At 45.6% G+C, this 72089-nt stretch overlaps 2 protein-coding genes across 16 annotated transcripts; both read left to right on the top strand.

Annotated features, from left to right (window-relative positions):
- Positions 1-15251: 15251 nt before the first annotated feature.
- Positions 15252-52751, top strand: LOC106604062 (inhibitor of apoptosis protein). Of its 15 annotated transcripts, none has more exons than XM_045717500.1 (16): positions 15254-16502; positions 20402-20516; positions 23532-23697; positions 28667-28818; positions 28910-29084; positions 30718-31027; positions 32258-32357; positions 36247-36325; positions 38586-38634; positions 38967-39191; positions 47320-47418; positions 48369-48521; positions 49882-49923; positions 50295-50685; positions 50730-50861; positions 51001-52751. In XM_045717500.1, the coding sequence occupies exons 1-14, from the start codon at positions 16409-16411 to the stop codon at positions 50486-50488; spliced, it is 1953 nt and encodes a 650-aa protein (XP_045573456.1). In that variant the 5' UTR covers positions 15254-16408; the 3' UTR covers positions 50489-50685; positions 50730-50861; positions 51001-52751. The 15 variants fall into 15 exon arrangements, with proteins under 15 accessions (XP_045573460.1, XP_045573456.1, XP_045573447.1 ...); XM_045717491.1 differs by having other exon boundaries at positions 50730-50900; positions 50953-52751; XM_045717498.1 differs by adding an exon at positions 50953-51000 and having other exon boundaries at positions 50295-50900; positions 51040-52751.
- A 1204-nt stretch (positions 52752-53955) lies between these two features.
- Positions 53956-65154, top strand: rl23a (60S ribosomal protein L23a). The gene is given in 5 exon segments (NM_001141301.2): positions 53956-53990; positions 56696-56876; positions 57935-58111; positions 64044-64113; positions 64863-65154. Coding segments are annotated over 5 exon segments (468 nt in total). The 5' UTR covers positions 53956-53965; the 3' UTR covers positions 64878-65154.
- The last annotated feature ends 6935 nt before the right edge of the window (positions 65155-72089 follow it).

The raw sequence follows: 72089 nt of genomic DNA, 5'->3' as shown, positions 1-72089 counted from the left end.
TCAATCTACACGGCTTCATAATTAATGGTTCACTGCATCTCAATGACTCAATCTACACTCAATCTACACGGCTTCATAATGAATGGTTCACTGCATCTCAATGACTCAATCTACACTCAATCTACACGGCTTCATAATGAATGGTTCACTGCATCTCAATGACTCAATCTACAAGGCTTCATAATTAATGGTTCACTGCATCTCAATGACTCAATATACAAGGCTTCATAAATAATTGTTCACTGCATCTCAATGACTCAATCTACACGGCTTCATAATTAATGGTTCACTGCATCTCAATGACTTAATCTACACTCAATCTACACGGCTTCATAATGAATGGTTCACTGCATCTCAATGACTCAATATACAAGGCTTCATAATTAATGGTTCACTGCATCTCAATGACTCAATATACAAGGCTTCATAATTAATGGTTCACTGCATCTCAATGACTCAATATACAAGGCTTCATAATTAATGGTTCACTGCATCTCAATGACTCAATATACAAGGCTTCATAATTAATGGTTCACTGCATCTCAATGACTCAATATACAAGGCTTCATAATTAATGGTTCACTGCATCTCAATGACTCAATATACAAGGCTTCATAATTAATGGTTCACTGCATCTCAATGACTCAATATACACAGGCTTCATAATTAATGGTTCACTGCATCTCAATGACTCAATCTACACTCAATCTACACGGCTTCATAATTAATGGTTCACTGCATCTCAATGACTCAATATACAAGGCTTCATAATTAATGGTTCACTGCATCTCAATGACTCAATATACAAGGCTTCATAATGAATGGTTCACTGCATCTCAATGACTCAATATACACTCAATCTACACGGCTTCATAATTAATGGTTCACTGCATCTCAATGACTCAATCTACAAGGCTTCATAATTAATGGTTCACTGCATCTCAATGACTCAATATACACTCAATCTACACGGCTTCATAATTAATGGTTCACTGCATCTCAATGACTCAATCTACAAGGCTTCATAATTAATGGTTCACTGCATCTCAATGACTCAATATACAAGGCTTCATAATTAATGGTTCACTGCATCTCAATGACTCAATATACAAGGCTTCATAATGAATGGTTCACTGCATCTCAATGACTCAATATACAAGGCTTCATAATGAATGGTTCACTGCATCTCAATGACTCAATATACAAGGCTTCATAATTAATGGTTCACTGCATCTCAATGACTCAATATACAAGGCTTCATAATTAATGGTTCACTGCATCTCAATGACTCAATATACAAGGCTTCATAATTAATGGTTCACTGCATCTCAATGACTCAATATACAAGGCTTCATAATTAATGGTTCACTGCATCTCAATGACTCAATATACAAGGCTTCATAATTAATGGTTCACTGCATCTCAATGACTCAATATACAAGGCTTCATAATTAATGGTTCACTGCATCTCAATGACTCAATCTACACTCAATCTACACGGCTTCATAATTAATGGTTCACTGCATCTCAATGACTCAATATACAAGGCTTCATAATTAATGGTTCACTGCATCTCAATGACTCAATATACAAGGCTTCATAATGAATGGTTCACTGCATCTCAATGACTCAATATACACTCAATCTACACGGCTTCATAATTAATGGTTCACTGCATCTCAATGACTCAATCTACAAGGCTTCATAATTAATGGTTCACTGCATCTCAATGACTCAATATACACTCAATCTACACGGCTTCATAATTAATGGTTCACTGCATCTCAATGACTCAATCTACAAGGCTTCATAATTAATGGTTCACTGCATCTCAATGACTCAATATACAAGGCTTCATAATTAATGGTTCACTGCATCTCAATGACTCAATATACAAGGCTTCATAATGAATGGTTCACTGCATCTCAATGACTCAATATACAAGGCTTCATAATTAATGGTTCACTGCATCTCAATGACTCAATATACAAGGCTTCATAATTAATGGTTCACTGCATCTCAATGACTCAATATACAAGGCTTCATAATTAAGGGTTCACTGCATCTCAATGACTCAATATACAAGGCTTCATAACTAATGGTTCACTGCATCTCAATGACTCAATCTACAAGGCTTCATAATTAATGGTTCACTGCATCTCAATGACTCAATCTACAAGGCTTCATAATTAATGGTTCACTGCATCTCAATGACTCAATCTACAAGGCTTCATAATTAATGGTTCACTGCATCTCAATGACTCAATCTACACAGCTTCATAATTAATGGTTCACTGCATCTCAATGACTCAATATACAAGGCTTCATAATTAATGGTTCACTGCATCTCAATGACTCAATATACAAGGCTTCATAATTAATGGTTCACTGCATCTCAATGACTCAATATACAAGGCTTCATAACTAATGGTTCACTGCATCTCAATGACTCAATCTACAAGGCTTCATAATTAATGGTTCACTGCATCTCAATGACTCAATCTACAAGGCTTCATAATTAATGGTTCACTGCATCTCAATGACTCAATCTACAAGGCTTCATAATTAATGGTTCACTGCATCTCAATGACTCAATCTACAAGGCTTCATAATTAATGGTTCACTGCATCTCAATGACTCAATCTACAAGGCTTCATAATTAATGGTTCACTGCATCTCAATGACTCAATCTACAAGGCTTCATAATTAATGGTTCACTGCAGCTCAATGACTCAATCTACAAGGCTTCATAATTAATGGTTCACTGCATCTCAATGACTCAATATACAAGGCTTCATAATTAATGGTTCACTGCAGCTTAATGACTCAATATACAAGGCTTCATAATTCTAAAGAAGTGCAGCCTATTACATGTACAGTGGCTTGTGAAAGTATTCACCCCCTCTGCATGTTTCCTATTTTGTTGCTTTACAACCTGGAATTAAAATAGATTTTTGGGGGGTTTGTATCATTTGATTTTCACAACATGCCTACCACTTTGAAGATGGAAAATATTTTTTATTGTGAAACAAACAAGAAATAAGAAAAAAAAATGAACTTGAGCGTGCATAACTATTCACCCCCCCAAAGTCAATACTTTGTAGAGCCACCTTTTGCAGAAATTACAGCTGCAAGTCTCTTGGGGTATGTCTCTATAAGCTTGACACATCTAGCCACTGGGATTTTTGCCCATTCTTCAAGGCAAAACTGCTCCAGCTCCTTCAAGTTGGATGGGTTCCGCTGGTGTACAGCGATCTTTGTCATACCACAGATTCTCAATTGGATGGAGGTCTGGGCTTTGACTATGCCATTCCAAGACATATAAATGTTTCCCCTTAAACCACTCGTGTATTCCTTTAGCAGTATGCTTAGGGTCATTGTCCTGCTGGAAGGTGAACCTCCGTCCCTGTCTCAAATCTCTGGAAGACTGAAACAGGTTTCCCTCAATAATTTCCCTGTATTTAGCCCCATCCTTCAATTCTGACCAGTTTCCCAGTCCCTGCCGATGAAAGATATCCCCACACCATGATGCCGCCACCACCATGCTTCACTGTGGGGATGATGTTCTCGGGGTGATGAGAGGTGTTGGGTTTGTGCCAGACATAGCGTTTTCCTTGATGGCCAAAAAGCTCAATTTTAGTCTCATCTGACCAGAGTAGCTTCTTCCATATGTTTGGGGAGTCTCCCACATGCCTTTTGGCAAACACCAAACGTGTTTGCTTATGTCTTTCTTTAAGCAATGTTTTTTTCTGTCCACTCTTCCGTAAAGCCCAGCTCTATGGAGTGTACGGCTTAAAGTGGTCCTATGGACAGATACTCCAATCTCCGCTGTGAAGCTTTGCAGCTCCTTCAGGGTAATCTTTGGTCTCTTTGTTGCCTCTCTGATTAATGTCCTCCTTGCCTGGTCTGTGAGTTTTGGTGGGAAGCCCTCTCTTGGCAGGTTTGTTGTGGTGCCAAAGTATGATATATTTGGCCTTGAAGTGGCAAATCAGAAGTGGGACATTCATGGAATTCCGCGTCTATTCCTACGAGATGACGTCAGCCTGCGCTTCATTTCAAGGTTTTATTTGAATGTTACCACCAACCAGCATGGCCTTATTTATTCATCAGAAACAGCTGTGAAGTTATTTTGTCGACTGAGCCATGGAGCAAATTACTACTGGGTGGGGCTTTGTGGAAAGGCAGGTGTGGGGGTGGGGCTTTGTGGAAAGGCAGGTGTGGGGGTGGGGCTTTGTGGAAAAGCAGGTGTGTGGGTGGGGCTTTGTGGAAAAGCAGGTGTGTGGGTGGGGCTTTGTGGAAAGGCAGGTGTGGGGATGGGGCTTGGAGCAAATTACAACTTTTGTTTTTGCACATCCACCTTTTTACCAGAAAATTATAATCTATTGGATCATTTGTACATGTTCACACCAAAATTATATATATTCATATCACCATTTTATAAATGGTGTAAATGCATGATATGAACCCCGCTTCCCCCGTCGCCCCAAGATCAATGGTTTTGAACACTAAAGTTTTGAATCACAACACTCGCCTCCACTGCTTTGATTGGTGCAGCGTTTTAACCTTTATTTAACTAGTCAGTTAAGAACAAATTCTTATTTACAATGACGGCCTACACCGGCCAAACCCGGACGACGCTGGCCCAATTGTGCGCCGCCCTATGGGACTCCCAATCACGGCCGGATCTGATACAGCTAAACCACAAGTGTCTATGATAATGAAAAGGCACCCGCAAAAGAACATGGAAGGAACTTGTTTATCTATGTTGTTGTGCTGCTGTTACATTTGTTTTGGTGTTTCGTGTGCACTCAGGGTGTTGTTAGGTGTCGTTTGTGGCGTGCATCATGAGAACAGTCCTTGTAGCCTATCATTTCACTTCCCCTGTGAGAACCATGAGCACAGGTTGACTTGGCTCTGCTGTACCGCAGCCGAAGCCTGCCAGCAGCTACCAAAAGGTTGCACCAAAGATTTTAATAACAAACCCAAGATGGATCACAGCTGGTCGTTTCCAATGGGAGGCTGCTGAAGCCGAGCGGGATCTAGTGTGTGGGGAGGGCTTTTCACAGTCTCGTTTATTGGTTTATCAGATGTCAGTCAAATGGCTTCATTAAGAAAATGTCCTCTACCTAGTACACTCGTCCTAAACAAAGTGATCTCTATAAACAATTAGGTCAAGTCTACCAAACTAAGTGCACTCTGTTTTGTAAAATATTCCAGCAGAATGTCGGCCCAGTTCCATCTCGCTTCTCCGCACTGCCAGCACTGGACTTCCTCTCCTCACCATATTTGGTGTTGAGTAGAAATTCCAAGCGGATGCTTCAGATTTATACATCCAGTGAAACATCTGGCTCTTTGTTCTATCTGTGGTTGCACATTGTCCGTTACAATGTAGAAACATGCATCTCTGTCCCAAAGAAATAGTTATCATCTTACAGCTTCACCTTATTTCTATGGCGGATTCGCGGGTGCAATTTGTGGTAGATGCCAAAACTGGTCAAAAATAAGTCAAATACACTAGTTTCCAGTTGTGGCAAAGTTATCAAATCAAAGTTTATTGATCGCTGTCACAGGCCGGCTCATAGCCTGTGGCAAAAATGAGGGGACATCAACAACCGGTATAGGCCAATCAAAAGGTACTTTATTGTAAACAAAACTATTAACTCTAAACAAAGAAAAAGGAATGAGGTGTGGACATGTCATAATGTATGTAAAGTGCATGGATGCATGAATCTGTGTGTGTGAACATGACTGAGTGGAAACTAAGTAAAACTACAAAGGAACAAACAAAACAGGATCATACCTGGAGGAGCAGAGAGAGAGAGAGAGAGGTTAGTGGAGCAGTTTAAAACCCTGAGCCCAGGTGGCTCCAATCACTAACGACCCTCCTCTGCAGGAGGAACCGCACTGCAGAGGGGCCGTGACATAGCGTACACAGATTTGCAGATGTTATCGCAGGTGCAGCTAAATGTTTGTGTTTCTAGCTTCAACAGTACATTAATAGAGTACCTAGCAATACAGAACAATTCACACATAATCCAACAAGTAAAAAGAAAGAAATTAAACTAAACAAAAATATGAACGCAACATGTAAAGTGTTGGTCCCATGATTCACGAGCTGGAATAAAAGATCCCAGAAATGTCCCATACGCACAAAAAGCTTCTTTAACAAAAATGTTGTGTACAAGTTTGTTTACATCCCTGTTAGTGAGCATTTCTCCTTCGCCAAGATAATCCATCCACCTGACAGGTGTGGCATATCAAGAAGCTGATTAAACAGCATGATCATTACACAGGTGCACCTTGTGCTGGGGACAATAAAAGGCCACTTGTAACGATCGTCTGGAAGAGGGGACCAAGATGCAGCGTGGTAAGTGGTCATAATGATTTTTAATGATACACTTCAAAAAACAAACAGGGAAAACAAAAGCCAACAGTTCTGTCGGTGCGAACCACACAACAGAAACAACTACCCACAAAACCCCAAAGGAAAACAGGCTGCCTAAGTATGGTTCCTAATCAGAGACAACGATAGACAGCTGCCTCTGATTAGGAACCCTACTCGGCCCAAAACAAAGAAATACAAAAACATAGAAAAAGGAACATAGAACGCCCACCCAATGTAACACCCTGGCCTAACCAAAATAAAGAACAAAAAAACCTCTCTATGGGCGTTACAGTGCAGTAAGTCCAACTGGCCTCACAACCGCAGACCACGTGTAACCACGCCAACCCAGGACCACTACTTCACCTGCGGGATCGTGTAAGACCAGCCACCCAGACAGCTGATAAAGCTGAGGAGTATTTCTGTCTGTAATAAAGCCCTTTTGTGGAGAACAACTCATTCTGATTTGGCAGAGCCTGGCTCCCCAAGTGGGTGGGCCTATGCCCTCCCAGGCCCAACCATTGGCTGCGCCCCTGCCCAGTCATGTGAAATCCATAGATTAGGGCCTGATGAATTTATTTAAATAGACAGATTTCTTTATATGAACTGCAACTCAGTAAAATCTTTGAAATTGTTGCATGTTGTGTTTATATTTTTGTTTAGTATAATAAATATCAGAACGAGCAATATAGATATATATATATATAGACATTTATTACCAGTCAAAAGTTTGGGTTTTTCTTTATTTTTACTATTTTCTACATTGTAGAATAATAGTGAAGACATCAAAACTATGAAATAACATGTGAAATCATGTTGAAAAACATATGATAGTCCCACTAAGCCCAAACCAGATGGGATGGCGTATCACTGCAGAATGCTGAATTGAATTAAAAATAAATCACAGTGTCACCAGCAAAGCACCGTCACACCTCCTCCTCCATGCTTCACGGTGGGAACCACACATGGGGAGATCATCCATTTACCTACTCTGCGTCTCACAAAGACACCGCGGTTGGAACCAAAAATCTCAAATTTGGACTCATCAGACCAAAGGACAGATTTCCACAGGTCTAATGTCCATTGCTTGTGTTTCTTGGCCCAAGCAAGTCTCTTCTTATTATTGGTGTCCTTTAGTAGTGGTTTCCTTGCAGCAGTTCAACCATGAAGACCTGATTCACACAGTCTCCTCTGAACAGTTGATGTTGTGATGTGTCTGTTACTCGAACTCTGTGAAGCATTTATCTGGGCTGTAATTTCTGAGGCTAATAACTCTGAGGTAACTCTGGGTCTTCCTTTCCTGTGGCGGTCCTCATGAGAGCCAGTTTCACCATATAATAAATTATTATTTAATTTAACCTTTTATTTAACTAGGCAAGTCAGTTAAGAACAAATTCTTATTTACAATGACGGCCTACCCTGGCCAAACCCGGACGACGCTGGGTCAATTGTGTGCCGCTGTATGGGACTCCCAATCACGGCCCGATGTAATACAGCTAATTAAGGAGCAACAATAAAATAACAATAGCGAAGCTATATACAGGGGGTACCGGTACAGAGTCAATGTGGAGGCTATATACAGGGGGTACCGGTACAGAGTCAATGTGGAGGCTATATACAGGGGGTACCGGTACAGAGTCAATGTGGAGGCTATATACAGGGGGTACCGGTACAGAGTCAATGTGGAGGCTATATACAGGGGGTACCAGTACAGAGTCAATGTGGAGGCTATATACAGGGTGTTACGGTACAGAGTCAATGTGGAGGCTATATACAGGGGGTACCGGTACAGAGTCAATGTGGAGGCTATATACAGGGGGTACCAGTACAGAGTCAATGTGGAGGCTATATACAGGGGGTACCGGTACAGAGTCAATGTGGAGGCTATATACAGGGGGTACCGGTACAGAGTCAATGTGGAGGCTATATACAGGGGGTACCGGTACAGAGTCAATGTGGAGGCTATATACAGGGGGTACCGGTACAGAGTCAATGTGCAGGGGCAACGGTTAGTCGAGGTAATTGAGGTAATATGTACATGTAGGTAGAGGGAAAGTGACTGTGCATGGATAATAGAGAGAGAGCAGCAGCGTAAAAATGGGAGGTGAGGTGGGGACAATGCAAATAGTCCGGGTAGCCATTTGATCAACTGTTCAAGAGTCTTATGGTTTGAAGCAAGATAAATGGCTTGAAGCAAGATAAATAAATAAATACAGTATGGGGATGAGGTAGATAGATAGATGGGCTATTTACAGATGGGCTATGTACAGGTGCAGTGATCTGTGAGCTGCTCTGACAGCTGGTGCTTAAAGCTAGTGAGGGAGATATGAGTCTCCAGCTACAGAGATTTTTGTAGTTCGTTCCAGTCATTGGCAGCAGAGAACTGGAAGGAAAGGCGTCCAAAGGAGGAATTGGCTTTGGGGGTGACCAGTGAGATATACCTGCTGGAGCGCGTGCTGCGAGTGGGTGCTGCTATGGTGACCAGTGTGCTGAGATAAGGTGGGGCTTTACCTAGCAGAGACTTATAGATGACCTGGAGCCAGTGGGTTTGGCGACGAGTATGAAGCGAGGGCCAACCAACAAGAGCGTGCAGGTCGCAATGGTGGGTGGTATAAGGCGCTTTGGTGACAAAACGGATGGCATTGTGATAGACTGCATCCAATTTGTTGAGTAGAGTGTTGGAGGCTATTTTATAGATGACGTCACCGAAGTCAAGGATCGGTAGGATAGTCAGTTTTACGAGGGTATGTTTGGCAGCATGAGTGAAGGATGCTTTGTTGCAAAACAGGAAGCCGATTCTAGATTTAATTTTGGATTGGAGATGCTTAATGTGAGTCTGGAAGGAGAGTTTACAGTCTAACCAGACACCTAGGTATTTGTAGTTGTCCACTTATTCTAAGTCAGAACCGTCCAGAGTAGTGATGCTGGACGGGCGGGTGCGGGCAGCGATCAGTTGAAGAACATGCAATTAGTTTTACTTGTATTTAAGAGCAGTTGGAGGCCACGGAAGGAGAGTTGTATGGCTTTGAAGCTCGTCTGGAGGTTAGTTAACACAGTGTCCAAAGAAGGGCCAGATGTATACAGAATGGTGTTGTCTGCGTAGAGGTGGATCAGAGAATCACCAGCAGCGAGAGCGACATCATTGATTTATGCAGAGAAAAGAGTCGGCCCGAGAATTGAACCCTGTGGCACCCCCATAGAGACTGCCAGAGGTCCGGACAACAGGCCCTCCGATTTGACACACTGAACTCTATCAGAGAAGCAGTTGGTGAACCAGGCGAGGGAATCATTTGATTTTCATGGTCATGGCTAGAAGGGTTCCAGGTTTTGTCAAATTAAGGTAATATTATAGATTACATCGTTGCATTCAAGACAAGGTGTTTTCTCTGATATGTTGTTAGTAGAGTAGATGTAGTCTACCATCGAATTAAAAAGATATTCTGCTAATGTCTCGTCATATAACGTGTGGTAGAATTGCATCAAATGTTTATCAAATGCCACATTTTTCCTGTGCCAAGAAAAGAAACGTCTCTGATATAGCCTATAAACCTATGCCACTACGCGCTTACTAATAGCATAAAATATGACTATCCAATCTGCTCATCACATTAGGAATAGTAGCTAGGCTTCCATTAGTCTGCAAATGCGATGATAAAGGTATGCAATCATTTGTTATAAAAGTGCCTTTTTATGGTGACAAAAAATGTCTACTCCAAAACTCGAAACTCACTCGACTAGACTATAAACTATTTAGCTAATTTAGTGTTGTTAACACCTGGTTAGCATAACAGCTAAACTAAAGTCGAAATCGATCAGACTTGATTCACCAGTGATGAAATGATCGTAGCAGACCCTGTACTGACAGCTGTCTGTGTTCAGGTCTGGACGGGCAAAAAGGTTTCTTCGCTTTTCCGACAGTTCATGAGTCTTATCTCATTACTGTCACTGTCACCAATGGTGTTTCACGATTGTGGGGAAACCCAGGGTCGTCCCGTTGTCTTTCTTGCCTTGTTAAAGCACACAGGTAATGACAGTGGTGAAGAATCAACTCGTTTTCATGCAGTTTGGGGTAGAAACTCTGCTGCTTTGGGAAGAACTAAAGCGCTGGTCTTCCAGCATGGCAGCCAGGAGGCCCAGTACGTTCACTGCGACCACTCTATAGTTCATGTTCTACGTTTCAGCTGCTTTTGAAAGCTAAAGTCCAATTGAAAACATTATTGGGCTTTGTGTTCAATTGGATTTTCATAATGGCACACTAGGAATGATGGTTTTGGTTAGCTAAACTAGCGAGTCTGTTTGGTTACCACGGCCACTACTGTAGTTATCTAGCCAACTCGCTAGCTACTTCAGTGGATGTTGAACCCATTTCTAGTGGCAAATGTGTGAAATTATAGCCATGGTTTATAAGGGCTAATCAACGAGGGGCTCTGGGTTATATGGGTTTGGGTTATATGGGTTAGGGTTATATGGGTTAGGGTTATATGGGTTAGGGTTTGGGTTATATGGGTTAGGGTTATATGGGTTAGGGTTATATGGGTTAGGGTTATATGGGTTAGGGTTTGGGATATATGGGTTAGGGTTTGGGATGTATGGGTTAGGGTTTGGGTTATATGGGTTTGGGTTATATGGGTTAGGGTTATATGGGTTAGGGTTATATGGGTTAGGGTTAGGGTTATATTGGTTAGGGTTTGGGATATATGGGTTAGGGTTTGGGATGTATGGGTTAGGGTTTGGGTTATATGGGTTAGGGTTTGGGTTATATGGGTTAGGGTTATATGGGTTAGGGTTTGGGTTATATGGGTTAGGGTTATATGGGTTAGGGTTTGGGTTATATGGGTTTGGGTTATATGGGTTAGGGTTATATGGGTTAGGGTTATATGGGTTAGGGTTTGGGATATATGGGTTAGGGTTTGGGATGTATGGGTTAGGGTTTGGGTTATATGGGTTAGGGTTTGGGTTATATGGGTTAGGGTTATATGGGTTAGGGTTATATGGGTTAGGGTTTGGGTTATATGGGTTAGGGTTATATGGGTTAGGGTTTGGGTTATATGGGTTAGGGTTTGGGTTATATGGGTTAGGGTTTGGGTTATATGGGTTAGGGTTATATGGGTTAGGGTTATATGGGTTAGGGTTTGGGTTATATGGGTTTGGGTTATATGGGAAATAACAACGTGGAAGGTGATTTATTTTCCATGGATCCCAGAGTTGATTATATCTTTTTAATGCTGGTATGAAACGGCCTGTGACATCGGATGGAATGAATACCTTCTCACATTGATGATTCCTTCATCATAGATAACAAAACACAGCGGAATGTCTAAACTAGCTTCAGTTTTTTACGTATAAACGTCCTCAGATCTACCCGACCGGAAGTGGCGGCTGCGGTGTATTAGTTACGGAAACGGAGAAAAACGAGAGTTTCTATTGGACAGAAAACCAGGAAGATCCCTGTTTGGTATCCTGACTGTGTTTCCATGTAAAAGGCGGAATGAAAACGCCCCGGTACAGCAGACAGACAGACAGTAGGGGATTTCTACCGAGCAGACGTCTCTAACGGTGAGTCTCTGGCTGTAGCCCGGTAGAACAGGGGCTTTACGGTTCTATCTTACCGTATTCCGGTAACGGTAGTGTTCTCCTTGTCTTTCTGACCTCTGTCGGGTTGTAATGTTTACTAGTTGACGACACATTACACCGTCTAACCAGCAACATTACTTTTATTAAATGTGTCACCGTCTCAGACAATTTAAAAAATAAAATTCACCACTTTTAAAAGGTCTGATTCCAGCAGCTCAGGAATTTATTCACGTAAATAACATCGTTGCATAACGCAATATGGGCATACTTCTGTTTTTCCTGACTTGCGCCATTTTGAGGCTGGATAACGTTAGGTCACTGTAACTAGCTGCCATTTCAGACTCTACATTAAACTATGATACTCTACATCATACAACTATATATGATACTGATACTCTGATATTCTACATTATACTATGATACTGTAATGAAACAGCAGCAGGGAGCAGGTCTCGAACCCTCGACCTTCAAGCCTGAAGTCCAGCGCGCTATCGACTGTGCCCCTAAAGCCTGCTCAAGCGGCAGAGTCGATTTCCGCGCTTACAAACCCAGGGTCGTTACAATACTGTACATGATACTATGATACTCTACATGATACTATGATACTCTACATGATACTGTACATGGTGGCGACTTACCAACGGAGCTAAAACTAGATAAATCATCATTTAACATTCCGCTGTGCACGTGTCCTTGTTTAGGACTGATTCATTTCCTCCTATTCAAAATCAGGAAGTGTTATTTATTTTTTAACATGGGTTACATATATGTGTGTGTGTGTGTGTGTGGACATTTGTGCTAGGGGGTAAAGTATCACATTGCACAAGGACCTTAAGGGGCATACACACGTTTATAATTTTAACAGCTTTTTTTTGTTGCCAGAGTATTTCATTGTCTTAAAATATAGTTCAATTTCTTTTTGCAAAGTAATAAAAAGGTGGTGTTTTTGTTTGTAAATTTATATTTGTGAAAATGAAATTTGGGCAAAAGAATAATGAAATCAATTACATAAAATTGTTTCAACTTATTTCTATCCTAAGTAAAGAATCCAAGCAGCACATACTCATAAGTGTTCATTGCAACAGTTTTCATACTGTAATGGGTCCAGTTTCTCCACAGGAAGTTGAAAAGCATCTGGTCTATCTCCTTGCTTACTTCACCGTCAAGATATAAAGATGGAGCACCATGTGTTAGTCTAGAGATACTCTCAGCCTGGGTTATTAGGACTCTTATAAAGAGAAGTCCCTCTGTAGCTGTTGATATAGCTTCTTCTGGGTTGTTTTAACATGAGGGTTAAAATGTAGGAAGCCTCTAGACTTCTGATCCTTAGTTTACGTCATTTAGCAGACGCTCTTATCCAGAGCGACTTACAAATTGGTGCATTCACCTTAAGATATCCAGTGGAACAACCACTTTACAATAGTACATCTATATCTTTTTTGGGGGGGGTTAGAAGGATTACTTTATCCTATCCCAGGTGTTCCTTAAAGAGGTGGGGTTTCAGGTGTCTCTGGAAGCGGGGGTGACGTGAGAGAACTTGGGGGGGTTAGAAGGATTACTTTATCCTATCCCAGTAATATTTAAGTTCTTCTTTCACTGGAATACCATAATGTGATGATGTCACACAGTCTTTGACAGCCATGATTTCAAAGCTATCAGGATTTAAGCAAAAGTACATTTGGTGTGCACTATGTAATCACGCAAAGCTTTTTATAATATCCGCTTGAAGAACCGTCACCGATTGGAAACCTAGTTTATGATAACCATGTTTTTGTGTACAAAAAAAAAAAACGAGTTTTATATTTTGGGTTCTGATGAAGTATGAGAGTTGAACTAAGTTCATGAGGCATCTATAAATGATGAATCAATGAGTATGTATCATTCATGTAAAAGTCTAGAAATGGATGTAGAAACTGCAGATTGACCCTTTTTTTTAATGTGACTTTTCTCTCTCTCTCCTACAGGTGTCATCGGCGTTCGTGAAGGAGAACGATCTTTTATTTCCCCCAGACAGACATCTTTATTTCCTTATACCTGGTTAATCTCTGCTGTCATGGAGACCTAAAGTCCCCCAGGAGGGATGTTCCAATCAGGGGGAGAGGGCTGACCCGCCATACCCAGGGGGGGGGGTGTGTGTGTGTGCGTGTGAATGAGCGTGCGTTTTTGTTCATATTCATCCTGTTTTGCATTAACACCAAACTCCATTTCTCAGCACCATTGCACACAGCCATGTGTTCAGAGTGGTGTCAGTTGGAGACAGGGAGGCCAGGGGAGAGACCAGGGGACAGAGATGTGTAACACAGAACCCAAACCGGCTACACGCGTGCACCATCATGCACCATCGTGCACCATCGTGCCCCATCGTGCATAAATGTATTTTGTCCCCCCACACCAAACGCGATCATGACACGCAGGTTAAAATATCAAAACAAACTCTGAACCAATGACATTAATTTGGGGACAGGTCGAAAAGCATTAAACATTCAATGATAGTTAGCTTGCACTTGCTAGCTAATTTGTCCTATTTAGCTAGCTTGCTGTTGCTAGCTAATTTGTCCAGGGATATAAACATTGAGTTGTTATTTTACCTGAAATGCACAAGGTCCTCTACTCCGCCAATTAATCCACACAGTAACGGTCAACCAAATCGTTTCTAGTCATCTCTCCTCCTTCCAGGCATTTTCATCTTTGAACTTATATGGTGATCGGCATCTAAACATCATAGTGTTACCACGACGACCGGCAACAAAGTTCGTCTTTCAATCACCCACGTGGGTATAACCAATGAGGAGATGGCACGTGGGTACCTGCTTCTATAAACCAATGAGGAGATGGGAGAGGCAGGACTTGCAGCGCGATCTGCATCAGAAATAGAACTGACTTCTATTTTAACCCTTGGCAACGCAGACGATCGCGAGCAGTGTGGGTGCAATAATTGAATAACAGATTCCTACATTTATTTTGCAATGCTCGCGCACGCAACGCGAGCGGTGTAGTCAGGGTATAAGGGAGACGGAGAGACCAGGGGACAGAGGTGTGTAAGGGAGACCAGGCAACATGGGAGAGACGATGAAGACCAGGGGTGAGACCAGGGGAGAGACCAGGGGTGAGACCAGGGGAGAGACCAGGGGTGAGACCAGGGGTGAGACCAGGGGAGAGACCAGGGGAGAGACGGTGAGACCAGGGGTGAGACCAGGGGAGGGGTGAGACCAGGGGAGAGACGGTGAAGACCAGGGGTGAGACCAGGGGTGAGACCAGGGGTGAGACGGTGAGACCAGGGGTGAGACGGTGAGACCAGGGGTGAGACCAGGGGAGAGACCAGGGGAGAGACGGTGAGACCAGGGGTGAGTGAGACCAGGGGAGAGACCAGGGGTGAGACGATGAAGACCAGGGGTGAGACCAGGGGTGAGACCAGGGGTGAGACCAGGGGAGAGACGGTGAAGACCAGGGGTGACACCAGGGGTGAGACCAGGGGTGAGACCAGGGGAGAGACGGTGAAGACCAGGGGGAGAGACCAGGGTACAGGGAAGAGGTGAATCGTTGTGGAGTCATCAGGAGGGGACAGAGGGGTGTGGCCTACTCTGGTGGTATCAGACAGACGGTCCTTTATAGCTCCGTTAGATGAGCATGGTGCTTGCAACGATAGTGGGTTCGATTCCCGGGTCCACCCGTATATAAAATGTATGCATGCATAACTGTAAGTCTCTTCGGATAAAAGCGTTTGCTAAACGGCGTTTGTTCTTCTATCACAGACAGACAGACAGACAGACAGACAGCACCATCCAATGCTGTTCTGTTTCTCTGCAGCTTTCTATCCTCGCAGAAAAGCCTTTCATTTACAGGCTGTTGGGACACATTAGGCAAATCACTACTTTCAGCTCGTGTGTGTGTGTGTGTGAGTATGTATGTGAGTGTGTGTGTGTGTGTGAGAGAATGTGTGTGAGTATGTGTGTGAGTGTGTGTGTGTGTGTTCCCCCTGCCCTGGGTTACTCATCCCTCTCTCCCTGAGGAGAATCGTCCTTCCTTTTCTCTAATTCTACAAACTCTGAAACTATATTAACAATCTAGAACTTAATCTAAAAACTCGATCTAGAGGCTATATCTAGACTCTGGAATCTGTATATCTAGACTGGAATCTGTATATCTAGACTCTGGAATCTGTATATCTAGACTCTCTAACCCGTATATGTAGCCTCTCTAACCCGTATATCTAGCCTGTATAACCCGTATATCTAGCCTCTATAACCCGTATATCTAGCCTCTCTAACCCGTATATCTAGCCTCTATAACCCGTATATCTAGACTCTCTAACCCGGTGTGCCTCTATAACCCGTATATCTAGCCTCTCTAACCCGTATATCTAGCCTCTATAACCCGTATATCTAGACTCTCTAACCCGTATATCTAGCCTGTCTAACCAGTGTATATCTAGCCTGTCTAACCGATCTGTAAATGGACACCCTGGTTCAGCTCCAGAACAGCCCGTTCCTCATGGGGCTCTGTCGGAACGGAGCCCCAGTTAACCTGCAGTACGACAATTCTTCAGGTACACGCACGCACGCACGCACGCACACACACACACATTCTGCAGTATGGCAACTCCTCAGGTCCACCTTAAGACAGGTTAAAGAAGGATGTTTAAGCTTGGAGACAGTAGAGACATGGATGGTGTGTGTGTGCCATTCAGAGGACGAAGGGGCAAGACACAGGATTTAATTGTCTTTGAACGGGGTTTGGTAGTAGGTGCCAGGCTGCTGGGTTTTTCACGCTCAACAGTTTTCCCGCGTGTACCAAGAATGTTCCCCTGTGGAACGCTTTCGACACCTTGTAGACTCCATGGCCTGACAAATCGAGGCTGTTCTGAGGGCCAAAGGGGGTGCAACTCAATATTATTCATTAATATTAGGAAGGTGTCCTTTATGTTTGCTATAGTCAGTGTAAATACACACACTTTACACCTGATACACGTTGTATACACACTTTACACCTGATACACGTTATATACACTGCTCAAAAAAATAAAGGGAACACTTAAACAACACAATGTAACTCCAAGTCAATCACACTTCTGTGAAATCAAACTGTCCACTTAGGAAGCAACACTGATTGACAATAAATTTCACATGCTGTTGTGCAAATGGAATAGACAACAGGTGGAAATTATAGGCAATTAGCAAGACACCCCCAATAAAGGAGTGGTTCTGCAGGTGCGGACCACAGACCACTTCTCAGTTCCTATGCTTCCTGGCTGATGTTTTGGTCACTTTTGAATGCTGGCGGTGCTTTCACTCTAGTGGTAGCATGAGACGGAGTCTACAACCCACACAAGTGGCTCAGGTAGTGCAGCTCATCAAGGATGGCACATCAATGCGAGCTGTGGCTAGAAGGTTTGCTGTGTCTGTCAGCGTAGTGTCCAGAGCATGGAGGCGCTACCAGGAGACAGGCCAGTACATCAGGAGACGTGGAAGAGGCCGTAGGAGGGCAACAACCCAGCAGCAGGACCGCTACCTCCGCCTTTGTGCAAGGAGGAGCAGGAGAAGCACTGCCAGAGCCCTGCAAAATGACCTCCAGCAGGCCACAAATGTGCATGTGTCTGCTCAAACGGTCAGAAACAGACTCCATGAGGGTGGTATGAGGGCTCGACGTCCACAGGTGGGGGTTGTGCTTACAGCCCAACACCGTGCAGGACATTTGGCATTTGCCAGAGAACACCAAGATTGGCAAATTCGCCACTGGCGCCCTGTGCTCTTCACAGATGAAAGCAGGTTCACACTGAGCACGTGACAGACGTGACAGAGTCTGGAGATGCCGTGGAGAACGTTCTTCTGCCTGCAACATCCTCCAGCATGACCGGTTTGGCGGTGGGTCAGTCATGGTGTGGGGTGGCATTTCTTTGGGGGGCCGCACAGCCCTCCATGTGCTCGCCAGAGGTAGCCTGACTGCCATTAGGTACCGAGATGAGATCCTCAGACCCCTTGTGAGACCATATGCTGGTGCGGTTGGCCCTGGGTTCCTCCTAATGCAAGACAATGCTAGACCTCATGTGGCTGGAGTGTGTCAGCAGTTCCTGCAAGAGGAAGGCATTGATGCTATGGACTGGCCCGCCCGTTCCCCAGACCTGAATCCAATTGAGCACATCTGGGACATCATGTCTCGCTCCATCCACCAACGCCACGTTGCACCACAGACTGTCCAGGAGTTGGCAGATGCTTTAGTCCAGGTCTGGGAGGAGATCCCTCAGGAGACCATCCGCCACCTCATCAGGAGCAAGCCCAGGCATTGTAGGGAGGTCATACAGGCACGTGGAGGCCACACACACTACTGAGCCTCATTTTGACTTGTTTTAAGGACATTACATCAAAGTTGGATCAGCCTGTAGTGTGGTTTTCCACTTTAATTTTGAGTGTGACTCCAAATCCAGACCTCCATGGGTTGATAAATTGGATTTCCATGGATTATTTTTGTGTGATTTTGTTGTCAGCACATTCAACTATGTGAAGAAAAAAGTATTTAATAAGATTATTTCTTTCATTCAGATCTAGGTTGTGATGTTTAAGTGTTCCCTTTATTTTTTTGAACAGTGTATATACACACTTTACACCTGATACACGTTATATATACACACTTTACACCTGATACACGTTATATATACACACTTTACACCTGATACACGTTATATATATATATATACACACTTTACACCTGATACACGTTATATATATATATACACACTTTACACCTGATACACGTTATATATATATATATACACACTTTACACCTGATACACATTATATATACACACTTTACACCTGATACACGTTATATATACACACTTTACACCTGATACACGTTATATATATATATATACACACACTTTACACCTGATACACGTTATATATATATATATATAACACACTTTACACCTGATACACGTTATATATATATATACACACTTTACACCTGATACACGTTATATATATACACACTTTACACCTGATACACGTTATATATACACACTTTACACCTGCACAATACAGTGCATTCGGAAAGTATTCCAATCCCTTGACTTTAAAAAATATAAATATATATATTTTAGATTCTTCAAAGTAGTCACCCCTTTGCCTTGATGACAACTTTTCACACTCTTGGCATTCTCTCAACCAGCTTCATGAGGTAGTCACCTGGAATGCATTTCAATTAACAAGTGTGCCTTGTTAAAAGTTAATTTGGGGAATGTCGTTCCTTCTTCAGCCAATCAGATGTGTTGTGACAAGGTAGGGGTGGTATACAGAAGATAGCCCTACTTGGTAAAAGACCAAGTCCATATTATGGCAAGAACAGCTCAAATAAGCAACGAGAAACAACAGTCCATCATTACTTTAACACATGAAGGTCAGTCAATATGCAAAATGTCAAGAACTTTGAAAGTTTCTTCAAGTGAAGTTCCAAAAACTATCAAGTGCTATGATGAAACTGGCTCTCATGAGGACCGCCACAGGAAAGGAAGACCCAGAGTTACCTCTGCAGCAGAGGATAAGTTCATTAGAGTTACCAGTCTCATGAGGACCGCCACAGGAAAGGAAGACCCAGAGTTACCTCTGCTGCAGAGGATAAGTTCATTACAGTTAACTGCACCTCAGGCCTTCATGGTCGAAATGCTGCAAAGAAACCACTACTAAAGTACAACAGTAAGAAGAAGAAACTTGATTGGTTCCAATCGCTGTGTCTTTTGTGAGACGCAGAGTAGGTGAAAAGATGATCTCTACGTCTGTGGTTCCCACTGTGAAGCATGGAGGAGGAGGTGTGGGGGTGCTTTGCTGGTGACACTGTCTGTGATTTATTTTAGAATTCAAGGCACACTTAACCAACATGGCTACCACAGCATTCTGCAGCGATACGCCGTCCCATCTGGTTTGGACTTAGTGGGACTATCATTTGTTTTAACAGGACAATCACCCAACACAACCCCAGGCTGTGTAAGGGCTATTTGACCAAGAAGGAGAGTGATGGAGCGCTGCATCAGATGACCTGGCCTCCAAAATCACCTGACCTCAACCCAATTGATATAATTTGGGATGAGTTGGACCGCAGAGTGAAGGAAAAGCAGCCAACAAGTGCTCAGCATATGTGGGAACTCCTTCAAGACTGTTGGAAAAGCATTCCAGGTGAAGCTGGTTGACAATGTCAAGAGTTTGCAAACCTGTCATCAAGGCAAAAGGGTGGCTACTTCAAAGAATCTAAAATCTAAAATATATTTTGATTTGTTTAACACTTTTTTTGGTTACTACATGATTCCATGTGTTATTTCATAGTTTTGATGTCTTCACTATTCTACAATGTAGAAAATAGTAAAAATAAAGAAAAATGTATTGTTAGAAAGTGCAATAGAGATAATGTTGTTGATTATTAATAACCATTTTAAAGTTATTTTTATTTTCCCCTCAGAACTGTTCCGTATCTCCACCTTCGCTCGGTTTCCATCGTTGGGGGTAACGGAGCGCAGCCTGGCCAGGGCAGGATGGTTCTATACTGGTGTGGGAGACAGGGTGCAGTGTTTCAGGTAGGTGATTGTTCTATACTGGTGTGGGAGACAGGGTGCAGGTAGGTGATGGTTCTATACTGGGTTGGGAGACAGGGTGCAGGTAGGTGATGGTTCTATACTGGTGTGGGAGACAGGGTGCAGTGTTTCAGGTAGGTGATGGTTCTATACTGGTGTTGGGAGACAGGGTGCAGTGTTTCAGGTAGGTGATGGTTCTATACTGGTGTTGGGAGACAGGGTGCAGGTAGGTGATGGTTCTATACTGGTGTTACTAATAAGCATGCACTGAAAATGACTGTAAAAACTGTTGATCCCCGTGGATTGATGAGGAAATTAAAAATGGTATGTTTGAGAGGGATGAGGCAAAAGGTCTCGGCAGGAACTAATGGGGATCCATAATAAATATATCAGCAAGCCGCACACGCCGTCTGCCCGTACACGCCATCTGCCATCTGCCCGTACACGCCATCTGCCCGTACACGCCGTCTGCCCGTACACGCCGTCTGCCATCTGCCCGTACACACCGTCTGCCCGTACACGCCGTCTGCCCGTACACGCCGTCTGCCCGTACACGCCGTCTGCCCGTACACGCCGTCTGCCCGTACACGCCGTCTGCCCGTACACGCCGTCTGCCCGTACACGCCGTCTGCCATCTGCCCGTACACGCCGTCTGCCATCTGGCACGCCGTCTGCCATCTGCCCGTACACGCCGTCTGCCATCTGCCCATACACGCTGTCTGCCCGTACACGCCGTCTGCCATCTGCCCGTACACGCCATCTGCCCGTACACGCCGTCTGCCCGTACACGCCGTCTGCCCGTACACGCCGTCTGCCATCTGCCCGTACACGCCGTCTGCCATCTGCCCGTACACGCCGTCTGCCATCTGCCCGTACAAGCCGTCTGCCCGTACACGCCGTCTGCCATCTGCCCGCACACGCCGTCTGATGAAACCGGGTTAATCTGTGAAGTGCTTCTCCAGCGTGCCAGTGGCCATCAATGGTGAGCATTTGCCCACTGAATTCGGTTACGACGTTGAAGGACAGCGAGCAGATGAGCTTCCCTGAGACGTTTCTGACAGTTTGTGCCGAAATTCTTTGGTTGTGCCGCTACGCCCAGTTTCATCAGCTGTCCTGGTGGATGGTCTCAGATGAACCCAGTCTCATCAGCTGTCCCGGCTGGCTGGTCTCAGATGAACCCAGTTTCATCAGCTGTCCCGGCTGGCTGGTCTCAGATGAACCCAGTTTCATCAGCTGTCCCGGCTGGCTGGTCTCAGATGAACCCAGTTTCATCAGCTGTCCCGGCTGGCTGGTCTCAGATGAACCCAGTTTCATCAGCTGTCCCGGCTGGCTGGTCTCAGATGAACCCAGTTTCATCAGCTGTCTGGGGGGCTGGTCTCAGATGAACCCAGTTTCATCAGCTGTCTGGATGGCTGGTCTCAGATGAACCCAGTTTCATCAGCTGTCCTGGTGGCTGGTCTCAGACGATCCCACAGTTTCATCAGCTGTCCGGGGGGCTGGTCTCAGACGATCCCACAGTTTCATCAGCTGTCCGGGGGGCTGGTCTCAGACGATCCCGTAGGTGAAGAAACCGGATGTGTCGGTCTTGGGTTGGCGTGGTTACACATGTTCTGCTGTTTTGAGGGCGGTTGGACGTACTGTCAAATTCTCTAAAATGACGTTGGAGGCGGCTTATGGTAGACAAATGAACATTAAACTATCTTGCAACAGCTCTGGTGGACATTCCTGCAATAAGCATGCCAACTGCACACTCCCTCAAAACTTGTGACATCTGTGGCATTGTGTTGTGTGACACAACTGCACATTTTAGTGGCCTTTTGTCCCCAGCACAAGGTGCGCCTGTGTAATGATCGTCAATCAATCAAATGCATTTTTAAAGCCCTTGTTACATCAGTAGATGTCACAAAGTGCTGTACAGAAACCCAGCCTAAAACCCCAAACAGCAAGCAATGCAGGTGTAGAAGCACGGTGGCTAGGAAAAACTCCCTAGAAAGGCAGGAACCTAGGAAGAAACCTAGAGAGGAACCAGGCTCTGAGGGCTGGCCAGTCCTCTTAAGGTCAGTACCTTTTTAGGAGTAAATGTAATTTGGCTTTTCATAGCCGAGCATTCATAGGTCGAGACAGCAGGTGCGGTAGAGGGAGAGAGTCGAAAACAGCAGGTACAGGACAAGGTAGCACGTCCGGTGAACAGGTCAGTGTTCCATAGCCGTAGGCAGAACAGTTGAAACTGGAGCAGCAGCACGGCCAGGTGGACTGGGGACAGCAAGGAGTCATCAGGCCAGGTAGTCCTGAGGCAAGGTCCTAGGGCTCAGGTCCTCCGGGAGGGAACATACTTTAATTCACACAGGACACCAGATAGGAGAATTACACCAGATATAACAGACTAGCCCCCCTGCACATAGACTAATGCAACATTATACTGTTTAATCAGATTCTTCATATGCCATACCTGTCATGTCAGGTGGATGGATTATATTGGTAAAGGAGAAATGCTCACTGACAGGGATGTAAACAAATTTGTGTACAACATTTGAGAAATAATATTTTTTATTGTATGGAACATTTCTGGGATCTTTTATTTCTGCTCATTAAATACTTATCATGTTGTGTTTTATATTTATTTTTTGTTTATTTAGCTAGCTTCTAGCATAGTGTTTGATATGCAATGTGATCTCCTCGTAATGAACAGTGTCGAGTGTCCTGACGAGAAGGCAACCTTTTCTAGCTATGCCAGGCAAAATCGGGCAGCTTAAACAAACGGAAATGTAGCTACTTTGCTGTTAGTCTGGCTGCAGAGGTCGTGACTGTGTTAGCCATAGCTAGTTGGGCTAGCTAGCAAGCAAGGGACAAGAACGTTAACAGCGAGCATGGCTTTGGAACATATAGAACGACTGGGTCCATAAATATAGACCTAACCCTAACGTAAAAATGAACTCTGCAAAAGGACAAGGCATAGTCGTGTGTTATTTCCACGGTAATGTACAGAACGTGGACTTAATGGATTTGTTCCTTCTCCAGGTGTAATGTGATGGCAGACGGCTGGCAGACAGGGGACTGTCCAACAGAGAGACACAGACAGCTGTCCCCATCCTGCTCCTTCATCCAGACTCTCCCCTCCACAGCCAACCTCCTCTCCTCCTCACACTCTGCCTTCTCTCCGCTACGCAGCGCCCCTGTCATACCGGTGAGATACTACTTCCCTTTATTCTACCGCTGTTGGGATGGTGATGGAAAAACTGATGGTGGTGGTTGTGGTGAGAGTGATTTATTTCTTTGTATGATTTTTACAGATTTGTTTCAAGTACAAGAAAATGCACTGCGATAGGAAAATAATTAATGACAGAAAGACATAAAACATACAAATTCATGAACAAACAAACTAAAATGGACATCTCAAGGACTTTGACCCTCAACACAACCTGGACCATCCCCCACTTACTTCATAGGATCAGTATTACAGTCCCGGAAACACATACTGTTACACAACCCTGTAATCTCAACCCTTTTAACCATCATGGTGATATTGATAATGTTGATGGTATTGATGATGATGATGATAATGGTGATCATTGGGATTTGTATTTATTAAAGGAGAAGTTTTGCCTTGGCAGCAGCTAATGGGGAACCTTAAAGGAGAAGTTTTGCCTTGGCAGCAGCTAATGGGGGAACCTTAAAGGAGAAGTTTTCTATTTTACAACCAAATTTTTATGGAATGTGATAGAAGGGTCCCGACACCTTTTTTTTGTTGTTGTGATTTCACATGTTTTTGAGAAACTTACCCCCAAACAGCAAATCACTTCCTTATCCTTGTTGTGTGGTATGGGGGCCCTGAAAACAACATGAAGATGTTCCGAAAACACCAAGTAATGTCCATTTACAAACGGAAAGCTGTCAGTACAGTGATGCGGGTCTTTTAGATGTTGAACACATGAAATGGTGTCATTCCGAACTTCCTCCTCAACGTTAATCCATTTTGTTACCGGTCCAGCGATACCACTCCGTCCATTCTACAGGTAACTGACACAATAAAGGAAACCCATGAATAAATGAGGGATACAAAGTATATTGAAAGCATGGGGTGCTTACACACAGGAAGCTCCAGGCACTTGTAGAATCTATGCCGAGTCGCATTGAAGCTGTTTTGGCGGCCCGTGGTGGCCCCAACACCCTATTAGGATGCTTGGCTGGTATTTCCTTTATTTTGGCAGTTACCTGTAGCAGCAGGGAAACGGCTCGAGTTGCACTAAACGGAATATAATATTGCAGATAAAGTTTTGGAATGCAACATCTAAAGACCTGCATCACTATACAGACAGTTTTCCGTTTCTAAACGATTTGCTACCCTCAGAGGTAGTAATCACACCTGTGGGGAGAGGGGCATTCTTCTTACCAAACCACATGACCTTTGTTTTGGAGGTATTCAGAACAAGGTTAAGGGTAGAGAAAGCTTGTTGGACACTAAGAAAGCACAAAATCACAAAATCCAGGGAGGGGCCAGCTGAGTATAAGACTGTATCATCTGCATATAAATGGATGAGAGCGCATCCTACTGTCTGAGCTGTGTTGATGTAAATTGAGAAGAGCGTGGGGCCTAGGATCGAGCCTTGGGGTACTCCCTCGGTGACAGGCAGTATAGGTGATGATAGAGGCAGCAACCTTAAAGAAGAAAGGGTCTAAACCATCTGACCCAGATGTTTTTTGGGGGTCAAGTTTCAGGAGCTCCTTTAGCACCTCGGACTCAGTGACCGCCTGCAGGGAGAAACTTTGTATCGGGGCAGGGGAAAAGAGGGAGGAGCATCGGGGATAGTCGCATTAGAAGGGTTAATGAGGAAATGTTGGACGGCAAGGAGGCATGGCTGAGTCAAATATGAATCCTGACTTAATGAAGTGGTGATTAAAGAGCTCAGCCATGTGCTTCTTGTCAGTAACAACCACATCATCAACATTAAGGGACATGAGCAGCTGTGAGGAGGAGGGTTTATTCTCCAGGTCTTTAACTGTTTTCCAGAACTTCTTGGGGTTAGACCCACAGAGAGAGAACTGCTCCTTAAAGTAACTAACTTTGGCCTTCCGGATAGCCTGAGTCCACTTATTTCTCATTTGCCTGAACGAGAGCCAGTCAGCCTGAGTATGCGTGTGCCGAGCCTTTCGCCAAATGCAGTTCTTGAGGTGGAGTAACTCTGCCAGATCACGGTCGAACCAGGGGCTGAACCCGATTTTAATTCTCATTTTCTTCATGGGGGCGTGTTTATTCACAATACCACTGGAAATATCAAACAAGAAGGTCCAAGCGTCTTCGACAACCAAGCTGATTCTATACCATTTAACAGAGGGGACCAAGCTGATTCTATACCATTTAACAGAGGGGATCAAGCTGATTCTATACCATTTAACAGAGGGGACCAAGCTGATTCTATACCATTTAACAGAGGGGATCAAGCTGATTCTATACCATTTAACAGAGGGGACCAAGCTGATTCTATACCATTTAACAGAGGGGACCAAGCTGATTCTATACCATTTAACAGAGGGGATCAAGCTGATTCTATACCATTTAACAGAGGGGATCAAGCTGATTCTATACCATTTAACAGAGGGGATCAAGCTGATTCTATACCATTTAACAGAGGGGATCAAGCTGATTCTATACCATTTAACAGAGGGGATCAAGCTGATTCTATACCATTTAACAGAGGGGATCAAGCTGATTCTATACCATTTAACAGAGGGGATCAAGCTGATTCTATACCATTTAACAGAGGGGACCAAGCTGATTCTATACCATTTAACAGAGGGGACCAAGCTGATTCTATACCATTTAACAGAGGGGACCAAGCTGATTCTATACCATTTAACAGAGGGGACCAAGCTGATTCTATACCATTTAACAGAGGGGATCAAGCTGATTCTATACCATTTAACAGAGGGGATCAAGCTGATTCTATACCATTTAACAGAGGGGATCAAGCTGATTCTATACCATTTAACAGAGGGGATCAAGCTGATTCTATACCATTTAACAGAGGGGATCAAGCTGATTCTATACCATTTAACAGAGGGGACCAAGCTGATTCTATACCATTTAACAGAGGGGATCAAGCTGATTCTATACCATTTAACAGAGGGGATCAAGCTGATTCTATACCAATTTAACAGAGGGGATCAAGCTGATTCTATACCATTTAACAGAGGGGATCAAGCTGATTCTATACCATTTAACAGAGGGGATCAAGCTGATTCTATACCATTTAACAGAGGGGACCAAGCTGATTCTATACCATTTAACAGAGGGGACCAAGCTGATTCTATACCATTTAACAGAGGGGATCAAGCTGATTCTATACCATTTAACAGAGGGGACCAAGCTGATTCTATACCATTTAACAGAGGGGATCAAGCTGATTCTATACCATTTAACAGAGGGGATCAAGCTGATTCTATACCATTTAACAGAGGGGATCAAGCTGATTCTATACCATTTAACAGAGGCTAGTTCATGAAGGAAGGCTTGCTTATCAATAGCAAGTGTCTATGATAAATCAGGACAGGTCGTTCCACTGAGCAGCCATTATGAACACAGGATGTAAAACAGTGATCACTAAGGTCATTACAGAAAACACCAGACTGATACCTATCAGGATTATTTGTGAGGATAACATCAAGGAGAGTAGCCTTTTCTGGGTGTTTGGAGTCATACCTTGTGGGATCGGTAATAATCTCAGAAAGATTTAGGGATCCTTCACTAAATTTGGACACAAGTTTGTCCAGCAGCAGATTATGATCAATGATGGTGGGGGTGACGACGGTGGGGGTGACGACGGTGGGGGTGACGACGGTGGGGGTGACGGCTGACGACGGTGGGGGTGATGACGGTGGGGGTGACGACGGTGGGGGTGACGCGACGGTGGGGGTGATGACGGTGGGGGTGGCGGCGGCGTACGACGGTGGGGGTGACGACGGTGGGGGTGACGACGGTGGGGGTGACGACGGTGGGGGGTGACGACGGTGGGGGTGACGACGGTGGGGGTGACGACGGTGGGGGTGAGCGACGGTGAGGGTGACGACGGCGGTGGGGGTGACGACGGTGGGGGTGACGGTGGGGGTGATGACGGTGGGGGTGATGACGGTGGTGGATGATGACGGCGGTGGGGACGATGACAGTGGTGATGGTGGTGATGACAGTGGGGGGATGACGGTGGTGGTAGTAATTAGCCACGTTCCAGAGCTTCGACGTTGCTGACACCTGAAAACACCTGGATGGGGTTTTAAGTATCTAACCACATATGTTTTAACAATCTGTCAGTCAACGACACAGGCGATGACATTGGCACGCAAACATTGGTTCTTGCGTCGCCTTGCCTTAGCTGTGAGATGCACCCTTGATGGTGGTGATGATTGGGATGGTGGTGGTGGTGGGGATGGTGGTGGGGATGGTGGTGATGGTGGGGATGATGGTGGTGATGGTGGTGATGGTGGTGGTGTTGGTATGGTGATGATGGTGGGGTGATGGTGGTGGGGATGATGTTGGTGGTGATGGTGGGGATGATGGTGGTGATGGTGGTGATGGTGGGGATGATGTTGGTGGTGGTGGTGGGGATGATGTTGATGATGATGGTGGTGATGGTGGTGATGGTGGGATGATGTTGGTGGTGGTGGTGGGGATGATGTTGATGATGATGTTGGTGGTGGTGGTGGGGATGATGTTGGTGGTGGTGGTGGGGATGATGTTGGTGGTGGTGTGTGGGGATGTGTGGTGATGGTGGTGGTGGTGGGGATGATGTTGGTGGTGGTGGTGGGGATGATGTTGGTGGTGGTGGTGGTGATGGTGGTGATGGTGGTGATGATGTTGATGGTGGTGATGGTGGGGATGTTGGTGATGGTGGTGATGATGATGATGGTGGTGGTGGTGGGGATGATGATGATGGTGGTGGTGGTGGGGATGTTGATGATGGTTGTGGTGGGGATGGTGGTGATGGTGGTGATGGTGGTGATGGTGGTGATGATGTTGATGGTGGTGGTGGGGATGGTGGTGATGGTGGTGATGGTGGTGATGGTGGTGATGATGTTGATGGTGGTGATGTGGTGGGGATGATGTTGATGGTTGTGAAAATGAAGATGTCTGAATTTTTAATAACGTGTGTTTTCTCCCCCAGGTGTCAGGCCCTGGCCCAGCCCCCCTCCCTGTCTCCGCCCTTAATCCTGCCCCCAACCCGGTGCCCGGGGAGGAGCCTGTTGGGTATTTGAATATGGGGTTCTCTGCCCCGCCCCCCTCCAGCCCGCTGAGCTCCAGAGGAGTAGAGGACATGTAAGGACAGACGAGAGGCTCTTATTGGCTGGATGTTTCTACGTTATTATTGGCTGTTAACCCTGAAATTTGTGCTGGAACATTTCTGTAGGTTCCACCAGAGACCCCCTACCTGTCACAACCCCAGCATGAGGAGAGAGCAGGACCGTCTGGACTCCTTCCACACCTGGACCCTGTCCATCATCACCCCCTCTGAGCTGGCTAAGGCTGGCTTCTATTACCTGGGGCAGGGAGACCGCGTGGCCTGCTTCACCTGTGGAGGACAGGTAATATACAGGTCGCCCCTTGAATTGCGGTGGCATTTGCAACCATAAACAATATGTTAAAAATGACAAATAGTTACACATCATACATGTTTTTGTTCATATTGTGTTAACTTCTAGCGGAACCCCGTTCCACCAGCGGAACCCCTAGCCAACAGCCAATGGGATCGCATGGCGCGAAATACAAAAACAACTAAAATACCGCAATTCAATTTTCTCAAACATACGACTATTTTACACCGTTTGAAAGATAAACCTCTCCTGAATCCAACCACGTTGTCCGATTTCAAAAAGGCTTTACAGCGAAAGCAAAACATTAGATTATGTCAGGATACCACCACAGCAAGGAAAACAACAACACCGCCATTTTCAAAGCAAGGTTAGCCGTCCAAAAGCACAAAACCAGCTACAATTATGCACTAACCTTTGACGATCTTCATCAGACGACACTCCTAGGACATTATGTTAGACAATACATGCATTTTTTGTTCCATCAAGTTCATATTTATATCTATAAAACCCATTTTACATTAGCATGTGATGTTCAGAAAATGTATTCACCCCAAAATTTCCGGTGAATTTACAAAAAAACTCATCATAAACGTTGACAAAATACATAACAATTATTTTAAGAATTATAGATACAGTACTCTTTTATGCACCCGCTGTGTCAGATTTCAAAATAACTTTACGTAGAAAGCACATTGTTCAATATTCTGAGTACTGAGCACCATGCTGTTCAGTTAGCCGTCCAGTCACGGCATCCACAAAACGCTGAAATATGTTAAAAATATTATCTTACCTTTGCTGATCTTCGGCTGAATGCACTCGGAAGGTCTCCGACTTCCACAAGAAATGTTCATTTGTTCGATAAAGTCCATAATTTATGGCAAAATAAATCCGTTTTGATGGCGCGTCCAGATCACCATTCCAAAATGCATCTTTCCACCGTCGACGAAATGTTATAAAGTTCCCTCAGCGTTTGTAGTCACATGTCAAACCATATTCACAACCAATCTTTAGGGTGTTTTAATCGTAGAATTGCGATAATATTCCAACTGGACAATAGTAGATTCATTACAGAAGAAAAAGAAAAATGGCTAATCCTTCGTGAGCGCGCGCGAGGTAAGGCAACGACCACTTACCGTTCCGGGTATTATTCAATCAAATTGCATTCTAGAAGCCTCAAACGAGGTTCTAATGACTGTTGACATCTAGTGGAAGCTTTAGGAAGTGCAATATGACATCACAGACACTATTTTAGATAGATGGCTATAGTCATTTCAAATGAAGTTCTGAGGTCAAACTTCCTGTTTGGATTTTTCTCAGGTTTTTGCCTGCCATATGAGTTCTGTTATAATCACAGACACCATTCAAACAGTTTTAGAAACTTCAGAGTGTTTTCTATTCAAATCTACTAATAATATGCATATTCTAGTTCCTGGGCCCGAGTAGTAGGCCGTTAAATTTGGGTACGTTTTTCATCCGGCCGTGAAAATACTGCCCCCTATAGTGAAGAGGTTAATCTCTGCAAACAAAGCCTCATTTTTAGATGAATTGATGTTCTGCATGGCTCTGTTCCTGTAGCTCAGTAACTGGGAGCCAGGTGATTACTGTCTCCTCTCTGTTCCTGTAGCTCAGTAACTGGGAGCCAGGGGACCGGGCCGTATCGGAGCACCAGAGACATTACCCCAACTGTCACTTCGTCAGAGGAGACCGGGCCGACAACGTCTCCCTAGCCGGGGTGGTGGGGGGGGTAGCAGGCACCTCTCAGCCCCCCGGGGCAGAAGCCCCAGCCCCCCCGGGCCCCGGCCCCCCAGGTCTCAGTAACGTGTCTAACCCAGCCATGCAGCAGCGTGAGGATAGGTTGCTGACCTTCGTCCACTGGCCCTTACGTATCCCTGTACGCCCCGACCAGCTGGCCAAGGCAGGATTCTACTATGTTGGTAAGAGAACTTATATATTATATTATTATTATTATTCTATATATTATTATATTTTGTATTATTATTCTATATATTATTATATTTATTATTATTATTATTATTATATATATTATATATATTATTATTATTATATTTATTATTATTATATTTATTATTATTATATTTATTATTATTACTATTATATATAATTATTCTATTTATTATATAATTATTATATTTATTATAAAAATTATTATATGATTATTTAATTATTATTATTATTATTAATATTATATATAATTATTATATTTATTATATAATTATTATATGTATTATATAAATTATTATATTTATTATATATATTATTATTATTATATTTATTTTTATTATTAGTATATTTATTATTATTTTTATTATTAGTATATTTATTATATTTATTATTATTATTATATATATTATTATTATTATTTATTATTATTATATTTATTGTTATTATTATATATATTATTATTAATATATATAATTATTATATTTATTATATAAATTATTATATATTATTATATTTATTTTTATTATTTGTATATTTATTATTATTATTGTGTTTGTTATTGTTATTATTATTTTATTATTATATTTATTATAATTATTATATTTATTATTATTAATATATTATTATTATTGTTATTATATTTATTATATATATTCTTATATTTATAATAATAATAATAATAATAATTTATTATTATATTATATTTATTATTATTATATATTATTATTATATTTATTATTATATATATTATAACATTTTTTATTACATGTTGCAGGGCGTAATTGTGTGTGTGTGTGTGTGTGTGTGTGTGTGTGTGTGTGTTGCAGGGCGTAATGATGGTGTGTGTGTGTGTTTGCAGGGCGTAATGATGGTGTGTGTGTGTGTGTTGCAGGGCGTAATGATGGTGTGTGTGTTGCAGGGTGTAATGATGATGGTGTGTGTGTGTGTGTGTGTTGCAGGGTGTAATAATGGTGTGTGTGCGTGTGTGTGTGTTGCAGGGTGTAATAATGGTGTGTGTGTGTGTGTGTTGCAGGGTGTAATAATGATGATGGTGTGTGTGTGTGTGTGTGTTGCAGGGTGTAATAATGATGTGTGTGTGTGTTGCAGGGCGTAATGAGGTGTGTGTGTGTGTGTGTGTGTGTGTATGTGTGTGTGTTGCAGGGCGTAATAATGATGTGTGTGTGTGTGTGTGTGTGTTGCAGGGCGTAATGACGACGTGAAGTGTTTCTGCTGTGACGGGGGTCTGAGGTGCTGGGAGTCAGGTGATGACCCCTGGGTGGAGCACGCCAAATGGTTCCCTAGGTAACCACCCCTTACAGCGCTGGCGTCTTAGTCCAGTTCCTGCCTGACCTAGATGAAAAGGCACCAATGGCTGAGTGCCACGTCAGGCATCAGATTGTTACATCACACTGTATGATGTGGTTAGCTGATATGTTAAACACTTATCCAGGCTTTGTTAGGCTGCGGTCCAAACCCTTAAAAGACACACCCTCGTCCACTTACCCTCGCCTTATGCCCTTGAGGGAATCCCCGTCACCATCTTGGAGGGTGGTCCAAATGATTAGCCAATCAAGGGACGTTTGCAACGTAAGCCCCTCAGCCCTCGTTTTTAGTCGGCTTTGCGAGTGTACAATTATGTTCACTACGGGCCTGAAACTCCCCATAATTCAATTCACCACGATTGTACATCCGCTAAGAAAGTCCACGAAACGTAAAAACAACATCAATGGAGAAGTCATCATACAAGTGGAAGTAAAAACTAACGCAAATAAGTTAGAAATGGTGCTACTAATGCACATGACGGCACAAACACGTCTCGTAAAAAGTATTTTAATTTTGTATTTTTTGTTGTTGAAATAAAACATTTTCCTTCTTCAGAAGTTCCAGCTAGGCAGGCTAACGTTAGTTTGCTAATTAATTTGCTAGCTATCATACAGTAGGCAGGCTAACGTTAGTTAGCTAATTAATTTGCTAGCTATCATACAGTAGGCAGGCTAACGTTAGTTAGCTAATTAATTTGCTAGCTATCATACAGTAGGCAGGCTAACGTTAGTTAGCTAATTAATTTGCTAGCTATCATACAGTAGGCAGGCTAACGTTAGTTAGCTAATTAATTTGCTAGCTATCATACAGTAGGCAGGCTAACGTTAGTTAGCTAATTAATTTGCTAGCTATCATACAGTAGGCAGGCTAACGTTAGTTAGCTAATTAATTTGCTAGCTATCATACAGTAGGCAGGCTAACGTTAGTTTGCTAATTAATTTGCTAGCTATCATACAGTAGGCAGGCTAACGTTAGTTTGCTAATTAATTTGCTAGCTATCATACAGTAGGCAGGCTAACGTTAGTTTGCTAATTAATTTTCTAGCTATCATACAGTAGGCGTATAATGATATATTTAATATAAGTAGACATACAATCATAGTTGACTGTAGTGCATATAAAGCACCCACAAGCTACCGCTGGCTGAAAACACAATCGTCGCGGGACGAACGAGTGAAACATTTCCGGGCACGGGCGGTCCATTTAAAATGACTTCCTTCCTCCCTCGTCCCCTCGCCCAGCAAGTGTACACTTGTCAGACGTCATGATACATCATCTGAAGTGTCCACTTCATTTGAGGGCTGAGGGGAGAGGGTTTGGACCGCAGCCTTCGATCTGGAATGTAATGCGGCAGGAACTCAACGTGTGTGTGGTGTGTGGTGTGTGTGTGTGGTGTGGTGTGTGTGTGGTGTGTGTGTGTGACAAATGCAAAGACAAATGCACACGTCCAGATGCACACGTCCTGCTGCATCGCCATCTTGGAGTCTAAACCAAGAGTTGCTTACCAACAAGACAGTGAATGTTCCTGAGTGGCCTAGTTACAGTTTGGACTTAAATCTACTTAACAATCTATGGCAAGACCTGAAAATGGTTGTCAAGCAATGATCAACAACCAATTTGACAGAGCTTGAAGAATTTTGAAGAGAACAATGGGTCAATGTTCCATAATCCAGGTGTGGACAGCTCTTAGAGCCTTACCCAGAAAGACCCAAAGCTCTTAGAGCCTTACCCAGAAAGACCCAAAGCTCTTAGAGCCTCACCCAGAAAGACCCAAAGCTCTTAGAGCCTCACCCAGAAAGACCCAAAGCTCTTAGAGCCTCACCCAGAAAGACTCACAGCTCTTAGAGCCTTACCCAGAAAGACCCAAAGCTCTTAGAGCCTTACCCAGAAAGACCCAAAGCTCTTAGAGCCTCACCCAGAAAGACCCAAAGCTCTTAGAGCCTCACCCAGAAACACTCACAGCTCTTAGAGCCTTACCCAGAAAGACTCACAGCTCTTAGAGCCTCACCCAGAAAGACTCACAGCTCTTAGAGCCTTACCCAGAAAGACTCACAGCTCTAAGCTCACAATCCAGATGTGGACAGCTCTTAGAGCCTCACCCAGAAAGACCCAAAGCTCTTAGAGCCTTACCCAGAAAGACTCACAGCTCTTAGAGCCTCACCCAGAAACACTCACAGCTCTTAGAGCCTTACCCAGAAAGACTCACAGCTCTTAGAGCCTTACCCAGAAAGACTCAGCTCTTAGAGCCTTACCCAGAAAGACTCAGCTCTTAGAGCCTCACCCAGAAAGACTCACAGCTCTTAGAGCCTCACCCAGAAAGACCCAAAGCTCTTAGAGCCTCACCCAGAAAGACCCAAAGCTCTTAGAGCCTCACCCAGAAAGACCCAAAGCTCTTAGAGCCTCACCCAGAAACACTCACAGCTCTTAGAGCCTTACCCAGAAAGACCCAAAGCTCTTAGAGCCTCACCCAGAAAGACCCAAAGCTCTTAGAGCCTCACCCAGAAAGACCCAAAGCTCTTAGAGCCTCACCCAGAAAGACCCAAAGCTCTTAGAGCCTCACCCAGAAACACTCACAGCTCTTAGAGCCTTACCCAGAAAGACTCACAGCTCTTAGAGCCTCACCCAGAAACACTCACAGCTCTTAGAGCCTTACCCAGAAAGACTCACAGCTGTAATCACAATCCAGGTGTGGACAGCTCTTAGAGCCTCACCCAGAAAGACCCAAAGCTCTTAGAGCCTTACCCAGAAAGACTCACAGCTCTTAGAGCCTCACCCAGAAAGACTCACAGCTCTTAGAGCCTTACCCAGAAAGACTCAGCTCTTAGAGCCTTACCCAGAAAGACTCAGCTCTTAGAGCCTTACCCAGAAAGACTCAGCTCTTAGAGCCTCACCCAGAAAGACTCACAGCTCTTAGAGCCTCACCCAGAAACACTCACAGCTCTTAGAGCCTTACCCAGAAAGACTCAGCTCTTAGAGCCTTACCCAGAAAGACTCAGCTCTTAGAGCCTTACCCAGAAAGACTCAGCTCTTAGAGCCTTACCCAGAAAGACTCAGCTCTTAGAGCCTCACCCAGAAAGACTCACAGCTCTTAGAGCCTCACCCAGAAACACTCACAGCTCTTAGAGCCTTACCCAGAAAGACTCAAAGCTCTTAGAGCCTCACCCAGAAAGACTCACAGCTCTTAGAGCCTCACCCAGAAAGACTCTCAGCTCTTAGAGCCTCACCCAGAAAGACTCACAGCTGTAATCGCTGGCAAAGGTTCTTCTACAAAGTATTTACTCAGGGGTGTGAATACTTATGTGAATTAGATATTTCTGTATTTCATTTTCAATACATTTGCAAAAAAAACGTGTTTTTAATTTGTCATTATGAGGTATTGTGTTTAGATGAGTGAAAAATTAAATCGATTTATTCTAATTTGAATTCAGGAGAGGTTGTATATGCTACAACTAAATGTGGAATAAGTCAAGGAGTATGTTACTATGGTAACCTGTCAGTATATAGTAATGTGGTGACTATGGTAACCTGTCAGTATATATTAATGTGGTGACTATGGTAACCTGTCAGTATATATTAATGTGACTATGGTAACCTGTCAGTATATATTAATGTGGTGACTATGGTAACCTGTCAGTATATATTAATGTGGTGACTATGGTAACCTGTCAGTATATATTAATGTGGTGACTATGGTAACCTGTCAGTATATATTAATGTGGTGACTATGGTAACCTGTCAGTATATATTAATGTGGTGACTATGGTAACCTGTCAGTATATATTAATGTGGTGACTATGGTAACCTGTCAGTATATATTATTGTGGTGACTATGGTAACCTGTCTGTATATGTTACTATGGTAACCTCCAGGTGTGTGTACCTGCTCCAGGAGAAAGGTCAGGAGTTCGTCCATCAGATCCAGGCTCGCTTCCCTCGCCTCTTTGAACAGGTAACACCTGCTTCTACACCTTATTAACGCCACTGTTTATTTACCAACACATTTTCTAACGGGCATTGAAATGGTCTGTTGACGCAAAAAACAGAACTCTTCCTAAAGTGTAACTGCAAAACTTGGGGCGGCAGGTAGCCTAGTGGTTAGAGCGCTGGACCAGTAACCAGCAGGTAGCCTAGTGGTTAGAGCGTTGGACCAGTAACCAGCAGGTAGCCTAGTGGTTAGAGCGTTGGGCCAGTAACCAGCAGGTAGCCTAGTGGTTAGAGCGTTGGGCCAGTAACCAGCAGGTAGCCTAGTGGTTAGAGCGTTGGACCAGTAACCAGCAGGTAGCCTAGTGGTTAGAGCGTTGGGCCAGTAACCAGCAGGTAGCCTAGTGGTTAGAGCGTTGGGCCAGTAACCAGCAGGTAGGCTAGTGGTTAGAGCGTTGGGCCAGTAACCAGCAGGTAGCCTAGTGGTTAGAGCGTTGGGCCAGTAACCAGCAGGTAGCCTAGTGGTTAGAGCGTTGGGCCAGTAACCAGCAGGTAGCCTAGTGGTTAGAGCGTTGGGCCAGGAACCAGCAGGTAGCCTAGTGGTTAGAGCGTTGGGCCAGTAACCAGCAGGTAGCCTAGTGGTTAGAGCGTTGGGCCAGTAACCAGCAGGTAGCCTAGTGGTTAGAGCGCTGAGCCTGTAACCAGCAGGTAACCTAGTGGTTAGAGCGTTGGGCCAGTAACCAGCAGGTAGCCTAGTGGTTAGAGCGCTGAGCCTGTAACCAGCAGGTAACCTAGTGGTTAGAGCGTTGGGCCAGTAACCAGCAGGTAGCCTAGTGGTTAGAGCGTTGGGCCAGTAACCAGCAGGTAGCCTAGTTGTTAGAGCGTTGGGCTAGTAACCAGCAGGTAGCCTAATGGTTAGAGCGTTGGGCTAGTAACCAGCAGGTAGCCTAGTGGTTAGAGCGTTGGACCCTGAAGAGCATTGTCTTAGTTATCTGCCCTGATTTAAAAATGTATTTTGTTTATTAGAATAAATGACTAAAGACCTGTTTATTAGCCGTGTGGTTGGACATTGAGCTGTGAATAAAGTCGGGATGTGCACAGTTAATCGAATATCCGGATATCCAAACGGACTTGTGTTCATTATTTTTTAATGTTTTTTTTTTCTCAGCCTATTTTGACAGCGAAAAGCTTTGTTATAAATGAAATGAGATTTCCCTTGTGACATTGTTACATAAAAGGATATACACTATATATACAGCAGTATTTGGACACCCCTTCAAAATGAGTGGATTCGGCTATTTCAACCACACTCGTTGCTGACAGGTGTATAAAATCAAGCACACAGCCATGCAATCTCCATAGACAAACATTGGCAGTAGAATGGCCTTACTGAAGAGCTCGATGGAGAGGTTGTTGTCCTGGCACCACGCTGCCAGTTCCCAGACCTCTTCCACTGTAGGCTGTCTCATCGCCATCGGTGACCACGTCGTGTCACAAGCGAACTTGATGTTGTAGTCGTGCGAGGCCATGCAGTCGTGGGTGAACGGGGAGTACAGGAAGGGACTGAGCACGCACCCCTGAGGGGCCCCCATGTTCAGGATCAGCGTAGAGGATGTGTTGTTGCCTACCCTCACCACCTGGGGGCGGCCCGTCAGGAAGTCCAGGATCCAGTTGCAGAGGGAGGTGTTTAGTCCCAGGATCCTTAGCTTGGTGATGAGCTTTGAGGGCACTATGGTGTTGAACGCTGAGCTGTAGTCAATGAATAGCATTCTCGAGTAGGTGTTCCTCTTATCCAGGTGGGAAACTCTGGAGTGCAATAGAGATTGCGTCGTCTGTGGATTTATTGGGGCGGTATGCGAATTGGATTAGGTGCAGGATGTCTGAGATGATGATGGTGGTGTGAGTCATGACCAGCCTTTCAAAGCACTTCATAGCAAACAGATATGAGTTATATATGTTACCTTTGTTGTTCTTAGGCACGAGGACTATGGTGGTCTGATTGAAACATGTAGGTATTACATACTGGGTCAGGGAGAGGTTAACAATGCCAGTACGCGTCCTGATAATTCATCTGGCCCTGCGGCCTTGTGAATGTTAACCTGTTAATAGTCTTAATCACATTGGCTACGGAGATTGCATGTTTGGAATTTTGACTACGCTGACGTCAGGAAAAAAATGTGATATTCGATTAGTGAAAATATTGTCAAATGCCCATCCCTAGAATAAACCTGTATTATCTGACTGATCTGATCAGGAAGTTAACTCTCTCCTGGCCCCTCCCCCTACAGCTCCTAACCAATGGGGACAGCAGCTCCAGAGAGTTTGTGGACCCGCCAGGTGAGTGACTCCTGACTTCAACTGAATTTAAACCCTGACAGAATATTTATCCCTGTTCAGCCATGAGACAGACAGACCTCCACTATGGTGATATCACTGTTCAGCCATGAGACAGACAGACCTCCACTATGGTGATATCACTGTTCAGCCATGAGACAGACCTCCACTATGGTGATATCCCTGTTCAGCCATGAGACAGACAGACCTCCACTATGGTGATATCCCTGTTCAGCCATGAGACAGACAGACCTCCACTATGGTGATATCACTGCTAACTCCCTCCCCCCTCTTCTCTTCTCTCTCTCTCCTTCTTGCTGTCCCCCCCACCACAGGTGAGGAGCGGTCGGAGGATGCCGTGATGATGAACACTGCGGTGGTTGTGTCGTCACTAGAGATGGGGTTTGAGCGTGGCCTGGTGAAGCAGACAGTCCAGAGTAAGATTCTGACCAGTGGAGAGAACTACAAGACCGTCCAGGAACTGGTCTCGGACCTACTGAGTGCAGAAGATCAGAAGAGAGAGGAGGAGAGGGAGATGCTGGCCGAGGAGATGGCTTCTGGTACGACAAACATTCTGAAACACGTCTCTGAGCTGTCTGTTGAAACTACTATGACATACTGAATGTACCGAGGTGTCTGTTTGAACAACTGGCACACAGCTCGTTCACTCATGCATACCCCACAAGACATGCCACCAGAGGTCTGTTTAAACTACTGGCACACAGCTCAGACACCCATCCATACCCCACAAGACATGCCACCAGAGGTCTGTTTAAACTACTGGCACACAGCTCAGACACCCATCCATACCCCACAAGACATGCCACCAGAGGTCTCTTCACAGTCCCCAAGTCCAGAACAGACTATGGGAGGCGCACAGTACTACATAGAGCCATGACTACATGGATCTCTATTCCACATCAGGTAACTGATGCAGCAGGAGAATCAGATTTAAAAAACAGATAAATATACACCTTATGGAACAGCGAGGACTGTGAAGAGACACACACTCTACACACACTTACGGTGCATTCTCCCTGACTGAGTCTGTAATACCTACATGTTTTAAGCAGACCACCATAGTCTCTGTGCCCAAGAACACTAAGGTAACCTGCCTAAATGACTACAGACCCGTAGCACTCACGTCTGTAGCCATGAAGTGCTTTGAAAGGCTGGTCATGGCTCACATCAACACCATCATCCCAGAAACCCTAGACCCACTCCAAGTTGCATACCGCCCTAACAGATCCACAGATGATGCAATCTCTATTGCACTGCACACTGCCCTTTCCCACCCGGACAAAAGGAACACCTATGTGAGAATGCTGTTCATTGACTACAGCTCAGTGTTCAACACCATAGTGCCCTCAAAGCTCATCACTAAGCTAAGGACCCTGGGACTAAACACCTCCCTCTGCAACTGGATCCTGGACTTCCTGACAGGCCGCCCCCAGGTGGTGAGGGTAGGTAACAACACATCTGCCACGCTGATCCTCAACACAGGAGCTCCTCAGGGGTGCGTGCTCAGTCCCCTCCTGTACTCCCTGTTCACTCACGACTGCACGGCCAGGCATGACTCCAACACCATCATTAAGTTTGCCGATGACACAACAGTGGTAGGCCTGATCACAGACAACGATGAGACGGCCTATAGGGAGATCAGAGACCTGGTCGTGTGGTGCCAGGACAACAACCTCTCCCTCAACGTGATCAAGACAAAGGAGATGATTGTGGACTACAGGAAAAGGAAGACCAAGCACGCCCCCATTCTCATCGACGGGGCTGCAGTGAAGCAGGTTGAGAGCTTCAAGTTCCTTGGCGTCCACATCACCAACAAACTAACATGGTCCAAGCACACCAAGACAGTCGTGAAGAGGGCATGACAAAACTTATTCCCCCTCAGGGGACTGAAAAGATTTGGCATGGGTCCTCAGATCCTCAAAAGGTTCTACAGCTGCACCATCGAGAGCATCCTGACTGGTTGCATCACTGCCTGGTATGGCAACTGCTCGGCCTCCGACCGTAAGGCACTACAGAGGGTAGTGCGAACGGCCCAGTACATCACTGGGGCTAAGCTTCCTGCCATCCAGGACCTCTATACCAGGCGGTGTCAGAGGAAGGCCCTAAAAATTGTCAAAGACCCCAGCCACCCCAGTCATAGACTGTTCTCTCTGCTACCGCACTGCAAGCAGTACCGGAGCACCAAGTCTAGGTCCAAGAGGCTTCTAAACAGCTTCTACCCCCAAGCCATAAGACTCCTGAACACCTAGTCAAATGGCTACCCAGACTATTTGCCCCCCCCCTCTTTACACCAGTGCTACTCTCTATTGTCATCTATGCATAGTCACTTTAATAACTCTACCTACATGTACATATTACCTCGACTAACCGCTGCCCCCGCAAATTGACTCTGTATCGGTACCCCCCTGTATATAGCCTCCACATTGACTCTGTACCGGTACCCCCTGTATATAGCCTCCACATAGACTCTGTACCGGTACCCCCTGTATATAGCCTCCACATAGACTCTGTACCGGTACCCCCTGTATATAGCCTCCACATTGACTCTGTACCGGTACCCCCTGTATATAGCCTCCACATTGACTCTGTACCGTAATACCCTGTATATAGCCTCCACATTGACTCTGTACCGGTACCCTCTGTATATAGCCTCCACATTGACTCTGTACCGGTACCCCCTGTATATAGTATCCACATTGACTCTGTACCGGTGCCCCCTGTATAGAGCCTCCACATTGACTCTGTACCGGTACCCCCTGTATATAGTCTCCACATTGACTCTGTACCGGTACCCCCTGTATATAGCCTCCACATTGACTCTGTACGGGTACCCCCTGTATATAGCCTCCACATTGACTCTGTACCGGTATCCCTGTATATAGCCTCCACATTGACTCTGTACCGGTACCCCCTGTATATAGCCTCCACACTGACTCTGTACCGGTACCCCCTGTATATAGCCTCCACATTGAATCTGTACCGGTACCCCCTGTATATAGCCTCCACATTGACTCTGTACCGGTACCCCCTGTATATAGCCTCCACATTGACTCTGTACCGGTACCCCCTGTATATAGCCTCCACATTGACTCTGTACCGGTACCCCCTGTATATAGCCTCCACATTGACTCTGTACCGGTACCCCCTGTATATATTGCTATTGTTGTTTTGCTGCTGCTCTTTAATTATTTGTTATTTTATTTCGTTTTTTTTTAAAGTTATTTTTCTTAACTGCATTGTTGGTTAAGGGCTTGTAAGTTAGCATTTCACTGTTGTATTCGGTTCGTGTGACAAATTTTGATTTGAAAGTATTCAGACCCCTTCACTTTTTCCACATTGTTAAGCTACAACTTTATTCTAAAATGGATACAATTGTTGTTTTGTCCCTCATCGATCTTCACACACTTCCCCATAATGACAGGTTTGTAGAGATTTTAGTATTCAGACCCTTTACTCAGTATTTTGTTGAAACACCTTTGGTAGCGATTACAGCCTCGAGTCTTCTTGGGTATGACGCTACAAGCTTGGCACACCTGTATTTTTGGAGTTTCTCCCATTCTTCTCTGCAGAACTTCTCAAGTTCTGTCAGGTTGGATAGGGAGCGTCGCTGCACAGCTATTTTCAGCTCTTTCCAGAGATGTTGGATTGGGTTCAAGTCCGGGCTCTGGCTGGGCCACTCAAGGACATTCAGAGACTTGTCCCGAAGCCACTCCAGCGTTGTCTTGGCTGTGTGCTTAGTGTCGTTGTCCTGTTGGAAGGTGAACCTTCGCCCCAGTCTGAGGTCCTGAGCGCTCTGGAGCAGGTTTTCATCAAGGATCTCTCTGTACATTGCTCTGTTCATCTTTCCCTCGATCCTGACTAGTCTCCCAGTCCCTGCCGCTGAAAAACATCCCCACAGTATGGTGCTGCCACCACCATGCTTCACCGTAGAGATGGTGCCAGGTTTCCTCCAGACGTGACGCTTGGCATTCAGGCCAAAGAGTTAGTTCTTAGTTTTATCAGACCAGATAATCTTGTTTCTCAAGATCTGAGAGTCCTTTTGGCAAACTCCAAGTGGGCTGTCATGTGCCTTTTACTGAGGAGTGGCTTCTGTCTGGTCACTCTACCATAAAGGCCTGATTGGTGGAGTGCTGCAGAGATCGTTGCCCTTCTGGAAGGTTCTCCCATCTCCACAGAGGAACTCTGGAGCTCTATCAAGAGTGACCATCGGGTTCTTGGTCACCTCCTGACCAAGGCCCTTCTCCCCAGATTGCTCAGTTTGGCCGGGCGTCCAGCTCTAGGAAGAGTCTTGGTGGTTCCAAACTTCTTCCATTTAAGAATGATGGAGGCCACTGTGTTCTTGAGGACCTTCAATGCTGCAGAAAAGTTTTGGTACCCTTCCCCAGATCTGTGCCTCGACACAATTCTGTCTCGGCGCTCTACGGACAATTCCTTCGACCTCATGGCTTGGTTTATGCTCTGACATGCACTGTCAACTGTGGGACCTTATATAGACAGGTGTGTGCCTTTCCAAATAATGTCCAATCAATTGAATTTACCACCGGTGGACTCCAAGTTGTAGAAACATCTCAAGGATGATCAATGGAAACAAGATGCATCTGAGCTCAATTTCGAGTCTAATAGCAAAGGGTCTGAATCATTTTACATTTTTTATAAATGTGCAAAAATTTGTTAACCTGTTTTTGCTTTGTCATTATGGAGTATTGTGTGTAGATTGAGGACATTGTATTTATATAATCAATTTTAGAATAAGGCTGTAATGTAACAATGTGGAAAAGTCAAGGGGTCTGAATACTTTCTGAATGTACTGTATGTATGGTAGTATTATAAATGTTGTTTTGTAGATATGTAATGGTAGTGTAGTGGTAGTGTAGTGGTGGTGTGGTGTAGTGGTGGTGGTAGTATTATAAATGCTGTATTGTAGATGTGTAGTGGTAGTGTAGTGGTAGTGTGGTGTAGTGGTGGTGTAGTGGTAGTATTAAATGTTGTATTGTAGATATGTAGTGGTAGTGTAGTGGTGGTGTTGTAGTGGTGGTGTAGTGGTGGTGTAGTGGTAGTGTAGTGGTGGTGTGGTGTAGTGGTGGTGTAGTGGTAGTATTAAATGTTGTATTGTAGATATGTAGTGGTAGTGTAGTGGTAGTGTGGTAGTGTGGTAGTGGTAGTGGAGTGGTAGTGGTAGTGTAGTGGTGGTGTAGTGGTGGTAGTGTAGTGGTAGTATTATAAATGTTGTATTGTAGATATGTAGTGTGGTGTAGTGGTGGTGTAGTGGTGTAGTGTAGTGGTGGTGTAGTGTAGTGGTGGTGTAGTGGTAGTGTGGTGTAGTGGTAGTGTGGTGTAGTGGTGTAGTGTAGTGGTGTAGTGTAGTGGTGGTGTAGTGGTGGTGTAGTGTAGTGGTGGTGTGGTGGTGTAGTGGTGGTGTAGTGGTAGTGTAGTGGTAGTATTATAAATGTTGTATTGTAGATATGTAGTGGTAGTGTAGTGGTAGTGTAGTGGTAGTGGTAGTGTAGTGGTAGTGTAGTGGTGGTGTGGTAGTAGTGGTAGTGTAGTGGTAGTTTAGTGGTGTAGTGGTAGTGTAGTGGTAGTGTTATAAATGTTGTATTGTAGATATGTAGTGGTGGTGTAGTGGTGGTGTAGTGGTGGTGTAGTGGTAGTGTAGTGGTGGTGTAGTGTAGTGGTAGTATTATAAATGTTGTATTGTAGATATGTAGTGGTAGTGTAGTTGTAGTGTAGTGGTGGTGTAGTGGTGGTGTAGTGGTAGTGTAGTGGTGGTGTGGTGTAGTGGTGGTGTAGTGGTAGTATTAAATGTTGTATTGTCGATATGTAGTGGTGGTGTAGTTGTAGTGTAGTGGTAGTATTATAAATGTTGTATTGTAGATATGTAGTGGTAGTGTAGTGGTAGTGTAGTGGTAGTGTAGTGGTAGTGTAGTGGTGGTGTAGTGTAGTGGTAGTGTAGTGGTGGTGTGGTAGTAGTGGTAGTGTAGTGGTAGTGGTGGTGTAGTGGTGGTGTAGTGGTAGTGTAGTGGTGGTGTAGTGGTAGTGTAGTGGTGGTGTAGTGTAGTGGTAGTGTAGTGGTGGTGTGGTAGTAGTGGTAGTGTAGTGGTAGTTTAGTGGTGGTGTAGTGGTAGTGTAGTGGTAGTGTTATAAATGTTGTATTGTAGATATGTAGTGGTGGTGTAGTGGTGGTGTAGTGGTGGTGTAGTGGTAGTGTAGTGGTGGTGTAGTGTAGTGGTAGTATTATAAATGTTGTATTGTAGATATGTAGTGGTAGTGTAGTTGTAGTGTAGTGGTGGTGTAGTGGTGGTGTAGTGGTAGTGTAGTGGTGGTGTGGTGTAGTGGTGGTGTAGTGGTAGTATTAAATGTTGTATTGTCGATATGTAGTGGTGGTGTAGTTGTAGTGTAGTGGTGGTGTAGTGGTAGTGTAGTGTAGTGGTAGTGTAGTGGTAGTGTAGTGGTGGTGTAGTGGTGGTGTAGTGGTAGTATTATAAATGTTGTATTGTAGATATGTAGTGGTGGTGTAGTTGTAGTGTAGTGGTGGTGTAGTGGTAGTGTAGTGGTACTATTATAAATGTTGTATTGTCGATATGTAGTGGTAGTGTAGTGGTGGTGTAGTGGTGGTGTAGTGGTAGTGGTGGTGTAGTGTAGTGGTAGTGTAGTGGTAGTATTATAAATGTTGTATTGTAGATATGTAGTGGTAGTGTAGTGTAGTGGTAGTGTAGTGGTGGTGTAGTGGTAGTGGTAGTGTAGTGGTGGTGTAGTGGTAGTGGTAGTGTGGTGGTGTAGTGGTAGTGGTAGTGTAGTGGTGGGGTAGGGGTAGTGTAGTGGTGGTGTAGTGGTAGTGGTAGTGTAGTGGTAGTATTATAAATGTTGTATTGTAGATATGTAGTGGTGGTGTAGTGGTAGTGGTAGTGTAGTGGTAGTATTATAAATGTTGTATTGTAGATATGTAGTGGTGGTGTAGTGGTAGTGTAGTGTAGTGGTGGTGTGGTGTAGTGGTAGTGTAGTGGTAGTGTAGTGGTGGTGTAGTGGTAGTGTAGTGGTGGTGTGGTAGTAGTGGTGGTGTAGTGTAGTGGTAGTGTAGTGGTGGTGTAGTGTGGTGTAGTGGTAGTGTAGTGGTAGTGTTATAAATGTTGTATTGTAGATATGTAGTGGTAGTGTAGTGGTGGTGTAGTGGTAGTGGTAGTGTGGTGGTGTAGTGGTAGTGGTAGTGTAGTGGTAGTGTAGTGGTGGTGTAGTGGTAGTGTAGTGGTAGTGTTATAAATGTTGTATTGTAGATATGTAGTGGTAGTGTAGTGGTGGTGGTGTAGTGGTGGTGTAGTGGTAGTGTAGTGGTGGTGGTGTAGTGGTAGTATTATAAATGTTGTATTGTAGATATGTAGTGGTAGTGTAGTGGTGGTGTAGTGGTAGTGGTAGTGTGGTGGTGTAGTGTAGTGGTAGTGTAGTGGTGGTGTAGTGTAGTGGTAGTGTAGTGGTGGTGTAGTGGTAGTGTTATAAATGTTGTATTGTAGATATGTAGTGGTGGTGTAGTGGTGGTGTAGTGGTGGTGGTGTAGTGGTAGTATTATAAATGTTGTATTGTAGTGGTAGTGTAGTGGTAGTGTAGTGGTAGTGTTATAAATGTTGTATTGTAGATATGTAGTGGTGGTGTAGTGGTAGTGTAGTGGTGGTGTAGTGGTAGTGGTAGTGTAGTGGTGGTGTAGTGGTAGTGTAGTGTAGTGGTAGTGTAGTGGTAGTGTAGTGGTGGTGTAGTGGTAGTGTAGTGGTAGTGTTATAAATGTTGTATTGTAGATATGTAGTGGTGGTGTAGTGGTAGTGTAGTGGTGGTGTAGTGGTAGTGTAGTGGTGGTGTAGTGTAGTGGTAGTGTAGTGGTGGTGTGGTAGTAGTGGTAGTGTAGTGGTAGTTTAGTGGTGGTGTAGTGGTAGTGTAGTGGTAGTGTTATAAATGTTGTATTGTAGATATGTAGTGGTGGTGTAGTGGTAGGTGTAGTGGTGTAATAATATTATACCATTTTTATTTTTGCCAAAAGAATGTTGTCCTCCAGGAAGAGTAGCTGATACTATACAATTGAGATTCTCCCCAAGTGAACCTAACTCTCTCTCCCCCTCTCTCCCCCTGCCCCCTCTCGCTTTCTCTCTCCCTCCCTCTCTCCCCCTTCCCCCTCTCTCTCTCTCTCTCCCTCCCTCTCTCCCCCTGCCCCCCCTCTCTCTCTCTCTCTCCCTCCCTCTCTCCCCCTTCCCCCTCTCGCTTTCTCTCTCTCCCTTCCTCCCCCATCCTCTCTCCCCCCTGCCCCCTCTCACTTTCTCTCTCTCTCCCTCCCTCTCTCTCCCCCTGCCCCCCCTCTCGCTTTCTCTCACCCTCCCTCTCTCTCCCCCTGCCCCCCTCTCGCTTTCTCTCTCCCTCCCTCTCCCTCCCCCTGCCCCCTCTCGCTTTCTCTCTCCCCCCCTCTCGCTTTCTCTCTCTCCCTCCCTCTCTCTCCCCCTGCCCCCTCTCGCTTTCTCTCTCTCCCTCGCTATCCCCCTGCCCCCCTCTCTTTCTCTCTCTCCCTCTCCCATCCTCTCTCTCCCTCTCCCATCCTCTCTCTCCCTCTCCCATCCTCTCTCTCCCTCCCCCATCCTCTCTCTCCCTCTCTCTCCCACTCTCCCTCCCTCTCTCCCTCTCTCCCTCCTCCAGACGGTCATTCATTCTTGAAGAGACACCAGGCAGCGTTGGTCCAGCGTCTGAAGAGTGTTGAGTCTGTCCTGGAGCACCTCCGAGAGCAGAACGTCATCAGTATGTCTGCTTATATACTACTAATATACTACTACATGTTATATACTACTAATATACTACATGTTATATACTACTAGCTACTACCAATATACTACTACATGTTATATATTACTAATATACTACATGTTATATACTACTAGCTACTACTAATATACTACTACATGTTATATACTACTACATGTTATATACTACTAGCTACTACTAATATACTACTACATGTTATATACTACTACTAATATACTACTACATGTTATATACTACTACTAATATACTACTACATGTTATATACTACTACATGTTATATACTACTACTAATATACTACTACATGTTATATACTACATGTTATATACCACATAGCTACTACTACTACATGTTATATAATACTAGCTGCTACTACTAATATACTACTACATGTTATATACTACAGGTTATATACTACTAACTACTACTAATATACTACTACATGTTATATAATACTAATATACTACATGTTATGTACTACTACATGTTATATACTACTAGCTACTACTAATATACTACTACATGTTATATAATACTACTAATATACCACTACATGTTATACACTACTAGCTACTAATACTATACCAGCGGCATCCTGCACTTAAGGGCAGTAAATTATATACTACTAGTTACTACATTAAAGTACTATATTTGTGAAGAGTCGATCCTGGACCACCTCAGAAAGCAGAACATCATCAGTATGTTTATCTACAGTACTACTAATATACTACCACAGTACATTTAAATACTACTATCTTCTACTATAGTAAAATATTTATGTTCTGAAGAGTGACCTCTGACCCCTGTCTCTTCAGGTGGAGAGGAATACAGTAGTCTCCAGGGCCAGTCCTCTCAGCAGCAGACAGCCAGGCTGATAGACTTGTCGTCCTCTCAGCAGCAGCTGACCTTTAACCCCCTGACCTTCTAGGTGGAGAGGAATACAGTAGTCTCCAGGGCCAGTCCTCCCAGCAGCAGACAGCCAGGCTGATAGACTTGGTGCTGACTAAAGGGAACGCAGCAGCTGAGGTCTTCAGGAACTGGATCCAGAAGAACGATGTCTACCTGCTCAGAGACCTCATGGGTAAACCTTCCTTCTGACCTTTAACCCCTAACCTGCTCAGAGACCTCATGGGTAAAACATCACCTCTAACCTCTAACCTGCTCAGAGACCTCATGGGTAAACCATCACCCCTCACTCCTTAGTTCCCTAACTCCTAGCCCCCTAACCCCTCACTCCTTAGTTCCCTAACTCCTAGCCCCCTAACCCCTCACTCCTTAGTTCCCTAACTCCTAGCCCCCTAACCCCTCACTCCCTAGTTCCCTAACTCCTAGCCCCTAACCCCTCACTCCTTAGTTCCCTAACTCCTAGTTCCCTAACCCCTCACTCCTTAGTTCCCTAACCCCTCACTCCCTAGTTACCTAACTCCTAGCCCCTAACCCCTCACTCCTTAGTTCCCTAACTCCTAGCCCCCTAACCCCTCACTCCCTAGTTACCTAACTCCTAGCCCCTAACCCCTCACTCCTTAGTTCCCTAACTCCTAGCCCCCTAACCCCTCACTCCTTAGTTCCCTAACCCCTCACTCCTTAGTTCCCTAACCCCTCACTCCCTAGTTCCCTAACTCCTAGCCCCCTAACCCCTCACTCCTTAGTTCCCTAACTCCTAGCCCCCTAACCCCTCACTCCCTAGTTCCCTATCCCTACTCCTAGCCCCCTGGCCTCTCACTCCTTAGTTCCCTAACTCCTAGCCCCCTAACCCCTCACTCCCTAGTTCCCTAACTCCTAGCCCCCTAACCTCTCACTCCCTAGTTCCCTAACTCCTAGCCCCCTAACCCCTCACTCCCTAGTTCCCTAACTCCTAGCCCCTAACCCCTCACTCCCTAGTTCCCTAACTCCTAGCCCCTAACCCCTCACTCCCTAGTTCCCTAACTCCTAGCCCCCTAACCTCTCACTCCCTAGTTCCCTAACCCCTCACTCCTTAGTTCCCTAACTCCTAGCCCCATAACCTCTCACTCCCTAGTTCCCTAACTCCTAGCCCCCTAACCCCTCACTCCCTAGTTCCCTAACTCCTAGCCCCCTTGGCCTCTCATTCCTTAGTTCCCTAACTCCTTAGCCCCCTAACCCCTCACTCCCTAGCCCCCTAACCCCTCACTCCCTAGTTCCCTAACTCCCTAAACAGTAGTCCAGTCCTCCAGGTTTGGCATGGGTGGAGAGAAGTTCTGACCATGTCACTGTGAGAATGATTGGTGGGTAGGGCTGGGGTCAGGGGTTAGAGTTCAGGAACACAACTGATCTAAGTAGCCAATCAACTCTGTGATAAAGCCCTACTCCGTGACATCATCAGACCGACATCCTGTCTAGCCTAGTTAGTACCAGTTCAGTCCAACTCAGTTTCATTTCATTTCAGACTTCTGTTTAATTCTTGTTCTCGATGCACCTTTCAGCCCAGGCAAATGAAGCCGCATCACCGAGTCAAGATCTCTCAGGTACACACACTTTCACATACACACACTGGGCTGCTTTCAGCTGTGGCTGAGACCGGCGGCCTTGGAACTGGGATGGGTGGGGTCAGTCTCCTCATCCAATGGGAAGGGGGGAGAGAATGCCTGCTTTATGTCTCTCCATACTTACTTATCTATTCTTCCATCTCCCTCCCTCCCTCCCTCCCTCCTCCTCCCTCCCTCCCTCTCTCCTCCCTCCCTCCCTCCCTCTCTCCCTCCCTCCCTCCCTCCCCCTCCCTCCCTCCCCCTTCCTCCCTCCCTCCCTCCCTCCCTCCCTCTCCCTCCCTCCCTCCCTCCCTTCCTCTCCCTCCCCCCTCTCCCTCCCTTCCTCCCTCCCTCCTCCTCCTCCTCTCCAGACCTGCCGATGGAAGAGCAGCTACGGCGATTGCAGGAGGAGCGGACCTGTAAGGTGTGTATGGACAAGGAGGTGAACATTGTCTTCATCCCGTGTGGTCACCTGGTGGTCTGTAAGGACTGTGCTCCCTCTCTGAGGAAATGTCCCATCTGCAGAGGACTGGTCAAGGGCACCGTCCGAACCTTCCTCTCCTAGAAGACCTCCAGAAAACCTGGCCTCCTAGGAGACCTCCAGGAAACAGGGCCCCTTCTAACACTGTCAAACTTCTACTCCTGGAGAACAGCTACCAACAGTCTGTTCCAAGCGTGTCCATCTCTATTCCTGGACGGCTGTGTTTGCTCCTATTTCTTACCTCCTTTCATTTAGTGTCCAATGAATTCATAGAGAATCAGGTGAGGGGAGTTCCTAACTAATCAATAAAGACCTAGACAGTCAGGTGAGGGGAGTTCCTAACTAATCAATAAAGACCTAGACAGTCAGGTGAGGGGAGTTCCTAACTAATCAATAAAGACCTAGACAGTCAGGTGAGGGGAGGTACTAACTAATCAATAAAGACCTAGACAGTCAGGTGAGGGGAGTTCCTAGTTAATCAATAAGACCTAGACAGGTGAGGGGAGTTCCTAGTTAATCAATAAAGTCTTACTACTTGACCTAGACAGTCAGGTGAGGGGAGTTCCTAGTTAATCAATAAAGATCTAGACAGTCAGGTGAGGGGAGGTACTAACTAATCAATAAGACCTAGACAGGTGAGGGGAGTTCCTAACTAATCAATAAGACCTAGACAGGTGAGGGGAGTTCCTAGCTAATCAATAAGACCTAGACAGTCAGGTGAGGGGAGGTACTAACTAATCAATAAGACCTAGACAGTCAGGTGAGGGGAGTTCCTAGCTAATCAATAAGACCTAGACAGTCAGGTGAGGGGAGTTCCTAGTTAATCAATAAGACCTAGACAGGTGAGGGGACGTACTAACTAATCAATAAAGATCTAGACAGGTGAGGGGAGGTACTAACTAATCAATAAAGATCTAGACGGTCAGGTGAGGGGAGGTACTAACTAATCAATAAGACCTAGACAGTCAGGTGAGGGGAGTTCCTAGTTAATCAATAAGACCTAGACAGGTGAGGGGAGTTCCTAGTTAATCAATAAGACCTAGACAGTCAGGTGAGGGGAGTTCCTAACTAATCAATAAGACCTAGACAGTCAGGTGAGGGGAGTTCCTAGTTAATCAATAAGACCTAGACAGGTGAGGGGAGTTCCTAGTTAATCAATAAGACCTAGACAGGTGAGGGGACGTACTAACTAATCAATAAGACCTAGACAGTCAGGTGAGGGGAGTTCCTTGCTAATCAATAAGACCTAGACAGGTGATGGGAGGTACTAACTAATCAGTGACCTTTTATTGATCAATCAAGTACAAGAGAGTAGTGAAAACCCGCAGACACTCGACCCTCGAGGACTGGAGTTTGACATTAGGACTGGAGTTTGCCATTAGGACTGGAGTTTGCCATTAGGACTGGAGTTTGCCATTAGGACTGGAGTTTGCCATTAGGACTGGAGTTTGCCATTGGGCCTGGAGTTTGACATTAGGACTGGAGTTTGACATTAGGACTGGAGTTTGACATTAGGACTGGAGTTTGACATTAGGACTGGAGTTAGGACTGGAGTTTGACATTAGGACTGGAGTTTGCCATTAGGACTGGAGTTTGCCATTAGGACTGGAGTTTGCCATTAGGACTGGAGTTTGACATTAGGACTGGAGTTTGACATTAGGACTGGAGTTTGACATTAGGACTGGAGTTTGACATTAGGACTGGAGTTTGACATTAGGACTGGAGTTTGACATTAGGACTGGAGTTTGCCATTAGGACTGGAGTTTGACATTAGGACTGGAGTTTGACATTAGGACTGGAGTTTGCCACTATCCCATCAGCATCGTCTCTAATCATATCGGAATGTAGCCTGTTAAAGTACCTGCTTAACCCTGAACTAATATGTTCCTGTATAGATATACACATTACAGAACTCTGTTGGAATGCATGGGGTTATATAACAGCCTAACTATAATTGTCCATCTATGTAATCAGTCCATTGATAGAGCATACAACTATAACCTGTAGTTAAAACTGGACAGATGATGTGTAGTAACCAGTAAAGGCCTTTGCATCCCGAATAGCACCCTATTCCCTATTTAGGGCACATAGGGAACTGGTGAAATTAGTAGTGCACTATAGAGCAAATAAGATGACATTTGGAACGTAGGGGCGTATGTAACAGGCAGTCAAGGCCGTCGCATGTAAAGGCCAAGATGATTATTCTGATGTTAAATTTGTAATGTTTTTCTTCTGGAAAGACATGATGTTGAAAAATCTTTTAAGTGAGATGTATCATTCATTCCAAATAAGAATTTGTTCTTAACTGACTTGTTAAGTTAAATAAAAGTTACATTTTAAAAATAAATACAACCTGGTACCCTCTACACCCACTGTTATATCTACCCAACAACACACCTGGTACCCTCTACACCCACTGTTATATCTACCCAACAACACACCTGGTACCCTCTACACCCACTGTTATATCTACCCAACAACACACCTGGTACCCTCTACACCCACTGTTATATCTACCCAACAACACACCTGGTACCCTCTACACCCACTGTTATATCTACCCAACAACACACCTGGTTCCCTCTACACCCACTGTTATATCTACCCAACAACACACCTGGTACCCTCTACACCCACTGTCCCATCTACCCAACAACACACCTGGTACCCTCTACACCCACTGTTATATCTACCCAACAACACACCTGGTACCCTCTACACCCACTGTTATATCTACCCAACAACACACCTGGTACCCTCTACACCCACTGTTATATCTACCCAACAACACACCTGGTACCCTCTACACCCACTGTTATATCTACCCAACAACACACCTGGTACCCTCTACACCCACTGTTATATCTACCCAACAACACACCTGGTACCCTCTACACCCACTGTTATATCTACCCAACAACACACCTGGTACCCTCTACACCCACTGTTATATCTACCCAACAACACACCTGGTACCCTCTACACCCACTGTTATATCTACCCAACAACACACCTGGTACCCTCTACACCCACTGTTATATCTACCCAACAACACACCTGGTACCCTCTACACCCACTGTTATATCTACCCAACAACACACCTGGTACCCTCTACACCCACTGTTATATCTACCCAACAACACACCTGGTACCCTCTACACCCACTGTTATATCTACCCAACAACACACCTGGTACCCTCTACACCCACTGTTATATCTACCCAACAACACACCTGGTACCCTCTACACCCACTGTTATATCTACCCAACAACACACCTGGTACCCTCTACACCCACTGTTATATCTACCCAACAACACACCTGGTACCCTCTACACCCACTGTTATATCTACCCAACAACACATAGTGTGCTGTAGTCCACTGATCTACAGTTCCTATGTAGCAGTATGTAATTCCAAATATTTTTTGCCTCGTCTGAGAAATGGTGACCTCTAACCACAAGTACCATGATGCAGTTCGCCAGTGTCGCGATATTTGAGTGCCGTTTTCTCGCCCCTGGATGACAGCAGTGGAAACCCCGGTAACTCTTCCTTTCTCAACATGGCACCGAAGGCGAAGAAGGAAGGTTCGTCAATCTCTTCATTGTTTTCCCCCGTAAAGTCAGATAAAATGCACAACCACGTATGTTGTATGTACATGTTTACCAAGATTAACATATAGCTATATTATACCGATGAAAATATTTTGTCTGGGGTCAGTAGATGTGGGACGGTGCAGCCGGCTGGCAGCGACACCAGGTCCACGTTGGCCTGTTATGTATCCTGTCTAATTCCTCCTGGATTAACACTGGACTACTCTGTCTCTGTGTGGTCTAATAATCACTGTTTCTAAGGTCCTCTTACATTGGGGCACATGCTGGTTTTGTCAGGTTATTGCCCTTGTAGTGCTGTGTGGCAGATGCATGCTAACTTCTAGCTAGGCTAACGTTAGCCAGCTACTTAGCCAATATTGTTGAATGGCCCTACATACAAACGGTTCGTTATTGTACAAGTACATTATCTACTATCAAAATGCCCATTAGTGTAGTTATAACTAGCTATGTGTAGTTATAACTAGCTATGTGTAGTTATAACTAGCTATGTGTAGTTATAACTAGCTATGTGTAGTTATAACTAGCTATGTGCGGTCAGAACTAGCTATGTGTAGTTATAACTAGCTATGTGTAGTTATAACTAGCTATGTGCGGTCATAACTAGCTAGTTAACGTGCTTCAGCTGCTATAGCTGATGTCATTTCCCAGTCTGGTGGTACTCATGTTGGTTCTGGACTCGCAGGCTGAAATATCAAAATGAACTCTGAACAAACTATATTTATTTTGGGACGGGTCGAAACGCATGAAACATTCATGTCATTTTAGCTAACAAGCTTGCTGTTGCTAGCTGCTTTGTCCTGGGATATAAACACTGGGTTTAGTTTACCTTAATAAATGCACAAGGTCCTCTACCTCGACAATGAATCCATACAAAGTGAAATGTAACTGTCATAGGGTTTACAGTGATTTCAGAATAGAGGCTTTAGAGAGCTGGCTTTAAGCAATCAGGGGAGAAGGGCCTTGCTTCAGGAGGTGACCAAGAACCCGATGGTCACTGACAGAGCTCCAGAGTTCCTCTGTAGAGATGGGAGAACCTTCCTGAAGGAAAAACATCTCTGCAGCACTCAACCAATCAGGCCTTTATGGTAGAGTGGCCAGACGGAAGCCACTCCTCAGTAAAAGGCACATGACAGCCCTCTTGGAGTTTGCGAAAAGGCACCTAAAGACTCTCAGACCATGAGAAACAAGATTCTCTGGTCTGATGAAACCAAGATAGAACTCTTGGGCCTGAATGCCAAGCGTCACGTCTGGAGGAAACCTGGCAGCATCCCTACGGTGAAGCATGGTGGTGGCAGAATCATGCTGTGGGGATGTTTTTCAGCGGCAGGGACTGGGAGACTAGTCAGGATAGAGGCAAAGATGAACGGAGCAAAGTACTGAGAGATCCTTATGAAAACCTGCTCCAGAGCACTCAATACATCAGACTGGGGCGAAGGTTCACTTCCCAACAGGACAACGACCCTAAACACACAGCCAAGACAACCCAGGAGGGGCTTCGGGATAAGACTCCGAATGTCCTTGAGTGGCCCAGCCAGAGCCCGGACTTGGGATTTCAGGTGCAACATTAATACAGACTGTTTTGAGAAACGGCAACCTGTTCTACCGATAAGCGTAGCCTGAAGGTGTTTTTGGGAGATCTGGCCCAGAACTCGAACACTCAGTTACGTTTTTAGATGTCCCTATAGACCATGGTCCATGATGGGGCGACTACTTCGTTCTTCTGCTCAGACAAATCAACGTGAATTCCTACTCAAATCCCCCATTTCCTCTTACATTTCTTTGCAACCGGATTTGGTGTTTAAATGCCTGGATGATAGCAATCTGTTTTAACATCCACCCTCTAACCAGTTAATGTTCCCTGCCCTCTGTAGCTGTCCCTGCCTAAACCCAGTCTTAACGTCTTCTCTCCCTCTGTAGCTGTCCCTGCCTAAACCCAGTCTTAACGTCTTCTCTCCCTCTGTAGCTGTCCCAGTCTAAACCCAGTCTTAACGTCTTCTCTCTCTCTGTAGCTGTCCCAGTCTAAACCCAGTCTTAACGTCTTCTCTCCCTCTGTAGCTGTCCCTGCCTAAACCCAGTCTTAACGTCTTCTCTCCCTCTGTAGCTGTCCCTGCCTAAACCCAGTCTTAACGTCTTCTCTCCCTCTGTAGCTGTCCCTGCCTAAACCCAGTCTTAACGTCTTCTCTCCCTCTGTAGCTGTCCCAGTCTAAACCCAGTCTTAACGTCTTCTCTCCCTCTGTAGCTGTCCCAGTCTAACTCTTCACGTCCCAGTCTTAACGTCTTCTCTCCCTCTGTAGCTGTCCCTGCCTAAACCCAGTCTTAACGTCTTCTCTCCCTCTGTAGCTGTCCCAGTCTAAACCCAGTCTTAACGTCTTCTCTCCCTCTGTAGCTGTCCCAGTCTAAACCCAGTCTTAACGTCTTCTCTCCCTCTGTAGCTGTCCCAGTCTTAACGTCTTCTCTCCCTCTGTAGCTGTCCCAGTCTTAACGTCTTCTCTCCCTCTGTAGCTGTCCCAGTCTTAACGTCTTCTCTCTCCTCTGTAGCTGTCCCAGTCTTAACGTCTTCTCTCCCTCTGTAGCTGTCCCAGTCTTAACGTCTTCTCTCCCTCTGTAGCTGTCCCAGTCTTAACGTCTTCTCTCCCTCTGTAGCTGTCCCAGTCTTAACGTCTTCTCTCCCTCTGTAGCTGTCCCTGCCAAGACCGAGGCCAAGGTGAAAGCCCTAAAGGCCAAGAAGGCTGTTCTGAAGGGAGTCCACAGCCAGAGGAAGAAGAAGATAAGAACCTCTCCGACCTTCCGCCGCCCCAAAACGCTGCGCCTCCGCAGACAACCCAAGTACCCCCGGAAGAGCGCCCCTCGCAGGAATAAGTACGTTATTACGCTTATTAACCCCTGATGGCTCAGTCCAGGTCAGTTTGTCTGATGAGGGGGGGGGGGATTCCCTCCTTATTAACCCCTGATGGCTCATCCTTCTCCTCCCCTCTCCCCGTCTTCCTTCTCCTCTCCCTCCCCCCGTCCTTCTCCTCCCCTCTCCCTCCCCTGTCCTTCTCCTCCCCTCTCCCTCCCCCCGTCCTTCTCCTCCCCTGTCCCTCCCCCTGTCCTTCTCCTCCCCTCTCCCTCCCCCTGTCCTTCTCCTCCCCTCTCCCTCCCCCTGTCCTTCTCCTCCCCTCTCCCTCCCCCCGTCCTTCTCCTCCCCTCTCCCTCCCCCCGTCCTTCTCCTCCCCTCTCCCTCCCCCTGTCCTTCTCCTCTCCTCTCCCTCCCCCCGTCCTTCTCCTCCCCTCTCCCTCCCCTGTCCTTCTCCTCTCCCTCCCCCCGTCCTTCTCCTCCCCTCTCCCTCCCCCTGTCCTTCTCCTCCCCTCTCCCTCCCCCTGTCCTTCTCCTCTCCCTCCCCCCGTCCTTCTCCTCCCCTCTCCCTCCCCCCGTCCTTCTCCTCCCCTGTCCCTCCCCCCGTCCTTCTCCTCCCCTGTCCCTCCCCCCGTCCTTCTCCTCTCCTCTCCCTCCCCCTGTCCTTCTCCTCTCCCTCCCCTGTCCTTCTCCTCTCCCTCCCCCGTCCTTCTCCTCTCCCTCCCCCCGTCCTTCTCCTCTCCCTCCCCCCGTCCTTCTCCTCTCCCTCCCCCCGTCCTTCTCCTCTCCCTCCCCCCGTCCTTCTCCTCTCCCTCCCCCCGTCCTTCTCCTCTCCCTCCCCCCGTCCTTCTCCTCTCCCTCCCCCGTCCTTCTCCTCTCCCTCCCCCCGTCCTTCTCCTCTCCCTCCCCTGTCCTTCTCCTCTCCCTCCCCCCGTCCTTCTCCTCTCCCTCCCCCCGTCCTTCTCCTCTCCCTCCCCCCGTCCTTCTCCTCTCCCTCCCCCCGTCCTTCTCCTCCCCTCTCCCTCCCCCCGTCCTTCTCCTCCCCTCTCCCTCCCCCCGTCCTTCTCCTCCCCTCTCCCAGGTTGGACCACTATGCCATCATTAAGTTCCCTCTGACGACAGAGTCTGCCATGAAGAAGATCGAGGACAACAACACCCTCGTCTTCATCGTAGACATCAAGGCCAACAAGCACCAGATCAAACACGCCGTCAAGAAGCTGTACGACATCGATGTGGCCAAGGTCAACACGCTCATCCGGTACGACCCTACCCGTATACCTCTAATCCTAACTACTAGACCCATTCATCAGGTACGACCCTACCCGTATACCTCTAATCCTAACTACTAGACCCATTCATCAGGTACGACCCTACCCGTATACCTCTAATCCTAACTACTAGACCCATTCATCAGGTACGACCCTACCCGTATACCTCTAATCCTAACTACTAGACCCATTCATCAGGTACGACCCTACCCGTATACCTCTAATCCTAACTACTAGACCCATTCATCAGGTACGACCCTACCCGTATACCTCTAATCCTAACTACTAGACCCATTCATCAGGTACGACCCTACCCGTATACCTCTAATCCTAACTACTAGACCCATTCATCAGGTACGACCCTACCCGTATACCTCTAATCCTAACTACTAGACCCATTCATCAGGTACGACCCTACCCGTATACCTCTAATCCTAACTACTAGACCCATTCATCAGGTACGACCCTACCCGTATACCTCTAATCCTAACTACTAGACCCATTCATCAGGTACGACCCTACCCGTATACCTCTAATCCTAACTACTAGACCCATTCATCAGGTACGACCCTACCCGTATACCTCTAATCCTAACTACTAGACCCATTCATCAGGTACGACCCTACCCGTATACCTCTAATCCTAACTACTAGACCCATTCATCAGGTACGACCCTACCCGTATACCTCTAATCCTAACTACTAGACCCATTCATCAGGTACGACCCTACCCGTATACCTCTAATCCTAACTACTAGACCCATTCATCAGGTACGACCCTACCCGTATACCTCTAATCCTAACTACTAGACCCATTCATCAGGTACGACCCTACCCGTATACCTCTAATCCTAACTACTAGACCCATTCATCAGGTACGACCCTACCCGTATACCTCTAATCCTAACTACTAGACCCATTCATCAGGTACGACCCTACCCGTATACCTCTAATCCTAACTACTAGACCCATTCATCAGGTACGACCCTACCCGTATACCTCTAATCCTAACTACTAGACCCATTCATCAGGTACGACCCTACCCGTATACCTCTAATCCTAACTACTAGACCCATTCATCAGGTACGACCCTACCCCTATACCTCTAATCCTAACTACTAGACCCATTCATCAGGTACGACCCTACCCGTATACCTCTAATCCTAACTACTAGACCCATTCATCAGGTACGACCCTACCCGTATACCTCTAATCCTAACTACTAGACCCATTCATCAGGTACGACCCTACCCGTATACCTCTAATCCTAACTACTAGACCCATTCATCAGGTACGACCCTACCCGTGTACCTCTAATCCTAACTACTAGACCCATTCATCAGGTACGACCCTACCCCTATACCTCTAATCCTAACTACTAGACCCATTCATCAGGTACGACCCTACCCGTATACCTCTAATCCTAACTACTAGACCCATTCATCAGGTACGACCCTCCCCGTATACCTCTAATCCTAACTACTAGACCCATTCATCAGGTACGACCCTCCCCGTATACCTCTAATCCTAACTACTAGACCCATTCATCAGGTACGACCCTACCCGTATACCTCTAATCCTAACTACTAGACCCATTCATCAGGTACGACCCTCCCCGTATACCTCTAATCCTAACTACTAGACCCATTCATCAGGTACGACCCTACCCGTATACCTCTAATCCTAACTACTAGACCCATTCATCAGGTACGACCCTACCCGTATACCTCTAATCCTAACTACTAGACCCATTCATCAGGTACGACCCTACCCGTATACCTCTAATCCTAACTACTAGACCCATTCATCAGGTACGACCCTACCCGTATACCTCTAATCCTAACTACTAGACCCATTCATCAGGTACGACCCTACCCGTATACCTCTAATCCTAACTACTAGACCCATTCATCAGGTACGACCCTACCCGTATACCTCTAATCCTAACTACTAGACCCATTCATCAGGTACGACCCTACCCGTATACCTCTAATCCTAACTACTAGACCCATTCATCAGGTACGACCCTACCCGTATACCTCTAATCCTAACTACTAGACCCATTCATCAGGTACGACCCTACCCGTATACCTCTAATCCTAACTACTAGACCCATTCATCAGGTACGACCCTACCCGTATACCTCTAATCCTAACTACTAGACCCATTCATCAGGTACGACCCTACCCGTATACCTCTAATCCTAACTACTAGACCCATTCATCAGGTACGACCCTACCCGTATACCTCTAATCCTAACTACTAGACCCATTCATCAGGTACGACCCTACCCGTATACCTCTAATCCTAACTACTAGACCCATTCATCAGGTACGACCCTACCCCTATACCTCTAATCCTAACTACTAGACCCATTCATCAGGTACGACCCTACCCGTATACCTCTAATCCTAACTACTAGACCCATTCATCAGGTACGACCCTACCCGTATACCTCTAATCCTAACTACTAGACCCATTCATCAGGTACGACCCTACCCGTATACCTCTAATCCTAACTACTAGACCCATTCATCAGGTACGACCCTACCCGTATACCTCTAATCCTAACTACTAGACCCATTCATCAGGTACGACCCTCCCCGTATACCTCTAATCCTAACTACTAGACCCATTCATCAGGTACGACCCTACCCGTATACCTCTAATCCTAACTACTAGACCCATTCATCAGGTACGACCCTACCCGTATACCTCTAATCCTAACTACTAGACCCATTCATCAGGTACGACCCTACCCGTATACCTCTAATCCTAACTACTAGACCCATTCATCAGGTACGACCCTACCCGTATACCTCTAATCCTAACTACTAGACCCATTCATCAGGTACGACCCTACCCCTATACCTCTAATCCTAACTACTAGACCCATTCATCAGGTACGACCCTACCCGTATACCTCTAATCCTAACTACTAGACCCATTCATCAGGTACGACCCTACCCGTATACCTCTAATCCTAACTACTAGACCCATTCATCAGGTACGACCCTACCCGTATACCTCTAATCCTAACTACTAGACCCATTCATCAGTCCATTACTAGCCTTACCAGATCAAACACGCCGTCAAGAAGCTGTACGACATCGATGTGGCCAAGGTCAACACACTCATCCGGTAAATAACTATTTAATAAACCATAATTTCCGGACTATTAAGCGCACCTGAATATAAGCCGCACCCACTGAATTTAAAAAAATAAATTATTTTGAACATAAATAAGCCGCACACGTCTATAAGCCGCAGGTGCCTACCGGTACATTGAAACAAATGAACTTTACACAGGCTTTAACGAAACACGGCTTGTAACAAAAAATGTGAAAGCGGGAAAAATCCATATATTAGCCGCGTCATTGTTTAAGCCGCGAGGTTCAAAGCCTGGGAAACAAGTTGCGGCTTATAGTCTGGAATTTACGGTTTCCTGACATTACTGGACTAACCCTGACATTACTGGACTAACCCTGACGTTACTGGACTAACCCTGGACTAACCCTGACATTACTGGACTAACCCTGACGTTACTGGACTAACCCTGACGTTACTGGACTAACCCTGACGTTACTGGACTAACCCTGACGTTACTGGACTAACCCTGACGTTACTGGACTAACCCTGACGTTACTGGACTAACCCTGACGTTACTGGACTAACCCTGGACTAACCCTGACGTTACTGGACTAACCCTGACGTTACTGGACTAACCCTGACGTTACTGGACTAACCCTGACGTTACTGGACTAACCCTGGACTAACCCTGACATTACTGGACTAACCCTGACATTACTGGACTAACCCTGACTTTACTGGACTAACCCTGGACTAACCCTGACGTTACTGGACTAACCCTGACGTTACTGGACTAACCCTGACGTTACTGGACTAACCCTGACGTTACTGGACTAACCCTGACTAACGTTACCGGACTAACCCTGACTAACGTTACCGGACTAACCCTGACGTTACTGGACTAACCCTGGACTAACCCTGACATTACTGGACTAACCCTGACGTTACTGGACTAACCCTGACGTTACTGGACTAACCCTGACGTTACCGGACTAACCCTGACTAACGTTACCGGACTAGCCCTGACTAACGTTACCGGACTAACCCTGACGTTACTAACCTGAATGTAGTCCAGGCATCACTACCGCTAAACTGACTTCTCCCATTAGACTCCATACTGTACTGTGCTGCCTGCTTGTGTGACCTGGTCACCCCGTTACCTTCGTAGCTGTAGTGGAGGCGGTTCCCCTCCACGTTGAACCCATCTGACAGGATAGAGGTGGCGCTGGTTTAGGGGTTGACCCCATTTCGGCGATTGTTTGCTTGATGGGCTCTTCGTCGACCGAGATTTCTTTAGTAGGGTAGTCGCAAATTGATCATTCCCCCCCCATGGTGCACAAGACAGCGGTCTGATTTGCTCCTTTTGGATGCGGCTTATGGAAATTTTAAGAAATGAACATTCAATTCTCTGACAGCAGCTCTGGTGGTTATTCCTGTAGCCAGCATGCCAATTGAACTCACCTCAACTTGACATCAGTGGCATTGTGTGATGTAAGAAAACTGCACATTTTACAGTGGCCTTTTATTGCCCCCAGCACAAGGTACACCTGTGTAATGATCATGCTGTTTAATCAGCTTGTTGAAATGCCACACCTGTCAGGTGGATGGATTATCTTGGTAAAGGAGAAATGCTCACTAACAGGGATGTAAAGACATTTGTGCACAAAATGTGAAAGATATAAACTTGGAACATTTCTGGGATCTTTTATTTCACTTCATGAAACATGGGACCAACACTTTACATGCTGCAGTTATATTTTTGGTCAGTGTGTGTCTGTGTGTGTGTGTGTGTATATATATATATAGGCTACTGTATCAATCATGTCATCACACTGCATACGAGTCATTCATGCTTTGAAATGCAATCAAGCAGTTCAGTTTAAATAACAAAGGGAGCTTTAAATAATTATCCTAAACTATAAATCAACAGCAATTCACGAATGCATGCAACTGTTTTTAGTCTTTGCTGTAATATAGGCTTTATTTAATTTTGTCGTTAGAACAGACTTATTGTTTTAGTAACACGTGCTCCTATACCCTCCTTTGTCTGGATCTCCATCACGCGTCTTCCACAGATCTTTCCCTCCTGAACAACCAGTAAACATTCCCCCCTCATTCCGAGTTTTCACATCCTCCGCATCATTTTCATTTTACCGTGTTTAGAGTTTAGAACCAATTTATTGATGTGATTGTGATTGGCTAGACGTCAGGCCCTATCGGTCGCGTACATGTTTAACGTAAAGAGAGGAAGGGTTGAGGCAAAATAATGTTTTTCCTGAACAAATGAGGGATTTCGTTAACAGAACTTTTCAGAAACAAGAAAGTAAATAGCTATAATTATTTTGCACCCTCAACCCCAAGCAGCACCATAAACACTTCCTGTGGTGGCTGTTCGCTGCAGCTCGGAGGAGAGATGTGCCGGTCACACACTCGCTGTAATGTTTTAACACCGTGTGGCCATAGGACTCCTGACTCCATGGGTGTCTGATTTAATCAAACTGAGAGCTTAAAGCATCAGACAAGCTCAGTGCGCATATAGCTGCGTTTATCCAAACACGGGGTGTCTATATATATGAAAAAATACATCTTAAAATTGATTGGTCTAAATATATTTTTGTTTGTTTCGGGGACAGCCCTAAGCTGGTTGAAGATAGTCAGTGAAGAGTTATTGATGATGGCACTGTGCTCAGCACGACCCCCCCCCCACCATCGCTGGGTGTTGGTCCAGTCCCAGTGTAGATGTCCTCAAAGGAACCACTTCTACAGCTGGGAAATGGAGTTCTTTATCCCACTGAGATCTGCATACATAATAACAATCCCCTCTGTCCTCCAGGCCTGATGGGGAGAAGAAGGCATATGTCCGTTTGGCTCCAGATTACGACGCGCTGGATGTTGCCAATAAGGTGAGACTGGCGGTAAAGTCTCCTCCTGCGGAATGACCAAAATGTCACCCTGTTTCCTATGTTGGTGTTTCCCCAACTTTCCCCCCTACAGCCCCCCCTCCAGTCCCCCCCAACAGCCCCCCTCCAGTCCCCCCCAACAGCCCCCTCCCCTCCAGTCCCCCCCAACAGCCCCCTCCAGTCCCCCCCAACAGCCCCCCCTCCAGTCCCCCCCAACAGCCCCCCCTCCAGTCCCCCCCGCCCCCAACAGCCCCCCTCCAGTCCCCCCCAACAGCCCCCCCTCCAGTCCCCCCCAACAGCCCCCTCCCTCCAGTCCCCCCCCAACAGCCCCCCCTCCAGTCCCCCCCAACAGCCCCCCCTCCAGTCCCCCCCAACAGCCCCCCCCTCCAGTCCCCCCCAACAGCCCCCCCTCCAGTCCCCCCCAACAGCCCCCTCCCTCCAGTCCCCCCCAACAGCCCCCTCCAGTCCCCCAACAGCCCCCTCCATCCCCCCCAACAGCCCCCTCCCCAACAGCCCCCCCAACAGCCCCCCTCCAGTCCCCCCCAACAGCCCCCCTCCTTGTCCAGGGTCCAGCCAAAGACCACCTGCACTGTGACTCATTATAACAAGGCTATGTCTATAATAATACTTTATAACTGCCCTATGAATCCTGGCTAATACCTGTCTTTATAACTGCCCTATGAATCCTGGCTAATACCTGTCTTTATAACTGCCCTATGAATCCTGTCTAATCCCTGTCTTGTCTGTTCCAGATTGGCATCATTTAACCGGCTGCTGGGGAGATGTACAGAGGAATAAATGTTTGTTAAAAACCTCGCGCTCTCTTGTCCCGTGTGTCATTGGTTGATATCTGTTCAGTCTGGTGGGATGTTGTGATGTATTTCATGTCGTAGAGAACTGTTATAAAGCAGTGTAAAAACATCCCATGACTTGCAGGTGATTGGTGCCAGAAATGGACCGAACGATGAATGGATGGGACACCTGCTCACTGAATATTCCCGTTCTGGTGTTGAAATGTTGCATAATAAACATGTGCAATCCTTCAGTCTGCAGCTATCTTTATATTATATATAAACTATCATATATATATAATTATATATAAACTATCAATACAGCAGTATGTCAACACCTCTTCAAGTTCAGCTATTTCAGCCTAAAACCGAGCACACCGCCATGCAATCTCCATAGACAAACATTGACAGAATGGCCTGTACTGAGGAGCTCAGTAACATCAAACATGGTACCCTCATAGGATGCCACCTTTCCAACAAGTCAGTTCGTCAAATTTCTGCCCTGTTAGAGCTGCCCTGTTCAACTGTAAGTGCTGTTATTGTGAAGTGGAAACGTCTAGGAGCAACAACGGCTCAGCCGCGAAGTGGTAGGCCACAGAGGGCGACCTAAAATTTATCTGGAAGCAACGTCAGCACGCTAACTTCGCTTGGAGCGTCATGAAATGGTTTTCCATGGCCGAGCAGCCGCACACAAGCCTAAGATCACCATGCGCATCCCAAGCGTCGGCTGGAGCGGTGTAAATCTCGCCGCCGTTGGAATCTGGAGCAGTGGAAACGCGGTTTCTGGAGTGATGAATCACGCTTCACCATCTGGCAGCTCGACAGACGAATCTGGGTTTGTTGGATGCCAGGCTATCCTCCAATCAGAGAGAGCCTTCTTTGACCCCTCCCTCTACTTCCCTGAGATGGTCAGAAGTTTGCATCTAAATCCCTCTCTTCCTGCCCGTGTGTGTCCCCATCCTGCTCTCACTGCTCAATATGGCTGCCAGAGACGATGGGAGATACAGAACAAGAACTGAGAGAGAGAGACACATTCTGTATACACACACACGCACAGATGCTCTCACACACACAGATGCTCTCGCACACACACGCACTTTGACCCTGATCAACAGAGTTGGGCCGGTGTATCTGTGACACCGAACGGCGAGGCGAAGGAATGTCCGCACTCAGAACATCAGAAAGCTGATGCATTGAAGTAGCTTTAAGGCCGTTATGGCCAGGAGACGACACTGACAACACTATAGCCTTCCCTGTGGCTCAGTTGGTAGAGCGTGGTGTTTGCAACGCCAGCGTTGTGGGTTCGATTCCCACGGGAGGCCAGTACAACAAACAAAAAAAATGCATGAAATGAAATGTATGCATTCACTACTGTAAGTCGCTCTGGATAAGAGCGTCTGCTAAAATGACTAAAATGTAAATGTGTAACTAAGCTACACAATAGATAACCCGGGTCGGCACCGGAGAATGTACATATAGAAATGCAGTGTAGAACAGAACTGTTTGTCAAATAGGAAATTGTGTGAACTCTATCCATTCTATTTCTATGTGCAAAGTTCAGAACGATAACATGTCACTGAATACAACCAGGCTTTGCAGCAGTCTGAATCCACTGGAGGCAGGGGGAAGGTGCCATCACCATGGTAATGTTGTTGAATGTTCCATGTTTTTACTTAGACGTCTCTTGCACTGTAGTTACAGGGTTTGGATTGGTTTTAATGTATTTATGATGGGAGAGACGCTTCGCTAAAAGCCAATTTATAATTGATCCGATAATGTGGTCCGGGGCGCCATGTGGATTGTATGAAGCAGTCGCGGAGGCATGCAGAGGCCAAATGGTGCTCCTCACCACATTACCGTGCTCCTCACCACATTACCGTGCTCCTTACCGTGCTCCTCACCACATTACCGTGCTCCTTACCGTGCTCCTGAGCTCCTCACCACATTACCGTGCTCCTCACCACATTACCGTGCTCCTCACCACATTACCGTGCTCCTTACTGAGCTCCTCACCACATTACCGAGCTCCTCACCACATTACCGTGCTCCTTACCGTGCTCCTCACCACATTACCGTGCTCCTCACCACATTACCGTGCTCCTTACCGTGCTCCTCACCACATTACCGTGCTCCTCACCACATTACCGTGCTCCTTACTGAGCTCCTCACCACATTACCGTGCTCCTCACCACATTACCGTGCTCCTCACCACATTACCGTGCTCCTCACCACATTACCGTGCTCCTTACCGTGCTCCTCACCACATTACCGTGCTCCTCACCACATTACCGTGCTCCTCACCACATTACCGTGCTCCTCACCACATTACCGTGCTCCTTACCGTGCTCCTCACCACATTACCGTGCTCCTCACCACATTACCGTGCTCCTCACCACATTACCGTGCTCCTCACCACATTACCGTGCTCCTCACCACATTACCGTGCTCCTCACCACATTACCGTGCTCCTCACCACATTACCGTGCTCCTTACCGTGCTCCTCACCACATTACCGTGCTCCTCACCACATTACCGTGCTCCTCACCACATTACCGTGCTCCTCACCACATTACCGTGCTCCTCACCACATTACCGTGCTCCTCACCACATTACCGAGCTCCCCTGGTGTTTTCAATGGACAGAACGCCCAACCCACTCAGTCTCTCCTGTCCCATGCTGCTCCTCAGGTTTAATTATCTTCAGTTTGGAAAAGGAGCGCTCGGCGCTGGCTCCCTTTACAGGCCGAGTCGTGAAAAGGAGCGCTCGGCGCTGGCTCCCTTTACAGGCCGAGTCGTGAAAAGGAGCGCTCGGCGCTGGCTCCCTTTACAGGCCGAGTCGTGAAAAGGAGCATCGCTGTAACCACTTCCCCAAATGTAGCAGTGACTGTATATATGTCTTGGAATCGCCTAGTCAAAGCACAGACCTCAATCCAATTCAGAATCTGTGGTCTGAGTTAAAGATCGCTGTACACCAGCGGAACCCATCCAACTTGAAGGAGCTGGAGCAGTTTTGCCTTGAAGAATGGGCAAAAATCCCAGTGGCTCGATGTGCCAAGTTTATAGAGACAAGAGACTTGCAGCTGTAATTTCTGCAAAAGGTGGCTCTACAAAGTATTGCCTTTGGGGGGGGGTGAATAGTTATGCACGCTCAAGTGTTATGTTTTATTGTCTAATTTCTTGTTTGTTTCACATCTTCAAAGCGGTAGGCATGTTGAGTAAATCAAATGATACAAACCCCCCCCCAAAAAAAATCTATTTTAATTCCAGGTTGTAAGGCAATATAATAGGAAAAATGCCAAGGGAGGTGAATACTTTCGTAAGCCACTGTATCTTTGCAGTGATGTTCAGCCGGCTGGCTGGCTGTCTCGTAGACAGCATCATCATCATCTGTATTGGTCAGGGTAGTGGGATGGATGGAGTCAAACAGACTCGATGTTGCCTGCAGACTTTTAAATCTGTTTGACAGCTGGTGGATAACGATGTGAAGGTTTGGATTAAATACATTGACTCTTAAACAGTCGCTCGTTCTCGCATAGCTCATCAAAATGACTCCTCGCCTTCTACGAGTGTCTTCAAATGCGTTCTGAGCTCCCCATTTGTCGACGAGGGTCTTTGCAGTGACTTTGACCTTCTCAAAATCCCACTGGATTCCGGACAGGATTTTTTGATCATGTCCTTGATCAGACCTCTCGGTGCAGGTCTGCATCTTTGGCCTGTAGCAATTTGGAGGCGACGTTCACGTTTTCTAAAACCTTAGTCTGCAGAAACGACAAAAAAAAAAAATCCCTCTCGTCCATCTTGTAACTTAAACGTACAATCTTGGTGAGGACCTTCATTACGTCCACATATCTGTATCTCAGGACGGCAAAGGGACTCCTATCTAGACGACCAGCGAGTGGTGGGACCACCAGTCGTTTTAGAGTTACATGATCTTTTTCTGATGCAAAATCAAATATACCACTCAACATTGACCATGTCTTTATGCTATGCCTGAAGAAGGTGTATAACAGGTCAACGGTATCATGAAACTGTTTAGTCTGTGGCACATGTTTGACAGAGTGGTTGAGAGCCAGGTTTAAGATTGTGCGCTGCGCAATGCACATAAACAGCAAGCAGCTCTTTTTTCGGATATTCTGGCCTGCGCACCCGACAACACCCCGCTCATGTTGGCCGCTCCATCATACCCCAGAACATTTAGAAATATCCAGCCCATTATCCTCTATGCTGCCCAGGATTTTACGTTGAAGCTGTTGAGTCAGCAGTCTCCAGAAATCCCCAAAATGACTCTGTGATGGTCAGATCTGTGGCAACATTATTTTGCATTCCTTATCACTCTCACGTAGCGATAAACTGGGCTTAACTGGTCCACTTTGGATGCATCTGGTGTGGTGTCCATAATAATAGAAAATAAAATGGGGCTTCCTGCATCTCTTCCTGCATGTCACACTTCACTCGCTCGGCTAAGGTATCAATCAGCTCGTTTTGGATTTGAGGACTGAGATAGTTAATGGATCCTGCGGGTCGTTCTAAAAGTTCTTTCAGAACTTGGGTCCTAAAATGACAGCAGTACAATTCTACTGAGACAATTCCCACTGTTGGCCTGCCCCAGCTTTTCACGGTGCCCCAGCTTTTCACGGTGCCCCATGTTTTCACGGTGCCCCATGTTTTCACGGTGCCCCAGCTTTTCACGGTGCCCCATGTTTTCACGGTGCCCCATGTTTTCACGGTGCCCCAGCTTTTCACGGTGCCCCATGTTTTCACGGTGCCCCAGCTTTTCACGGTGTCCCAGCTGAACGCCAAATTACATGATGCAAGTGTGAGAGTTACATTAACTATGCGCTCCAACACCTGTCGCCAGGAATTTGCCGCGTTACGCAGCCTCTCTCCATTTCTGCCTCAATAGTGCCACTGAGCTTCCATTTGCTCATATACCAAACAGGCACCCGTGTGAATCTGGGATGTCTCATGACATGCTATTTTGGATATTAGATGGCGCCAATCTCTCACCCCCATTCGCCCACTCATCAGAGAAGAAAGGGGCACTCCGATTTCCAAACAGCCAGTAAGGCTCACAATACGCGCAATCTAGCATGGCTGAATAACATAGCCATGTACGTGGTAATTTGATTCCAGCCTTGGTTGTAGTGGTGTAATATGACTTGGGGATAAAACACAGCCCTTCGTCTTGTGAATGAGCCAGTGGGCTAACACACGAGCTTAATGCAATAACATGCCGTTTAACTTCTGCATCCACATTTGTTGCATAATGCCCCCCTGTCAGATGGATAGGTAAAAAGGCCGTCTGTTCCACTTCCACCTGTTTCCTCAACCGTCATGATTCTAGCCTCGCCCTGCTCCTCTTCCTCCCCGCCCGGCCCGGGGATGGCTCGTCGGGCCCGGCCCGGGGATGGCTCGTCGGGCCCGGCCCGGGGATGGCTCGTCGGGCCTGGCTTGTGCTCAGGGTCGTATCCGCCGATACCTGACAACCTGTATCCTCCTCTGTCAAAGTTGCTTCTTCTGGTACGATGGAACAGCTCGGCCTTGGCTCACTTGACCCGCTAAATGCTTCTGCTGGCGATGATGAACCTACATCCTCTTCTGGCTGCACTTGAACTGCATTCGAAAAAAGGAATCTAGTTTACCTCGTTTTGATAGCTCCTTTGCTTTCTCATTTTTGGCCTTCCTCTTTTGGGCGTCACTTTTAATGTGTTGATACATTGCAGATTTTTAAATCAGTAAATTTCTATTCTCGACTTTCTCTATTTTTTTCCGGCCGTTGTCTCTTGATAGCTAGCTCAACTGTTGCTTAAAACGATGACAGAAACAACAACACTTTGGAGAGTATTTGCACAATGAATTCCAGAATGCATTTCGTTATCTTAACAAGGTATTGAAACTATTGAATAATATGATTTTATTTAGCAAATTCATTAGATGTATTGTCATCAACACTAAAATATCATGCTGACTTATGTAGTGACAAAAAAAAAAACATTTTGTTGGTGAAACCATCAGTCGTACCATTTATCATATAGCCTAGGTTAAAGAAAAGATCTTCTCGTCAAAACGTAGACGTGATGGACCCGCGTTAACAATGAATACTTGGGCCTGGTGGGGCGGTATTCAAATTACATAGGGGGCCCGCGGCTCTGCAGATCCGGGCCCTGGTGCCCCAGCACCGGCTGAATCTACGCCACTGATGAGATCCACGGCTGGAGACTTTCTTCAGCAAAGATGGCTGACAAAAATACTGGGATGGAAGCAAATGTAAGTAATTATAACATCATAACGAAAAAAATGTACAGTTGAGAGGAATATGTTAGTTGATGTAGACACAAACGATTATGCATGTTTTTTTTTTGGACAGAAAGCAAATTGACAAAACGCTATTTAAAAAGCTAGCTGATTAGCTAACATTAGCCAGCTAGCTTGGTAGCTTTAACGCTGGGCGACGACCAGCCACAGTGGTTGTCGTAGGGGTCCTGCTAGAATGTATTCCGTTCTGTTAAAAAATATTTAGTTTAGTTTCATCAATCAACATTACGTTATTTCAACGTGTGTCCATCGCTAGCTTTAACGAGAGCAGTGGAGGAGAAATGGATTATTGCTGTGATGGGGTTCCCAGAACTCCATGATGTCACCCTTTTTTATGTATAGCGACGCAAACAGAATGCATTGTGGGGGAATGTGGCAGAAGTCATTGGTGTCCCTGGTGGCTTTCATAAAATATAATGTTTATGTCAATATTAATTATGTCAATATTAGCTAGCTGGCTAGCTAGATGGCTGGCTAGTTAGCTATAAACTTCAGCTAGCATAGCCGATTTTATTGACTTCAAGACACTCTGAATGGCATCAATGAAGCCTATGAATTGAGTAGAATATAATCTAACTTTATGGTGCCAAGGATGCAAGTCGTATATAGCTACATGTAGCTGTTACCAAGCATGAGATCCCCACATTGTAGCCTATATAATATATTCACTGATCGTGTAGTCTATTCTCTGTGTTTTACATGACATTAATGAGTTTCAGATATCATTATTCTGAGAACAAATGCTCAATCTATTACCATAATAAGATTAATATAGATCATATAATACACCTGGTAAAATATACAGTAAATCAAATTTGATAATGTTATAATGACATTTAATACATTTTTGTTTTTCACCAGTTTTCATTAGAGG

Source organism: Salmo salar, chromosome ssa04 (genome assembly GCF_905237065.1).
Source record: "Salmo salar chromosome ssa04, Ssal_v3.1, whole genome shotgun sequence".
NCBI lineage: Eukaryota > Metazoa > Chordata > Actinopteri > Salmoniformes > Salmonidae > Salmo > Salmo salar.
Note: the sequence above shows the minus strand (reverse complement) of the source record. Positions and strands in the feature narration are given on the sequence as shown.

Bases quoted from the DNA above. Each gene is read 5' to 3' on its own strand.
- LOC106604062 (XM_045717500.1), top strand. From the start codon at position 16,409: ATGGACACCCTGGTTCAGCTCCAGAACAGCCCGTTCCTCATGGGGCTC. The intron at 16,503-20,401 runs GTACACGCACGC...TTTTCCCCTCAG, and splicing joins GCAGTACGACAATTCTTCAG to AACTGTTCCGTATCTCCACC. The intron at 38,635-38,966 runs GTGAGTGACTCC...CCCCCACCACAG, and splicing joins AGAGTTTGTGGACCCGCCAG to GTGAGGAGCGGTCGGAGGAT.